Below are 72,089 nucleotides of genomic sequence, written 5' to 3'. Positions count from 1 at the left end.
ACTCCTAGAAACAGATAGTAGAATGGTGGTTACCAGGGGCTAGAGGGTAGAGAAAATGTTGGTGAAAGGGTAAATAAACTTCCAGTTATAAGATGAATAAGTTCTGGGGATCTAATGTAAAGCATTGGGATTATAGTTAACAATATGTGTTATAAACTTGAAAGTTAAGAGAGTACACCTTAAATTTTCTCTCCTCCAAGAAGTAATGGTAGTTATGTCACATAATGGAGGTGTTAGCTAATGCTATGGTGGTAATCATTTCAAAATATTTAAGTGTATCAAATCAACACGCTGAACATTTTAAGCTTATACAATGTAATATGTCAATTATATGTCAATAAAGCTGGAAAAAAATAAAATGATAAAGAAGTAAATAAACCATTTTCAAGTTTCAAGTTCACCTGCAATTTAGTTTTGTCTTTTAAGAGGCTAACAATCCTATCCCCTTTCAAAATTAATAACATTTCATTTTCAATATTTTAATCCATTTCATTTAAAGGAGTAACTAAAGGAAGAGCTACAAGTATATCCTCCCTCTGTTTCTACTATTACTTACAGTTTGTGTTTAAAGGCAAGCAATGTATCTTCAGACGAGGAAGTTGGGGACCAGATCTAGGTTTTGCTTAGAGAGATTTTAACCAGGCTTCACCTTCAGGATGTTTGAACACCTTGACACAGGGAAAACTGGCAGCATGGAGGTCCAATCACCATTGGTCCCACCACTGAGGCATGTGGTCACATTCTTAGTGATGCTGTAGCCTGTACGTTGCTACAGCTTTCTTATCCAAGAATTCATTTTCTGTTATCACTATATTAGAGCCCTGACCAAAGAGTTTACTTTTGATAGCATTCACCACACCTAGGTACAGAATCAGGGTCGGGTTTCTGTTCAAAGTGTAACACAGGGTAAATTCATTCACAACCATGGGAGGAAATGATGGAATGAGCACCCTTCCATGAAAATCAGGCCACAGTGAGAGGACAGAGTACTCTCTTGAACTCAAACTACCACATGATCTAGCAATATTACTTCTGGGTATTTATCCAAAGGAAACAAAACACTAACTCAAAAAGATATGTGCACTTTCAGGTTTATTTTAGTATTATTTAAAATAGCCAAGTTATGGAAACAACCTAAGTGTCCATTGGTGGATGAATAGAGAAAATGTGATACATACATGCTGGATATTATTAAGCCATAAAAATGGACATACTGTCATTTGTGGCAACATGGATGGACCTTGAGGCTATTATGCTAAGTGAAATAAAATGGAGAAATACAAACACTGTATCTCCCTTATATGTGGGATCTTAAAAAAACAAAAACCAACAAACTGAACTCACAGATACAGAGAACAAACTTGTGGTTGCCAGAGGTGGGGGGTTTGGGGTGGGCAAAATGGGTGAAGGTAAAAGTGGTCAAAAGGTACAAACTTCGAGTTATAAAATAAATAAGTCCTAGAATATAATGCACAGCATGGTGACTATAGTTAATAATATTGTACTGCATATTTGAAAGTTGCTAAGAGAGTATATCTTAAAAATTCTCAACATAAGAAACAAATTTATAATTGTGGGTAGTGATGGTTGTTAACTAGACTTCTTGTGGTGATTATTTCACCATATATACATATGGAATCATTATGTTGTACACCAGAAACTAATTTTATGTCAATTAGGTCTCAATTAAAACAACCAATCAAACAAATGAAAGGGCCTGTGTCCTTAGTATCAGGACAAATGGAAGTGGTGTTGGGCCATGCTTTCTATTGTATAGCCCTGAGCACAGAGATGAGCAGAGGTTCAAGCAGAGGGTGACAGCTTGCAGAAGAAGCGGTAGACAGAATTCTGGGGGTCTGTGTCTAGGACAATAAGGATCTACTTGTTCCTCCTCCATCAAATCTACTCTCTGAGCAGCAAGCAGAGTTATCTTCTCAAAAACTCTCACTTCCCCAGGCGCCTGGGTGGCTCAGTTGGTTGAGCGTCCAACTTCCGCTCAGGTCATGATCTCACGGTTCGTTGGTTCAAGCCCAGCGTCAGGCTCTGTGCTGACAGCCTGGAACCTGCTTTGGATTCTGTGTCTCCCTCTCTCTCTGTCCCTCCCCTGCTCATTCTCTGTCTCTCAAAAATAAATGTTAAAAAACTCTCACTGGCTTCACCCTGTATAGTATCTATCAGGGGTTAGCAAACTTTTCCTGTAAAGGAGGAAGTAGTGAATATTTTAGAGTTTGCCAATCATACGGTGTCAGTTGCAACTACTCAGCTCCACCATTGCAGCATGAAAGCAGTTACAGACAATACTCAATGGGCCATAGTTGTGTTCCAATAAAATTTTCTTTACAAAAACAGGTGGTGCGTCATAGTTTGCTCACTCTGGTATATAGAATAAGGAGAAAATTCTTGAATTTAGAATAAACGCTACTTTTGGTAAATCCCTCCTACCTATAGCTCTGGGTTCTCTGCTGCCATTCTTCTTCACTACACAGTCGGCCAGCTATCACCTTCAAGGTGATGTCACTGTTCTTTTTGGTTCCTTTATGTAACAGTTTTGTTTAGATATAACTCACGTACCACAAATTTGCCGATTTAAAATGTATAATTTAGTGGCTTTAGTGTCCACAGATTTGTGCCACCATCAATTTTAGAGCATTTTTATCACCCCAAAGAGATCTTGTACCATTTGGATACCACCTCCAGCCTAGGTAACCACTAATTTCCTTTATGTATCTGAAAATTTGCCTATTCAGGATATTTCATACAAATGGAATCATACACTATGTGGCCTTTAGTGGCTGACTTCTTTCATAATATTCTTAAACTTATAATTTCAATTTTGTGGTCTTTTCAAGGTTCAGCCATACTGTAAATAGCATTTCATTTTAGGTATACACCACATCTTCTTTATTCATTTATCAGTTGATGGACATTTATCAGTTGATGGACATTTTGACTCTTATAAATAATGCTCCTATGAACATTCATATGCAAGTTCTTATGTGAACAGATCTTTTTCATTTGTTTTGGATATATACCTAAATATATATGAGTAGGGAGGGGATAATACTAAACATTAAAATAAGGTAAGTATTTAAAAACAGTATAATATTAATTTTTAAAATTCATGTATTTCCTTAAGAGAATTCACCACTACAAGCTGAATGTACTTTCTGAATTGTTCATATAATCAAGGCAATGTTTCTTCTTTTAAAACATCAGAAAATGTACTAAGGCTTATAAATAGATGTAGCTGCCCTCAAGATTTCAGTATCAGTGGCTTTCATTAAATTAAAACTCACACAGTGCATAATTAAGGCATATCAAAAAACTAAATCTTTTACTCTAACGACAGGTTTCCATGCTTAATATTTAGTGGCTTATTTGACAAAATTAGGTCTTTTCAGGGAAAAAATATAAGCCACTGTAAAACATTTAGTTTGAAATGTATTTTAGTATCTTCTTAGAAATAAAAATTTATTGGTGCCCAGGTGCCCAGTGCCAAGTGTCTGACTTGATTTCAGTTCAGGTCATGATCTCATGTTTCATGTGATCCAGCCCCGAGTCGGCCTCTGTGCTGATACTGCAGAGCCTGCTTGGGATTCTCTCTATCCCTCTCTTTCTTCCCATCCCCAGATGACACTCTCCTCTCTCAAAATAAATAAACATTAAAAAAAAAGATTTTCTCCCTCTTCCTCTGCTCCTCCCCTGCACACATGCTTGCATGGGCATGTGTGTTCTTTTTCACTCTCTCTCTCTAAGGAATAAAAAGAAGAAAGAAAGAAGAAAGAAAGAAAGAAAGAAAGAAAGAAGAAAAGAAGAAGAAGAAGAAACAAAAGTTTATAGAGGAAAGGGGTCATCAAAAGGGAAAGACAAAACCCCTGTTCAGGGCTCTTATCTCCTCCTAGACATTAGCCTTTCTTCTATTCAATTCTGCATCCTCTCTCTTGCTGGACAAGAGAGAACTGCAGACTCAAAGTCTGTGATGTGTGTGTGTGTGTGTGTGTGTGTGTGTGTGTGTATTGAGGCAGAGGCCAACTTACTAGAGTTATTTTTTCACAAATAATAGCAACTGACCATGCTTAAGTTAGACACAAAAATATTTTATTTGAAAGATACAGGGTAGCCTACAAAACTGAAAGAAAAGAGGAAGAACCAGGGCAGTAAGTGAAGCAGCCCTAGGAATCTAGGAAGAGTACTCAAAGGGCAATATCTCTTCAAGGCACTTCTCTCAAGTTGAGTGAGCCCCAAATAAATTCAGTGTCTGCTCATAATTAAAATTCCAGGGCTAAGTATCTGACTGACCTAGTTTGGCTCATATTTTCACACTTTGGCCAGAAAAAGGTGGGGTTCCTTTATGGCTAATTCCATGAAATTGTATACATTTGGGGAGGAGAAGTTTGTCAAAGCAAAACTGAGATGGTAATAGTGGAAGGGGGAATTAGTGTTGAAAAGGTGAGAACAATGTATGTGTACAAGAAGAAATAAAATCAATACATAAACAGCAATAATGAAAGGGAAAATTCTATAAGTACCATAGAAGAGACATAAATAAAATACTCTGAAGAGTCTGCAGAAGGAAACTTACACACACACAGATACACATACACACAAATGGTGGTGGCCCATCATGAAAAATCTCACAAAGGAGATGACATGTAAGTTCCTCTTTCAAAGGAGAAGAAAAAGCCTTGTTATATAGATTAGAGTTAGTGGGGGCAGATAGGACTCAGACTGAGGAAACAGCCTCATTAAAGATGAGAATCTTGGGTGTGTGTGTGAGAACTGTCTGGGGAACAGAGACTAGTCCTGTTTGACTTTAACAGTGAGCAGCAATTTCCCAACATGTGCTTTGGGAACCCATGTTGACCCCTGAGACTCTTTCAGGGGATTTCAGGTCAAAAGTTTTCATAATAATAAACGATGTTTGCCTTTTACACACTCATTCTCTCAGGATTGTACAGTGGGGTTTTCCAGAGCTATATTATCTGTGACAATGCCATTGTTTTGATGACAGATGGGATGATGGAATTAATATGAATTATTCTTGTGTTTTAAAAATTTCTGTTTTAATTTGTAATATGGAAAATATTGCTATATATAAACCACATAAGTAAAATCTATTTGGTATTCTCAAAAAATTTTTAAGAGTGTGTAAGGATCCTGAGAACCACTGGTATAGACCAGATGGGTAGAGAAATGGAGATATACTATAGTGGCTTTTTTAGTTTCTCATGACAAAGAGTGTGTGATTAGTTTGACAGTCAGTGGATTACTGCTGAAGCAGTAGAATGACATACTCAGAGCTGCTTTTTAAGAACCGTATGAATTAGACTATAAAATGGGTTGAAGAAACAAGAGTAGAAGCTGGGAGCAAAATTACAAGGTTATTACTAGGCTGCTCTAGGAGCCTAGGCAAGGGGTATGTGTTACTGAAGCAGAAGGGAGAGTGGGAAAGAGAAGGTCAGCAGAAGTGGACATTACTGCACCCAGCATATGACTAACATGGGGATTACTAGAGAGTGAGATGTTAAGAATACATGACTTCAATGTTTAAACCTAGATGCTTATTATGATTAATTTTATGTGTCAACTTGACTGAACCATAAAGTGCTCAGATGTTCAGTCAAATATTATTTTCTGTGTTTTTGTGATGAGATTAACATTTAAGTTGGTAGACTGAGTACAGCGGATTGCCATCCACCATGTGAGTGGGCCTCATCCACTCAGTTGAAGGCCTGAATAGAACAAAAGACTGACTTCCCTTGATTAAGAAAGAATTCTCCTGCCTGAGGGGCTTGGAACTGAGACATTGGCTCTGCAAGTCTCCATAATTGTATGAGCCAATTCTTTAATACATATACTGGTTCTGTTTCTCTGGAGAATTCTAACAAGATTTTGGTACAAAGAGTGGTTCTGGAGGAATAGAATCTTAAGGATGAATTTTCCAAATTGGTTCTGGGAGTTCCTGGAATTGGTTCTCTAATCTGATAAGATTTAAAGACTTGTTTAAATGATACTATTTCCGGTAGTAAAAAGAACATTGATATCCTTTGGCGTGATTTAGCAGTAGAGATATGTGAAATATCACCATTGAATACTCCTAATCAAGCACTTGGGAGAAGTAAAGATCTGGGTTATCATGCATGTGATATGTTCAAACATTTGTCATTATAAACTAGTGAGTGTAATTAGATTGGCTGGTTGCTTGCAACATCGCTGGACACAGATATTGCTGGACAAAATGAGGAATGAAAATGACAAGCTCAGGAGCTTGAATTCCCTGCTAAAATGCCACATAAGTGATCTGAAAGCCTCTATGTCTTGCCTGAAAGAGATCCTCATCTCTTACATCTGCAGGGCTGAGATGTCAAAAACCAAACCCAGAAGCTATCCTGCAAGTGGCTGGATTACAATACAATGCAATTATTAGAACACAAATAGAATACCCAGCTCATTGGGTATCTACTGTTAAAGTGAGGTTATTGACTGGGAGGAGTGAGATACTGAAAGTTAGAATGGGTGTGTGTATAGAAACCATTGTGGAGCTGGGTATTCAGTGCCCCCTGAATTCAGTGCCAGTAGAATGGCCTCTCCACTTCCATTGGTGGGGATTGACCCTGCATTGCCTGAGGAGACTGTACTGGCTTCTCCTGAGACAACTGCCTTGTAAGAAACTGCTGATTCTTCTCAGGACCCACTCTAGCACCTTCTTTGATTCTAGACCAATACCTAGACTCAAGTCCCAGAAGATCCCTAAAGGTGAGGTACAGTGTGACTCATAAGAAGGTGCATTGCACTCCAAAGAACTACTTGAGTTTTTTAATTTATAAAACCAAATCCTGGGACTATGTGTAGGAATGTATATAAGGGTGAGGAGTAATGGTGGAAGGAATATAAAATTTAATTAAGCCAAATTCATGCATGAGGGCCCACTAAGCAGAGATTCTGCATTTACTGTTGCAACTCTGGGGGTTAGGGAGCATTGCACTGTGTGGGTGGTTGCCTGAAACATGGCCCAAGAGGTGGCCCACTTTGAGCCAATGAGAAATACTGTGCCTGAATTGGTTTAATGTAGAGGAAGACATTCAAAGGCTTAGGGAGACCAGAATATTAGAGTGGATTTGTCATTTAGGACCTATTCAGCCACACTGGGAGGGTCCAGAAGGCATCCTTTCCACCACGGCTGTGAGGAATAAATTTATGAGGGAAGCCTGGCATCCTTGTGGAGTTTGGTGACTGTAAGTCCCCACCTCACTGTGGGGCCTGCAGTCTGTGAACTGGGTAGCCTAATGCAAGGAGAGTAGTTAGATTCTGGGGTGGCAGGGCCAAGGGATGGCACTCAACCACCAGAGACAAAGTGGGTATGGTTGTTACCAATCCATCTATCACAGCCACTAATTCAGGAAACAAACAGGTGAGTCTTGGCATGCTGCCATGGCCAACTGCTTGAATCCCAATGGGGCTGGACAAATGGGAAGCATAGCACCTGACTGAGTTTGCCAACACTGTTGCTGAACAAACATGGATAAACTTGTAGCAAGAGAAGACAATAACTCAGAAAGCGAGGGTTTGGAAAAGAGGAAGGGAAAAATTTATTTCAAGTGCCAGCAGTTGAGGGAGGTGGCAGGCTCAAGCCTTAACAACTGACCTCTCCACCTGCAAGATGGGCATCTAGAGTTTTATAAGGAGAGGCTGGGGGTAGGGGATGGGTGTGTGCAAGAGGGTAGGCAGAGAGTACGTGGTCACCAGTGGGGGTCAGTGTGTGTTAAGCATGTGATCACGTGCCAGATGTGGTCTTCTAGGCATTCTGTTGCTGTCAGGGCTTTTCTGATCCAGTCATTGTAAAATATCCTTGTCACTGTCTCAAGAAAGTGAGATAAGGAATAAGCACAACGTGTTTCTGTTAGAGCCTTAGTTAAGCGGTATTGTCTATTTCTGGTTTTAACTGTTGGGGTCTATAGTTGAGCAAGAGGTCGCTGTAAAGGACAGCTGAGTCAAACCAGTGCTCAAGTACTCTGATGTGTACAGACCTATGGCATTGCCTCATTGATTGTGGTGTGATATAGGAAGCCTGCTAAATTCTTACTTGATCTGTATAAGCAGAAAAGTTCTAGGTCAAGTGAACAAAGTCTAACCTCACTCATCAAAACAGATCGTTAAGGCTCCTCACTCAATTCTGAGACAGGAGTCAGTTTACAGACCTAGAATCTCATAGGATGAAGGAAGGCCAGGTACCCTTGAGGAGAGACCCTGGTAAACTATCAAAAACATACTGTTAATCTTTCTCTCTCCATCCCCAAAGGAACCTACAGCTATTTACCAGGATAACTGTACACTTGGGAAAGGGAGATAATCAGACCTGTTAAGGACTACTGGACACTGGCTCCAGGAGACCCCAAATATCACCATGGTCCCTTAGTCAGAGTAGGGGCTTAGGTGATCAGTAGGTCAGGTGATCAATGGAGTTTTAGCTCAAGTCTGTCTTGTAGTGAGTCCAGTGGGTCCTCAAACCTATCCTGTGGTTATTTACCCAGTTCTGGAGTGCATAATAGAAATACACATATTCAGCAGCTGGCAGAATCCATCCTCATGGTTGTTCCTGACCTGTATAGTGAGGGCTATTGTGATGGGAAAGGCTGAGTGGAAGCCACTGGAACTGCCTTCACCCAGGAAAATAGTAAACCTAAAACAATACCACATTCCTGGAGACACTGTAGAGATTAATGTCACCATCAAGGACTGGAGGGATGCAGTCCCACTACATCCCCATTCAACTCTCCTATTTGGGTTGTGTTGAAGACAGATAGAGCTTGGAGAATGATGTGGATTATTGTAGGTTCAACCAGGTATTAACTCTAACTGCAGCCTCTGTACCAGATGTGGTCTCCTTGCTTGAGCAAATTAATGCATTGCTGGTACCTGGTATGCAGCTATTGACCATGCCAATGCTTTTTTCTCCATATCTGTTCATAGAGACCACCAGCACTTTTGCTTTCAGTGGGCAAGGCTGGCAATACACCTTCACTGTCCAACCTCTGGGGTACATCAGCTCTCCAGCTCTATGTCATAATTGATCACCTTTCTGTTCCACAAGATATCACGCTGATCAATTACATTGTTGATATTATGCTGATTGGAACTATTGAGCACTAGGCTTATTGGACACTAGACATATTGGCATGTCACAGTGTGTGACATAAATCCAACAAAAATTCAGTGGCCTCCTACCTCAGTGAAATTCCTAGGGGCCCAGTGGTGCAGGGCATGTTGAGAAACCATTCTAAGGTGAAGAATAAGTTGTTGCACCTAGCCCTTCCCACAACCAAAAGTCCCAGTGCCTAGGATGCCTCTTTGGATTTGTTGGCAGCATATTCCCCATTTGGGTGTGCTACTCCGACCCGTTTACTGAGCGACCCGACAAATATGCTAGTTTTGAGTGGGGGCCAGAACAAGAGAAGGCTCTGCAGCAGGTCCAGACTACTGTGCAAGGTGCTCTGCCACTTGGGCCATGTGACCCAGTAGATCCAACAGTGCTTGGAATGGCAGTGGCAGAGAAGGATGCTGTTCAGAGCATCTGATGGGCTCCTACAGGTGAAATACAGCCCTTAGGATTTTGGAGTAAAGCCTTGCCAAGCTCTTCAAATAACTACTCATCTTAAGAAACAACTCTTGGCCTATTACTGGGTCTTAGTAGAGACTGAACACTTAACCCTGAGCCGCCAAGTTGTCCTGTGGCCTGAGCTGCCCATCAGGAATTGGGTGTTACCTGACTCACCAAATTATAAAGCTGGGTATGCACAGCAGCACTCCATAATCAGATGGAGGTGGTATATACATGATCAGGCCCAAGCAGGCCCTTAGGCACAAGTAAGTTACATGAAGTGACACCAATACCCATGGTCTGGCTCCTGCTACATGGCCTTCTCTCTCCCAGCCTACACCTGTGGCCTCATAGGGAGTTTCTACGATCAGTCAACAGAGGAAGAGAAGACTCAGGCCTGCTTTATAGATGCTTCTGCAGGATATGCAGGGTCCACGTGAACATAGACAGTTGCATGCTATAGCCCCTTTATGGGGCATCTTTGAAGTATGACTTCAAGCAATGAACCTCATTGTTCACTTTGATGCAGAAATGACCAGATGTGTAATTATATACTGATTTGTAGGCTATGGCCAATGGTTTGGCTGATGGTCAAGGACTTGGAAGGAATATGTTGGAAAATTGGTGAGAAAGAAATTTGGGCATGGTATATGTGGGTAGGCCTTTCTCAGTGGGCAAATAATGTGAAGATATTTGTATCTTGTGAGAATGTTCAGTGACCTCAGTGATAATCAAGTGAGTAGGATGACTTGTTCTGTGGATGTCAGTCAGCCTCTCTCCCCAGCCACCCTTGTCATTGCCCAGTAGGTTTGTGAACAAAGTGGCCATGGTAGCAGGGTGGAGGTTATGTGTGGGATCACCAATATGGGCTTTCATTCCCCAAGTCTGGCTATGGCCACTGCTGAGTCTCTGCCAGCAGCAGAGACCAGCCCAGAGTCCTAGATCTGCACCATTCCCCAGGGTGATGAATCAGGTATAGGCATTAGGCCACTTCCACCATGAAAGGGGCAGCATTTTGTTCCCACTGGAACAGACACTCAGGATATTGTTGCAGGACAAAGGACCAGTTCTGAAATCAAGTTTGGCCTGCTTGCTGCTCCAAAGTCAATACTCAAGAGACAGGTGATGATGAGAAAGGAAAAGTTGCTTTATTCAGGAAGCTGGCAACCTGGGAAGATGGTGGACTCATGTCCCAAGACTGTCTTCCCTATCCAGAGGAACCAGTGGAAAAGAGAGAAAATGGGGGAGGGGGTTACATGCAGGAAAAACTGATGCTCAGGGGTTAATCATTTGTCCTTGCAAGGCCTCCAGAATCCTCCGTTCTGCCAGTAATCAAGGCTCTCAGGTGTCTCTCAGTAAAGGATGCCCCTGCAGCCAGCAAGCCATGTCCTGGCAAGGAAGTCCAGATTCCCACTGCCTGTACTAGGAATCAAGACAGCCAGGTTGTCTCTTACTGAGGATACCATGGTCAGTGGTGGCTGTTTTCGAGTGTGGTAAGGCCTTATCTTCCAGAAAGTCTAGTCCTTCCTTCCTCAAGGCCAGGGGTCTGCAGGCTCTGAAGGGAAGTAGGTTAATTCTGCTATAAACTATGGGGTTTAGGTCAGCAAGCAAAGAGTGCCTACTTTGAATCAAGTTAACATTTAAGACCTGTTGGAGTGCTGTTACAATACAATTTGCCTTCCTTGGATGCAATGCTTCTACCAAAACTATTATCCATGGTCTTACAGAATGCTTTATCCAGCACCAAGATATCGTAAACAGCCTTGTTTCTGATCAAGGAATCATTTCATGGTAAGTGAAGTGAGCCAAGGGGCTTGTGCTCACAGAATCAGTTCACTGGTCTTACCATTCCCACTGTCCTAAAACAGCTGGCTTGACAGAACTGTGGAATGTCCTTTTGAAGACTCAGTTACAGTGCAGGTGGGGTGGTAAGATATGTTAGGAGGCTCTATAGTCTCTGAATCAACATTCAATGTATGGTGTTGTTCCTCCCATAGCCAGGATTCATGAGTCCAGGAATGAGGGTGTGGAAATAGGAATAATGGCACCAATTGCTATCAACACCCAGAGACCCACCAGCAAAAGTTTTGCTTCCTGTTCCTGTAAGCTTCTGCTCTACTGATTTAGAGGCCTTAGTTCCAAAGGGCAGGAAGATTCCAGCAGGAGACTCATTGAACTGGAAATTAAGATTGCTCCTCATGCCTCTGAATCAACAGGTAAAGAAAGTAGTTGTTTGCTACCAAGGGGACTATACTCCACAATGGAGGTGAGGAAGAGTATGTCTGGAATACAGGAAATCCTGTAGGGCATCATTTAGTATTACCATGCCCTGTGATTAAGATCATTGAAAAACTACAACAACCCAATCCAGGCAGGATACTAATGGTCCAGATGCTTCAGGAATGAATATTTGGGTACCCCCACCAGGTAAAGAGCCACAACCTGCTGAGGTGCTTACTGAAGGCAAAGGGAATATGGAATAGAAGAAGCTAATTATGAATACCAGCTATGACCACATTACCAGTTACATTAATGAGAACAGTAACTACTATGAGAATTTCCTCCTTATTTTGTTATGAATACGTTTGTGTTTATGTACTGACTTTACATCATGTTATTTAAGTATTTACTTCATAACATCATAGTATTTAAGCTGTAGGATGTCAAGGAGAAAAATTCCCAAGAAAATAGTGCTCCTATAAATAGCAACTGGAAATCAGGAACAATTGTTTATGAGGGAGAGGGAACAGGGGAAGGGAAGGAGAATGAGTTAGGTTTTAAACATTTCTGAGACTGAAGTGCCACAGGTACTGTAGGTGGGAATATCTATGAGGCAGTTGAAAATATAACAATTGTGGGGAGGGTTTGAGACTGGATATTTCAATGTGCGAGTGAATCACACAGAAGCACCATTTGGAGTTTTTGAAGGGGGCAGAATATATTCAAATCTGAATTTCAAATTCATAGACGCTAGACTTAAAGGAAACTTAGATGATTCTCTTGTTTCCACCTCCAACCCAGAGGGAAGCATGTAGTCTTCAGTCTCTTTCTTACAATGAACCCCCAATCTCCTAATAAGAAATATATGTACTATGAAATGCCCTTGGATTAGTTGACAAAGGTGCAAGCATGCTTTCCTATTTGAGTGAGAAGATGAGTCAGGTTCCTGAGGAATGGAGGACTTCCACTTCTGTTGATGAACGACTTATATTTTTCACAACATTCCAGAAAGAAGCTGAACTCCAAGGTCTTTTATCACTCACCTTGACAGGCTTGCTGTATGAAGCTTTGTATGCAGATTGCTTTATGATTTCAAAGTATTTTTTTCAGCTTTAGATCTTTTATTTTTTTTAGATTTATTTATTTTTGAGAGAGAGTGCAAGCAGGGAAGGGGCAGAGAGAAGGGGACAGAAGGTCCTAAGTGGGCTCTGTGCTGACAGCAACAAGTCCGATGTGGGGCTCAAACTCATGAGCCATGAGATACCATGACCTGAGCTGAAGCTGGATGCTTAACCAACTGAGTCACCCAGGTGCCCCTAGATCTTCTTTGACGTAATACAATACCAGCTTGAATTCCTAAAGACTGTCTGAAAAGACAAATCTTTCATCTTGCTGGGGTTGATGTGCCAGGCAAACATTATTGTGCCAGGCATTAAGACATGTGCACAAAATCAAATGCACTTTAAAACAGCTTCAATTTTTTTTCTCTAGGTCTATCATCTATCTATGTATGTATCTTAATAAGAGATTTTGTTGTAAAATTCAATGTCAAGCTGGAAAGTATAAAAGTTTTCAAATTTTCAACTTTCTCTCAGAAATTAAGTATTTAATAAATATTTATATCCAGAAAATAAGGCAGTATTTTGTCCCTTTTAGTGAAGTGGTGCTCACCTGGTTAGGAATTTTGCCATCATCTGACTTCAAGGGTCCAGTATTTACCCCCAAATCCTTTCTGATGCTCACTTTCCCCACCCATCTTGTCCTCTTTCCCATCCCTTTCTCCTTCAGCTTTGTGTCTCAGTCCTGACACACGCTCAGGCCCTCTCCAGGCCATCTTCTCTGGCCACCTTGTCTCTCAGTCCCCCATTTCAGACTTAATTCTTGACTCTGCTCTCTTGATCACAGTAGGACTTGTGTGACAGGGGACATGCTCTCTGGCACCCCTGCTGGCTGGGACCTCCTACTTTCTGCTCCATGGGAGGGGATTAGGGTATGCACCTAAGGTTTCAGGTGGTTCCCACCTGAGTGGCTACACACCATGTGTCAGGGAACAGGGTGTGGTGGGATAAGAAGGGGGACTTGAGCTGGCAGGCCTATCCCACGTGCTCCCACACTGCCATTCCTCTCCCTTGCCAGTCCCCATCCTCACCCTGTGGTCTGACTACACAGGGCCTGGCCTCAGAATAAAGCATTCTAATTATGCAGAACTCATGGTTCTTGGTGACACTACCACAGCGGTGTGCTTTTCACATGGGACTCAGGGTTGGGTTCCTCTTTAAAAGCTCTGGAATGGGGCAGCACTACTGGTGCCCTGCCCAGATTCCCGTGGATTGGTACCCCCAGCCTCCATCTCATGCCCCAGGAATGTGCTTCCTTCTTACAGGCCCTGGCCTGCTTCATTCTGAGAAGGAAGTCTGCCCTTTGGCACTGAATGGCTTTGCCCAGAAGCTCTGACAGCACAGGAATATGGGAGCTGACATCCCCCTGGGGCAGCCACATGGAGGGACTGAGGGCAGGAAAGGAAAGCGCAGCTCCCTGCCCTGCCTGTAGGAAGGACTCTCCCAGGAATGAGGGACTCCCTAGAGAATGAGATTGAGGCTGGGACTGTGCAGAATCCCTCCCCTTCCTGTTTCCCATTCTCTGATTATTCTCTCATGGGAACACTTTTATTTTTTATTTTATTTTATTTTTATTTTTTCAATATATGAAATTTATTGTCAAATTGGTTTCCATACAACACCCAGTGCTCATCCCAAAAGGTGCCCTCCTCAATACCCATCACCCACCCTCCCCTCCCTCCCACCCCCCATCAATCCTCAGTTTGTTCTCAGTTTTTAAGAGTCTCTTATGCTTTGGCTCTCTCCCACTCTAACCTCTTTTTTTTTTTCCTTCCCCTCCTCCATGGGTTTCTGTTAAGTTTCTCAGGATCCACATAAGAGTGAAAACATATGGTATCTGTCTTTCTCTGTATGGCTTATTTCACTTAGCATCACACTCTCCAGTTCCATCCACGTTGCTACAAAGGGCCATATTTCGCTCTTTCTCATTGCCATGTAGTACTCCATTGTGTATATAAACCACTATTTCTTTATCCATTCATCAGTTGATGGACATTTAGGCTCTTTCCATAATTTGGCTATTGTTGAGAGTGCTGCTATAAACATTGGGGTACAAGTGCCCCTATGCATCAGTACTCCTGTATCCCTTGGGTAAATTCCTAGCAGTGCTATTGCTGGGTCATAGGGTAGGTCTATTTTTAATTTTCTGAGGAACCTCCACACTGCTTTCCAGAGTGACTGCACCAGTTTGCATTCCCACCAACAGTGCAAGAAGGTTCTCATGGGAACACTTTTAAAATAGGTTACTTGCAGAGGTGTCTGAGTGGCTCAGTAGGTTGAACGTCCGACTTCAGCTCAGGTCATGACTTCATGGCTCGTGAGTTCGAGCCCCTGCATTGGGCTCTGTGCTCACAGCTCAGAGTCTGGAGCCTGCTTTGGATTCTGTGCCTCCCTTTCTTTCTGCCCCTCCCCTACTCACACTGTGTCTCTCTCCCTCTCTTTCTTGAAAATAAATATACATTAAGAAACAATAAAATAAAATAAGTTACTTGGAATCTTCATTCCAAGGTCTGTTTCTGGAAACCAATCGCAAACAGGGGATGCCACGGGCTTCTGGAGAGCCCTGAGAACTCTCTGCCTTGGGGGCAACCTGTGGCCAATTGCAGCTTCCTGCTGCTTCTAGAAGCAGGGTAGTGACCTGCCATTCCACCAAATCCCATCTCCCTAGGACCTGAGGGGGCAGAGCTGGGACATGCTCTGTGCTAGTGTTCTGTGTTCAGAGCACATGGTGCTGGCAAGGATAGCTGAGCTTATATTTGGGGGTCACAGCCAACTCTGTAAAAAGAGCCTCATGTAGGAAGCTTGCCTGGCCTGCCTCTCTGCATACCCCGACAGTTCCCTACTCCACATTGCTGATCCTGGTGGTGGTCGGGGATGTTCTCCAGCTCCCGGGAACTCAGGGAGGCAGTCAGTGGTCTTCTGGTTAAGGCTATGATGGACTGTGGAATTTTAAGCATAGTGTGGACCAAGCCCTAGCCATTCAGTCCTGCTTTTCCTGCCAAACTTTGGACTTGAGCCTGACTCCACCAATGACTGCTCCTGGGAGACTGATTACCCACAGACCTTGGCAATACAGGGGTTCACCGGGGTGACCTAATACACAGAGAGATGTCCATTAGCCACTTGCAGCCCTTCCTGGTCCTCATCTTCTCCTGGCTGGGGACCTTGTTCCTACTACTGCATGATAGCCACACCCTGTACTTACTTTATAATCCCTGCTAGCCTGGTCCACACCCACCATGGGTCCTGGATATGCTCACCTGCTTGCTCCTAGAACCCAAAATATGTGTGCTGCTTCTCGGAGTTGCATCCAGATGAGGGTGGTGGGGCAGACCCCACCTTAGGAGCTGGGCATCTCTGCTGCCCTGGGCCCTGTCTGGGCCTACTTGGCTGGAAGTACTGCCCCCACAAGCCTCAGAAGGAGGCAGGCCTCTCCTAGGTACACATAATTTTGTTGCTGGAGGTGCCCGCACTGTTCTTTGGGAAACAGAGGGAGAAGCTCTGGCAAGATCTAGATTTCTGGGGCTTCAGTTTGATCCCATCCAGGACTTCTGCTCTTGCATTCCAAATATGGGATCTGAGTCTTCACAAATATGGACCTTCAGGATGCCTCTAGACTCATTCACACCAAAGTCCTGGCCCAGATAAAGCAGATCCAGGAACTCAGGTCTGAGACAGGATAGTAGATGATATTTCAGGCTTTAAGGATCCCTTCTTCTTTGTTTCTGGTGTTTTTGCAACAACCTTTTTAAAATAGAAAAATCCTCTTAGCTCCCATGCATACCAAATGAAATGAATTTGGCCCAGGAGCCATAGTTTTCCAGCCCTTGTGACCCCTAGACCAACAACAGAGTAGGGAGAGAGAAGGGCAGGGCAGTGATGATGAAGGAGGGTGGATAGTTTGCCACTGAAAAGTAAACTCAGAAGAAAGCTGGTCATCAGATTTCACTAGTATAAACTCTAATTTCTTCAAGCCAAAAAAAAAAAAAAAAAAAAAAAAAAAGAAAAGAAAGAAAAAGAGTGGATACCTAGAAAGATTTAAGAGTTTTTATTCCCATGCCTTGCCTTCCTTTCTCCATCATTTTTTAAAGTTTATTTATTTATTTTGAGAAAGGGAGAGAGAGAGTACAGAGGAAGGGCAGAGAGAGGGTGAGAGAAAGAATCCCAAGGGGGCTCCACACTGTCAGTGCAGGGCTTGAATGCATAAACCATGAGGTCCTGACCTGAGCTGGTATGAAGAGTCAGACACTTAACAGATTGAGCCACACAGGTACCCCTCTCCATCATTTGTTATTACCATTTCACATACTTGAATTCAGAATATTCCAGATTATGTGGACTAAGTTTGACGCAGATGGATGTTTTGAAGTTTCATTACCAGCAAACCCCACACAGGTTTATTATGAGTGAGATGGGTAAGGGACAGAAGACTGGTGGATGCAGGGTGGGGAAGGAGATCCTCTTCCCCAAGGGTAGGCAATGGGCTTGGGTATGTTAGGATGGGAAGCCCATAGAATACCAAAGAGCAAAAGAAGGGCCCAGGAGCCTGGGACAACAGATGGCTTGGAAGGACGGAGGGACCAAGAAGGCTACACTATTTTGGGAAAGGGGAGCTTCTGCTCAGGGCTACCTCACACTCACAGACTTTTCCATGACAAAGACACTCTGATCCCAGCGTTCTACTAGGGAAAAACTGCCTTTCTAACCATATTTCCACTAAGCCTTGGTTTTCTTTTTCTAAACATGCCAGTTAGGAAGGTTTTGGTATTTGTTAGATAATCAGAAAGGATCCCCGGAACCCCAGGTTGTGATGACAGTGTTCTGAGTGCCCAGATGAACTGAATTACAGCCTGGAGGAGGTACAGGCAATATGCTCCAGCTCCAGGAGTGTGCTAAAAAATGGGCCTGGCCGGGAGCAGGGGCATGAGTTCACTTAGCTCTGCTGGGTCCCACCTGTTGATTCTTAGTCCTCTCATCACCAGTGAAGTCTTTGGGCAGTGTGACCTGATTCCTCAACTTCTTATTCTGGTTTCAGGATTCCAAGCTCAGTTCCATTTCCCATTACTCTGTTTTTCTCTCCTTCTAATTGCATGGCTCCAAATCCCTTAACCATGAATATTTACAATATCATCTTACACGACCACAGTATATAGAGGAATGTGTGTATGTGTGTGTGTGTGTGTGTGTGTAAATATGTAATATGTGATTAGAAAGATATTATATTGCCCTGGATACGTGGATAGTCACTTTCTCCATCATCATGATTTTATAGAGCTGGGACTAAAGACTTAAAATTGAATGAAGCCTGGGACACCTGAGTGGCTCAGTCAGTTAAGGCTCAGACTCTTGATTTCAGATGTGATTCATGAGATAGAGCCCCGCTTTGGGCTCTGCTGACAGCATGGAGCCTGCTTCGGATTCTATCTCTCCCTCTCTCTCTGTCCTCCCTGCCCCCCTCTCAAAATAACTAACCAGGTAGCTAACTAACTAACTAAAATTGAATGAAGCCATTACTTCTTGTTAGTACTCCAAGTATTGTTTTAAAGCATATATCAGAACGTTGTGAGAGAGAAATCCATGAATACTCTGCAACCGAAACTGATGGAGAATACAAGAATGGAATTTATTTTTATAATAAAAGTAAAAAGAATCTTACAATTCATAAAAGAATAGCTGCACATTTTCCCAATTTGTGAACTCCAGATGCATTACAGATATTCCCTTTATTTGCCCAGGTCATACTGTGTACAGAAGGGGAGTTTTAGCAGTCTGCTGTCTATATTTTTAGATAGCTCTTAGAATGTGAGCTGGGAATGTGGTGTGGGTGTTCACTGATAAAAAATGTATTTACTATTCAATCATGCTGGTTCACTTCACCATGTATTTCCTCAGAGCAGCTTGGCACTGCACAAATACTGTACTGGATTATTTGCCATGTGGTTAATGATTTTCATGCTTAGAAAGTATGACGATGAAAGAATGCAAATGGGGCTTCTTTTGTTCCTGCACAGAGTTGATAGTATTCTGTATATTATGATTTAGTGGCATAGGAATGCAGTACTCCCACAAACTGTACCTTCCTGACATCCTTTTAAAATAATACATTGATAGACACACTACTTGTGTAAATGATGCTAGACACTTTCTTGAGACAGGTTTTAATGAAAAAAAGAGGCAGAACATAATTACATGTGTAGCTGAATAATTTATCAGTATTGACCATTTTGCTTAGAGCCTCTTTTTAAGAAGCATGAAAGATGATCCTTCTAGAGATGTGATACTCAAGATTTTCTTAAAGTGCATGTGGTGCTGGTATCTTATTTTCTTTGAGGGAGGGGGGCTAACTTGAAGATTTTTCCTCCATTTCTCTCTAAAAAGCCCATCTGAAATATATATTGTTTTCTGCCTGTCTGCCTTGTGTTGGTCTCAAAAGTGAACTGCATCTGTTTCTGTTTCTTGTGCTGCTTATCACCCATTCCTTTCTGGCCTTTCTTCATGTCCAGCTTGAGACCTCCTGAGTCAGGCACAGTTCACTGGCTTCCCTTCTTTTTACCTTCTGCACCTCATAACCTAATACTTCCAAGAGCTGGGCCATCCTCTGTGTCTCATTGTTGATGGTTAAGGATAAAACCTGGTTCCCTTTTCACATTCTCCATAGTGTTCACCTTCTCCTTCTCTGCTTCTCACTCACTTTATCTTATGTTGAAGTTCTACTCTTCTCTATTTCTCTCTTTTAATGAATTTTTCATCCAGGAAGCCAGGCTATTGTGAGATAGTGATTGGGTTATATCACGGGTTTGCAGATAAGCACACCATCATGTGGTGGGTGTCTATGTGAATGATCATGTAATTTAATTTTAAATTTCTACCCAAGATTTGGTTGCATTTGGATGAAGTATATCACAGTGGCATAGAATTTCTGAGAGTGTAGGAAAGCTCAGGATTAAAGTTTAAGTATTCTTGATTATGAGGCTCAAGTGTCTAAAATCTAGGAAGGAGGTCCTTGACTGATGGGCTCCCCTGTTGCCCTCAGATCTCTGTGCGGAAGGTCAGGGTGCTCCCTGCCATCTTCTTCTGGTAGTCCTTGTCAAATTCTTCATTCTGGGTCACAGTGAAATGGCTCTTCCAGTCCCCAGGCATCCCTGAAATGGAGCAAAGTCTCAGTGATTACCACACAAGAGTACAGGGTGGAGTGAGCACACACCCTTGGAACCAGGATAAGAGTGGGGAAAAAAAAGGAAGTTTGCCTCTGAAAAATTATGTAGTGTCACTGACAAGAATGTATAATGGGGCAAGAAACATTACTGGAAAATCTAAGCAGAGCATGGGGACCACAGAGTCCAATCTGGCATCTGAGAATATGAATCTTAACGTACCTTTCCTCATAAAAGGGGAGATAGAGTGGTCCAGGAAGCTGATAGGCAAAGTGGTGTAGTTGGCCATTGGGTTGTGCTTCATTACATCAAAGGAGGTGTGATAGATGATTTTATTCAGAATTTCCTCTGGTATTTCTTTCTCCAAGAACTTCAAAATCTTCTGAATTTCCCGCTTTGGGTCCTGTATGTAGAATAGTTATACAAAGCAAATAATTTGAGTTTTCCATTAAGGATGACATTCTGTGTGGACAAACAGTGTTTGGGGAGAAATGAGTTAAGGGATCAGTTCAAATATATTCAATAAACATCCCTCAAGTGACGACTATGTGCAATGGTGCTGCCAAGATACAAAAATGAGAGCTGTTCCTGCCCTCAGGAGGCTCATGCTGCAATAGGGAGATGAATGTAGACATAACTAACTGTAAGAACTGGCCCAGAAAACATGCTGTCCACACACACACACACACACACACAGAGAGAGAGAGAGAGAGAGAGAGAGAGATCCATGAGATTTGTTGAAAGCAGCAATTATGTTTCCTGGTAGAGATAAGGAAAAGTTGTATAAAGGAGAAAAAATGTTGCAGGTGAGTCATGGTATGACCAAATTTAGTATTTGAGCTATAAAAGATGACAAAAAGTCTGTGAATTTAATAGAAGGTCAGTAAAGGGATGAATACAAAGGAATCTCAAGTTGATACAGAAATGTGAGTTCTTGTGCACTGGTTCTTTGATCAAAGAGTTGCAGAAAAGGAGCTGTAGCTTTTGATTAGATTTCTCACCATTGGCACAAGAAGTAGTTTAATTCTAGGACACTAACCTTGGGGTCCTGAGAGTGATTTTGTCATGCCTCTCATACACAATGATTTGAAATGGAAAAATCCGTTCTCTGTCCCAATATGTGAGACCAATCCTGCCAATGATTAAACTTCAGTTTGTGATGTGGGTCTGGGGTGTGGAAGAGGGAGAAGGAAACTGTCCCTGCACGTTCACTGAACACAACTAGGCACTTTGCATATGTGATCTTATAAATCCTTATAATAATTTCATGAGATAAAAAATGAGATGATACCCACTTTGTAGGTGAAGACATGGTTCATGAGTGTCAGAATTAATTCAACTATAAAGACATGTGATATTTCCTGAGGAGGAAGGATCTTTCAGAAACTTTGAACTGAAGCAAAGAAAATTGAGAAGAGCAGAAAAGTAGTTAGAACTTTCAAGGGTAAAACTGAGTCAAGAAGAGTGTCATGGAGAGAAAGGACTTGCACTGAAGGCTCTCCTGTGGGCAAGCCCACAAACAGGACCACGACTGTGGTTTGCTGCCCTGGAGAATATGGTAGGCTGCACTGCCCCTCACCTCCTTCATGTCCTCATAGAAGATGTAGAGAATACGGTGCTGGTCTTTTGCATCCCACCATCCCTTCACATGGTCATACCAGGAGCCCCATAGCACTGGAGGGAACAAGAGAGAAGTGTGTGTGGGGGGCATCAATATCAACTTGAAACTTATACAATGAGCATGGATGTCTCAAATAAAAGGGAAAAAGGCAAAGAAGACAAAGACTCTGGACAGAATTCTTATTTTCAGAAGACAGTTTTTTTAATATTTAGGGAGATGATAAGAAGTATTCTGTATTCCTTGATTTTATATTTCTTCTCTGGAACTTAATAGCACATTAGATACTGTGTAGTTGCCAGGAGTCATAATCTTTCTTTCTTTTGCATCACTACATGATGCCTAGATTAGTGTTACACAATAAACATTGTATCCTAGTAGGCTGATTTTCATTCTGGAAAATCTATAATTACCAGATATTTGGGCACCTTTACTCTCTGTAATGGTGAATGAGAGGAAGAGAGGTGCACTGGGTGTCTTCTGTTGGCCCTGCCAAATCCACTCTGCACCCTCCTCCACCCTGTGAGGTTGACCTCTAGGGACTGCGTCGATGCCTCCTTTGTGCTCAGACTTCCACCTGGGCTTTGCCAGGAAAAGGTACTCAGAGGCTTTTGGGGGTAAAGGAGAGTAGGGAAGGTATGTTTATTTCCCTGATGCTCTTCCTGTTGGGTAACTGTTGTGGTCTGTTTCCCTTAATGAAGGCTTCAGCTCCTGTTAAGGGGCCCTGTCCTTTTTCCAGGGGGCAATGGCTCCCTGCTCGTACTCACCCAAGAACACTGTATTATCACCTGTTTGTTTCTTTAAACTCTGCCCGTAGCTTTCTAAATAGTCTCTTGTTTAAATTCTCCCCAAATGATCCAGTTTGAGTGTGCCATCACACCCTCCCATGACCTTGATGACTACAATCATTCACTGAAAACCCATCCTTTCTGAAGTCAGTAGTGAACAAGGAAACATGAATGAATAAGGACACATGCACCCACAATTTCCTTTCACTTACCTTTACCAGCTTTGAATGCCTCAACAAACTCCTCCCATGTACCAGGGTTAGGTAGTAGTGCAGCCATTCTTGAGTAATGGTAGTAGGACACCACAGTGTCTTTTGCATTTCTAGCCACATAGATAATCTGAAATCAGCCAGTAAGTGATTGAGACAGAGAGAAAACAAAACACAGAAATATTATTGCTCAATGCAGAGGACCTTAGTATTAGAAGAATCTTAGACTATCCCATTTGAGTATCTGAACGTGTGTGCCTTTTCTGTGATCGGGATGACCACATTTTCCGGTTTGTCCAGAGTTCCAACATATATCTGTGGTTTCAGATAATGATTAGGAGCATCCCTCCTTTTCTTAAAAGTACCCTGGTTTGCCCGATAAATACTATGGTCACCCTAACTATGATATTCCTGGAGGCTAAAGAGGCCCCTGTGTTTTTTTCCAGTGTGTAAGGTAGGTCCTCCTTGGCTTGCACTAAGTGAGGACTCTAGGTTATTTTATGGGGGGTAGCTAATGCAGTCAGCCATTTGGTCTCATCTGCACATGATGAACCGCAGCTTTGTAGATTAATGATATCACTCCTACTTTTCATTTGTGGTAACATTGCAGGACTTTTGACGGCAGTGCTAAGTCTCCCTTTGGAGCTGCTTGTGATGATTCTTTTCATTGGAAAAGCAGGGGTGTGGTCTGGCTGGGGAGATGTCACCTCTTTGCTTTGTGTCCTGTGGTTCCCTTTTTCCCACTCACTGTCCAGGCTCTAATGCCCACCTGTGCTGCTGTGTGCATTCTCAGCAGAGCTGGAGAGGAGGAGCCCATTAATGGTGTCACAAGCATTTTCCCATGTCTCACTTACTGAACAGAATTTCTGTGTCCAACACAACCATTCACCCAGTGGTATTTCTCTCTCAGCCAATCTCCCCAGGCTCTTGCTTTCCCAGCTGCCTTTCCCCCACTGCTGTCTTAGAGGAGCACAGACCCAACATGTTTCTCTGCCTCTTTTCCTACTGCTTGATTTTTCTCTGATATTTGTGAAAGCATGTAGGGAACCAAAAAGTGTGACACAGCTGCACCATCTTATAATGTAAATACATTTCTTAATGCTGGTGTTGGTTACTGCCTTTTTGTAAAATTGAGTAATTGTGAAGGGGCAGTCTGTGCTAGACGGGGAACATATCCAGTGTGCTTGTGGCAGGAGTCTGATGACTGGATATGACCTAATGTCCAGGACATTTTCTGAGAGCCTGCTGACTTATCTGTGTGAATCCCTCATGGCTGCTGTAACAAATGTACTGGCTTAAACAATAAGAGATTTATTCTCTTATGGTTCTAGAGGCTAGATTTCACTGGGCTCAGGTCAAGCTGTTGGCAGGGCTGGTCCCTTTGGTGGCAGTAAGGGAGAATCCCTTCACTTGCTGTTGCTAGCCCCCAAAGGCCACTTGCATTCCTTGGCTCTTGACCCAATCCCTGGCTTCACTTTTCACAGCTCCTACTTTTTACTTTGATCTTCTTGTCTCCCTCTTCTAAGAATCCTTTTGATGATATTTAGGGCCCACCTATTAATCTAGGATAATCTTCTCATCTCAAGATCCCCAACTTAATCAAATCTGCAAATCTCATTTTACCATATAAGGTAGCATTCACAGGTTCTGTTGATTAGGACATGGATATCTTTATGGGATGGCTATTTAGCTTACCACTGCATCATAAAATGAAAATCTTGGCCTAAACTCTCTAATGTCACTTCCTGCTCAAATAATCCACAATTCTAGACAGATAAAAGGAGGTGCCATCATTGAGATTTTTACATTTTTAGAAGGCTGATTTTTATAAAAAGAAGGTGCTAGTATGATGACTAACAAAATGCTATTATTTCTTCTCACATTGAATCTATAATACCATTTGGAAATAATATTGCTTGTTGAGCATCAAGAGTCACATGAGTTATCTACCTGTGGGAACAAAGCAGGAAGTTTTCACAAATCAAAATGACCTGGGTGTAATCTCAGAGAAGCAGGGAATGAATGGGATAGCATATTGGAATGTGGAATCTTATTCAATTGTATTGTACCTTGTTTGGAGATGGGAGATGGGCAAGATGAAGATCTGGTGACTCATGGAAGCCCAGAAAAAAAAAAAAAGAGTCAAAAGCAATCACTTGCCCTGTGTATCTGAGCACCACACATAGGGGAAATTGTCTTGACTAAATAGACTTGACCCTTATGGTTTTCTTGGTAAGGGTTCAGTCTGGGTTTCTAAAGTAGCTTGCCTGCAAGGAGAAGATGTTCTGGTATAGTTGATAAAAACATTTTGATTCTGCTGGATGGCTACACTTTTCACTGCAAATTGATAAGTCCGTATTTTGCTTATATTCCAGATTTCATTGACTTTAAGACTCACTGATGAAGCATATATCAAAAAGCAACACTAGCATTTTGCTTTACATTACACATTGATCCTGAATTTGGAAGGTCAAAATAAATGAAAATTTTTGAAAACGGAGGACATAGTGTTATAACAGTTCCTGGGAGCTTGCTCCACAAGATATTCTGTAAGGGTGGTCAATGTAGTATCATGGTCTTATCGTTGTTCATCTTTCTTTGTATTGCTCTACCTTTCCCTTCACAAGTTTTCCCTAAATAAATCACTTTTATACCTTGGCTTTTGCTTCTTAGATGATTCAAACTAAGATAAAAGCCTTCTTCAGGAAATATGTGCTTTGTTTCACAACTTGTTGTCTTTGGATGTGGGTTCACTGGCAGCTAATCAGAATGATTTTGTATGAAAACTTCCTAGTATATACCCAGAAATAATATTTTGAAAGAAAGTTGGATCCAGGATGGAGTATGTGGGAATGTAGAGGTAAGGACACCATCTGCTGTATACCTTCATTGGTTATTTATCTTTCAACATCTTTGATTTTTTCCACTTAGACAGAGATAGTGTTTGTCCATATGAACAAAATTTGGCTCGAAGAGTTGGATTTTCCTACCTTTGAATTTTCTTTCCAGAAGGAAGGTGGCAGCAACTGAACAGGAAGGTGAGTCTTCATAGTTCTAGGAGAAGGCATTTTTTCGGCCAGATCTAGACCTGGGAAAGAAGGCCACACCATTTGCTTGAACATTTTTCATCATCAGCCCCCTGAATTCAATATTATTGTTTGTTAAATATCTAGAATGAGATTTACCAAATAGTTGTCTTTGCCTAAAATTATGGTTTTACATGTCTAAATGCTTCCCTCCTGGTGACACCTCTACCATCCATTCAGGTAGAGGAAATCACTGATGAGATACCGGAAACCACCAAGGGAGGCAACATTACTCTTCTTATTTGATGGATTGGTTGTACTTGTGTGGGAAGATGAAGATGCTTTGGGAGGTCTGAGGATGGTGATAACTATGACCCCAACAAGCACTTGGATATTTTGTCCTTTGGGGTTTTCTATTACTGCAATGGAGAGTAGAATAAAGCAGATGGAGAAGAGCTGGTGTCCCTCTTGATGTAGGTGAATTACTGGCCAGCTCTACAACACAAGCAATTCCATTGATCTTTCTTCCAACCTTTACTTTCCAGGCCAAGAACTGCAACAGCCACTATCCAAACACCACACTGGTCTCTGTGCTAGGATGTATTTTCAGATGAAAAATTGAGCCTTACAGTAGTCAAGTAATTTCAGTAATTTCTCCAAGTTTGTAACTATGACAGCCAGGGCTGGAAATCAGTTAGGCTTTGGTGTGGAAAGCCAATGGAGTGGGGGGAGGTGGGGCTCAAGAGACTTCATGAAAAGCACCAGAAAGGCAAGGAACAATTAGATAAATCACAACCAAATCCTCCTTGGAAACAGAATGTCCAATCCTGAGTGTTAAAATACCAAATATAGGCTGGGGTTTGGCCAAACACAGTACCAGTCTCAGGGAGGGGGCTTGTCACTGAGGCAGAGAGGCAGCCTTGGTTGGAGAAGCACAGCTTCTAGTGGCGAATCAGAAGGAGGAGGCACCCCCTGGAGACCTGGCAGTGATGGGAAATAAGGAAGTAAGAGAAAGAAAAATAAAGATCCTGCAGAAATGAAAGAAACAGCATGCCAATTCTTCCTCCCCACCAACCACCAATGCTGTCCATGAACAAAACTGCACAGTAGAGGGCCGAATGGACAGAAGAGGGTGCTTTCAAACTAGAAATTATGACAATAAAATGAATACAAACATAAAAAAGCAGATCTCATGAATACAAAACTGCTATAAAAAACAGAAAAGGCAAACCGAAGCCTTTAACCTGATGAAAATTCTCTCCCCAAAACCAACTACAATCCTAAACAAAATTGTGATACAATACTCCAATCTTGATTAAATATCCAAAACAAACGTTTGGGAAAAGGAACAAACAACTCAGAAATATAAAAATTAGGAAATGAAATAGACAAAATTTATTTATAAAAATAAATAAAATAAAATATACAAAAAAAGAAAAAGGGATAAATGAGAAAAGATTTTATGGAACTGAGAAAAGAAAAAGCACAATAACATAAGAAGGGAAGATTAAATCATAAGGTTGACAATGAAGGATAGGTTTGAAAGGAAATTTAAAAAAGGATGTTGAAGAAAAGCAAGAAGGTAACCAAGAGATGGACAATGAGGTAAATAAACAAGTAAAAAGGGTCAGAGAGAAAGTGTCTGATCTGGAAGACAAGCCTGGCAGCTCTAACGTTGGTATAAACTGCAGTTCCTGAAAAGAAAATGAAAATGGTGGAATAGAACTAATATTTAAACTTATAATATGAACAAACTTTCTTGAAAAGAAGACTTGAATTTGTTGAGATTTTAGCTAAACTATTCCATAATATTGTCTCGTAATCCATTCTGGGTGGCCAAGCAGCCTACAGGGGCCTTGAGCATGCCAGTTCACGCCCCAGCTGCATAACAGTCGGCAGAGACTACCCAATGGCCCTGAGATCAACAGTGTCTGTTACCTCCCAAGGCCTTCCCTGGGAGCACCCCTTTAGATAAGACCCTTGTAGAGCCTACCAAAACCCTGATCCTTTTGGTTTGGATTGACTGTTCTGGACTTAGCCCAGAAGCCCCAAAGCTTTCCACTTATGGACCTTAATAAGGGCATGTGCCCCAGGTCCCATCTCTCTACCAGCATCCTGCCTTGACCCCTCATTTGGTCACTCAAGGCATGCCCTGTATTTCCTCCAGGACCAAGGAGTAGTGGACAGTGCTGTTTCAATTCCTTATGGTCTTTCCTTGAACTGAGGCTCACCAGACCACCAAATGTTAATTTAACAAAGTCACAATTAGGTTCACAAGTAGGATGGACTAAATCAGCTTGCTTTTGATAATAAGAAATGCATTTTAGTTTCAATGGCTTACTGACGGGCTTTATCATGTGCATAATTCCATGGGGGAGGAATCCACTGCCTACTGGAGTTTGGTTGCACTGCTTTGCCCTACTGCATACTGCCTTTTCAGAGAGCTGCCCCAAGTTTCCATCCCAAAAGTCCAAGTTACAAAAAAAGCAATGATAATTCTCCCAAACCTTGAGAGTATTGCTAATCAGAGCTGGTTTGAGGGGCCATGGATGTATTTCCCACTTATAAATGCCCAAGGTTACCCTCAGTGGCTGTTAGACTTTGAGCATGTTTCTCAGCTTGTAGTACAGACCCAGATGCTGACTGTTAGGGGCAACTGGCTAAGATTTTAGCAATATCCTGTTGCCCTTAGTTAACAGAAGGGAATATGTGAGTTGCACACCCGGCTCACATATAGGGCCACATAAATGTGCAGTGCCCCTAAGAGGAGAGGGACACTCCCTGTCTCTGATTGGCGGTGCTTATGGGATGTACTAGGACTCTAAGTTATAACTTGGATGATAGGGATGTCCTCACTGGGGAGGTAATGGCCCCTCAAAAAAGCAAGAGTGGCTGGGTCCCACGGTCCCTCTGTCACTGCATACCTTACTGCTGTGGCAGTTTGTCCCCTGACCCTATGAGGTATCAGGGGTCCCACTCCTGGTGTATAGGGGCACAAAATCTAATAGCCAAGTACAAATGACTTGAGCACCTGGTGCCTGCATCAACTAAAACTGTCTGAGGAAATTAGCAAGCTCTGTACTAAATGGAAAACACTCATAGAGGTGCTGTGGGCACTGCTCAGTGTTGTGGTGTACCAACAGACCAAGGGACTGGTTCTATACTCTAGGGACCTGGGGCCAGCCCTAATGATTCTGCCACTGCTGGTCTGATGGAGACTAACACTAAACCCAGTGAAGTCAATTGGGACAACCTGGAGAGGGAAGCAGCAGGTATTGGCCACTGGGGACGTCTACCACAGATTTTTCCAGTGAGGATTCAGAAAGTCAAATCAGTGGTGGGTAATAGAGAATTAGAAACTGAAATTTGAAGCTTTACACACCTCAAGATTAAAAATATCTGAAAGGACTGTAAAGCAGGAGGAAGGAAAAGGGGTTGACTGGCTGTTGAGAGTGTTTAATACTGACTCTGAGCTATTATTACTCAACTCACAGACATGAGTCAACTAGTCAGTATTTACAAGAAGCCCCAAATGGATAACTTTTTAAAAGTCCAAATTCTGGACAGACACAGATGACCCAACCTCCAACCCACAAGAGACTACCCCAGGACTAATTCAACCAGAATTAAAGCAAAAACTGCAGCCACAGATTGTCTCCATGTCCTAACTGGGATTTCTAATAACAAGGGAGAATCCAAACCCAAAGGCACAAGCCCCAAAGATATAGAGGGCAAATCCCACTCTCTGCTTACTTGGATTTTCAAGGTTTGTTGTGAAGTCTACCCTTTTATCATAGTTATTACTGCAAAGATTCAAAGCCAGTGGAAGATATTCAATGAGGCCCAACTCCTTTTCTGTATGATTGATATGGTCCTGTGGGTATATCACTCCTTTGAATATAGCAACCTATCCAGATGACCTGGATTTAATCTCCAATCTAAGGAAGTCCCAACTGATTATGAATCCAGAGAATTCTTCTTGCAGGGAGCCTCCACCAAATGACAGGACCAAACTTCATTTTAAGAGGACCTCCCATAATATTCTGGAGGCCATGCTGGGAATAGACTTGACAGTTCTTCCTTCATGAGGGAGACACTCTGCCAGCTGGGGGTCCAGATCTCATATCTGGACAGTTATGGTGCAAGCTCCTCTCAAAAACTCATGTTCGTTTTGAAAAAGATCCCAATCTCAATGGCCCAGATGACTTTAGGGGGTTTCAAAGCTCCCTCTGCCCCAAACAACATCACTGACCTGTGGGCCTGACAAACCCCCAGAGCATTACCCTAGAACTGAATGGTTCATGGAACTTGTCACCTCCTGGGGATAATTGCCTATTCATGACTCAGTAGTCCACAGGGACTAAGGCAGTAACCTGACATTCTTTTCTTTGTCAAACACCATAGCCCAAGTCATAGTAATCCCAGGTAATCCTTCTAAATTTCTCAAATAATCTCCTACAGCCTACAAATCAAAGCCAATAAAACCACAAAGGGAGTACAAGGAAAGCTGGCTATGGCTTTCCAAACCAGTTGCCAGTGGTGGTGGCCTCCCTGGCTCTCTTTTTCCCTATTATAGGTTTGCATGCACTTACTTCATGACATGCCTAGTAGAATAAATCCAAATTCCTGGAATTCTCATAAAAGGTGCCAGACAGTAACCTGCCCAATTGCCTCCTCCAGGAAAAAAACTAAATACACCACATTATTGACTGAGTATACAGGACCTAAGGTCTGTCATTAGAGATATACTTGAATTGGGGTCAGTAGGCCCCCCATCTCACACTTTAATAGCCCGGTCTGGTCAGTGTGAAAACTGGCTACCAGTTAATGGAGATTAACTATTGACTATTATTGGAGGGGGGGTGTCTGGGTGGCTCAATCAGTTAAGTGTCTGACTCTTCATTTCAGCTCATGTCATTATCTCATAGTTTGTAAGACTGAGCCCCACGTTGGGCTCTGTGCTGTGTGGAGCCCGCTTGGGAATCTCTTTCTCCCTCTATCTCTGTCCCCCCGACCCCCGTTCACCTCTCCCCTTCTCTCTCAAAATTAATAAACTTAAAAAAAAAGAAATACTTAAAAAAACACAATTGACTATCAAAACTTAAATGCACAGGTTTCTATCATTAAGTTTCCCATTCCCAGTATTATAGACATGGTAGATGACATCCAAAAAGCATGCGGTCCTTACTTTGATGTCCTAGATCTAGCCAACAGTGTTTCACTTGATCCTGATAATGGAAGACTCACAACTTCAATTTGCTTTCCGTTTCAAGGGCATTTTGAAAGTTTACTTGGGTGCCCATGGGTTATTTAAACATTTAAGCACCCTGCTTTTGCATATAACCAATGCAGACAAGATTTAAATTCACTCCAATTAACCCACTGTAGCCTTTGATATTATATAAGTGACATTCTCCCTTTGGAACCTTTTGAGGATGCCATCCAGGAGACTTACACTTAGTAATGTATTTATAGCAGAGAGGATGGGCCATTACCTTGCATAAGATCCAAGGACCAGCCACTTCTTTCAAGTTTCTAGACATAATGTGGCAGCTGAGGACTGTGAAGTTTCTCTCACTATAAAACACCAACTCCTTATAATTAAGCCTCCTGTTACATTATAGCAGGCAAAACACATATCAGGTGTCTTCACTTTTGGGGGGCAACACATTCTACATTTACCATTTTACTAAAACCTATTTGTGCTGTTAGATGCAATCCAGCTTCTTTCCATTTGGGAGAACCTCACCAAACTGTCTTGCATCTGGCCCAGCAAGCCATACAGCAGGTCCTGTCCTTAGTCTCTCTGGGCTCAGGCTTTTGAATTGAATAAGTGGAGATATTTGATTAGGCCTTGTGGAGTCTTGGGACTAAGCATGGCTTTATCTGACTGTCCATGGGACCTGGATCAAAGATCTGCCCCAGACAGCAGCTTAGCACATGCCACTTGAGCATGAAATTTTGGCAGTCCACTGGGCCCTTTTGGGAAAAAAGGCATTCATAGCCCACCCTGATTTGCAAAAAGTCCCCATCCTTCATTGGGTTAGCAATTCAACCCAGCAAAGGTTCAGCATGGTCCTGAGACCTCATTGTTAAAGTGAAAATGGTACCTTTAAAAAAGCTCAATCTGATGTCAAGGGCCTTTCCAGATTACAGGAGGGTGTGGCTCCTCAAAGCTCAGCCTCTTGCTTACTATTAATGAAGGCAACTGGTGGCACCCCCAATGTTGGCCCCTATAGCATTTTGAGAAGCTCCCTGGGACCAGTTGTCTGGCATGGAAAGGGAGTGAGTGTTCTTCACATACAGCAGTGTTGCCATCATACACAATGCTACCCACCAGCAGGCTGCAGTGGTCATCCCTAGTCAAGAAGGCCGCTCCTGGCTTGGCCCAGATGGCAGGGTTGGTGGCAGTGTGCTTGGTTCCACAACAGACCACAAAGTGAGACTCCCAAGGGCATATATTTTTACTGACTCATGAGCTCTTAGCCAGTGGGTTCTCAGTCTGGTCTGGATAATGGCAAAAGGATAATTCAATGTCTCTGGGTGTCTCCATTTGGAGAGGGACAGCCAATTCACTTCTGCCAATTATAGTCACTCATGTCTGCGTACAAATGCCAACAAACACCAGAAGCACATTCTAATAACATTGCAGACTCCTTGTTACAACATTCCAATAACATTCCAGACATAACCTCCATATAACTATTCCTCCAGAGATGCCATGCCCACCAGAAGAGCAGACCCCTATTTCAGGCCACAGGGGAGCAACAACACTCACTGATTGGGGAAACAGGCGTGGAATCCTTTTCACCCTTGCTCTATCCAAACTGGTGGTAGATAATTGATTGCTTCCTTGTCCCCAAACAAAACTCTGGAAGATTATCAGGTCAGTGTGACAACTTGTGATGGCAAATTTGTTGTATCAGGCTGCTGCCCTCTGCTGGAGCTAGTGGGTATGTAAACACCATCATCAATACCTTCTCAGGATGCCTACAGGCTGTTCTCTCCAGAAACACTGCTTCCTATTGCTCAATATCCTCCTTAACCAGATATGTGCTTGTCCCCTTAAACCCACCAGACATTACAGATTCAGATCAAGATAGCCTTCCACCTCCCAAGCAGTTCAATAATGGGCTCTGGAACATGGAATCTTGTGGAATTTCTGCCTAGCTCACTGGCCCCAAGCAGGTGGACGTATGGAGAAGAACAATGGCCTTCAGAGACATGCTTCTCAAATTTTAAACAGAAGGGAGGCCCCAAGTGGACAGAAATTTTCCTCGTGGCTCTAATACTGCTTGATTCCTGGCTCTCTTCCTACCCCCATACCAAATACATCTTCTCCAAAAACCCCCTTCTGGTACTGACAGGGAACCCTGACTCCTCTGACATCAAGGAGGATGTCATTCACTTCTGTTCACTGGATGAATGCTTCCCTCACCATTGTGATCTTTCCATTGCCTCACTGTCTTCCATATGCTGGCAACCTCATCAGGGGTGGATTGTACAATATGACCCTCTTCTAATAGAGAGCTCAATGGAACAAACCCTACCAAATTGCTTAGAGATCATGATTATCCCAATTTCTTTGGCATGGATGATGGTCCAGTATTAGCCACAAAGGTAAGGACACTGGCCTTGCTCAATATTCTGGTTTTAAGGCAGGTTAATTAAAGCAAATTCATAGAAAGTTTTGTGGGAGATTGAAATTATGGCTTCAGGGTCAACTAGTGGGATTGTGGATCTCAGAGAGAAGAAAAAGGTATTCTGCCCAGTGGATGCCAGTCACATTAAGAAATGAAGCCCCAAAAGAACCATAGAATCCAATGGTGGCTCTCAGTGGATGCAGGCCAGGTCTCTACCCCACCTTAAATGAAGAGGTAAATGACCTCTTGCTCCTAAGCAAACATGCTCCTCCTTTTGTTGCTATCCAGATTGCTTTCCCTGAAGGACACCCCACAAGCTAGTCAAATGCAAATGCTCTCTTTTACTGTGGCTACCTTGGATAATAGGGTTGTTGGTATATCCCTCCAGCCTAACTCTATCTCAGGAGATGAGCTGGAACAAAATTAGCCAGGTATACAACTGTACTGAACGATGGCTGAGCACCAAGTGTTGCAGGCTCTATGTAGCAGGGGTCAATTCAGCAGGCACAAATTCTGACCCAGAGTTCATCTCTTCTACATTAAATGGTGCCAATGGAAGTGATGCTTAAAAGAGTCATTCCATCCTTACACCATGCCTCAAATTATATTTACCCCAGGCCAAATAGCCCTACTGTCATAACCAAATCAGACCCATCTTGGCTGGCAGGTTTGTGCTCTAACCACCCTATCATAGTTTTCATGGGGTTATCTCTGGATTGTACATCTGCCATCCACAAAATATCCCTACTGTGAGCCTATCAATGTATCCAGAATCTATATGCATTATGGATGTGGTCCCCATAAAGTTCAGTCATGGATATTGCCTGCTCCTTTGCGAAGTGCACCCTAATGATCTAATGGATCCCAATGAGGTCTGCCCATCTAGTAGTAGAGTCCACACTTGTAGTCCCACCCTGAGACAGGCCTCTAGGACATGTATTTGGTATTTAACACCAGCAGCCACTTCTACCCTTCTTGGATCTTTACCTGGGAAACCACCCTCTCCTGGCCTCACCATCCCCAAGCACAGCAATGCCTCAGATGACACTGCCCCAGCCCAAGAGCTCTTGCTGCCATTAGAGTTGTGACTGCCTTACAGACAGCAATGCCACAACCCAAGGGAAAGATGAGAGACAATGTACTTCAACCTTACTTGACCTTGGGATTCCCACCTTGAGATCACCTCTGCCCCAGGAAGGAAATGACTGTGGTAACTGTCAGCACAGAGGCCTCCATTTGTAAAAATGCCTCCACTTGATGGAACCTGAAGACCTCATAGATTCTACTTTTCTGAAAGAGCTATCTGCTTCTCTGGAGAAACTTTCCTCCATCAAAACAATTGCAAAACCTCTGTTGACTGCCTGGTGGTGGTAGACATCATTTTACCTTTGTGGCAAGCCAAACAATGTATTCTTAACCACGCTAGCCAAAATATAACACTTCTTTGCAAAACTTTCTTAACCATGCATATCATAAAAAGTTGATTATTATTGATCAACTCTGAAACATACCAAACTAAAATTATTATATTTTAAGATAAAAAAAAATTCTTACTCCAGGTAAAAGATGAAATGGTTCATAAAGTCAAGAGAATTAAACTGGCATCAGACTTATCAAAAACAGCATACAAAGCAAGTAAACAGTAGAACATTTTCATGAAACTTAAGGAAAGAAAGTGTGAATGAAAGATATATCCAGGCAAGCTGTGCTTCAAGTATCAACACTATAGAAAACAGTTTAAAACATTCAAGAACACACACAGAATACAATATATATGCATTTTCCTGAACAATTCACTAGGGTAAGTTTGATTTAACCAAAAGGAAAACATTAGTACAAGGAGTGATAGTGAGAATTTCACATTATTTAATACTATAACTAAAACTTAAAAGGGATAAAGGGATAGGTGGAAGAACAATATGTAAACCTTATAGGCTGTAATAAAGTTGAAAGAATGCAACTTAAAATTTAGAGTAGGATTACTGGTGGTTGTATAAGTAACAGGGGGAATAAAAAATTCCTTTGAAACTGGCAGATCAGGTAGTAAAAGCTTAAGTAAGAAAAAAGAGGATTAAGTACTTATAAAAGGTGATAATAATACATAAGCAACCAATTGCTAGAAAAAACTTAAGAATTTCCTAAAGAAAAAAAAATGAAAAACTCCCACACAAAGCCATCCAAATTGGTAAGGAAGAAGTAAACCTTTAACTATTTGCAGCTGACATGATACTATATATAAAAAACCCCTAAAAACTCCACCAAGAAACTATTAGAACTGATAAATAAATTCATCAGAGTCACAGGATACAAAATTAATGTACAGAAATCTATTGCATTTGTATACAATAATAACTAAGCACCAGAAAGAGGAATTGAGAAAGTGACCCCATTTATAATTGCGTCAAAAATAATAATATACCTAGGAATACAGTTATCCAAGGAAGTGAAAGATCTGTACTCTGAAAACTATAAAACATTGATGACATAAGTTGAAGATGACACACAAAAAATGGAAAGACATTACATGCTCATGGATTGGAAGAACAAATATTGTTAAAATGTTCATACTACCCAAAGTAATCTACACATTTAATGCAATCCCTATCAAAATACCAACAGCACTTATTCTCAACAAATAATCCTAAAATTTGTATAAAACCACAAAAGACCCCAAATAGAACAATCTTGAAGAAGAAAAACAAAGCTGGAGGTATCACAATTCTGGACTTCAAGTTATACTACAAAGTTGTAGCAATCAAAACACTATGGTACTGACACAAACATAGACACATAGGGCGATAGACCAGGATAGAAAGCCCAGAAACAAACCCAAAATTATGTGATCAGTTAATCTTCAACAAGCAGGAAAGAATATCCAATGGGAAAAAGACTCATTCTTCAACAAGTAGTGTTGGGAAATTTGGACAGCTACATGCAGAAGAATGAAGCTGGATCACTTTCTTACACCATACACAAATATCACTTCACACTGGATGAAAAAGGCACCTGGGTGACTCAGTCAGTTGAGCATTTGATTTCAGCTTAGTTTATGATCTTGCAGTTTGTGAGTTTGAGCTCCACATCAGGCTCGCTGCTGTCAGCTCCTTCAGATCCTCTGTCCTCCTCTCTCTCTGTTCCTCCCCTGTTTGTGTTCTCTTTCTCAAAAATAAATAAAACTTAAAAAATGGGTGAAAGACCTAAATGTGAGACCTGAAACCATAAACATCCTAGAAGAGAGAACAGGCAGTAATTTCTCTGACATTGGCCATAGCAACATTTTTCTAGACATTACTCGTGAAACAAAGGAAATAAAAGCAAAAATAAACTATTGGAACCACATCAAAATAAAAATCTTCTGCTCAGAAAAGGAAACAATTAGCAAAACTAAAAAGACACCTTACTTAATGGGAGAAGATATTTGCAAATTATATATCTGATAAAGGGTTAGTATCTAAAATATATAAAGAACATATATAATTCAATGCCACAAAAACCAAGGGCACTTGCCACTAAAGTGGGCAGTTTTGCCACTAAAGTGGGCAGAAGACATGAATAGACATTTCTCCAGGAAGACTTACAGATGGCCAACAGACACATGAAAAGATGTTCAACATCACTCATCATCAGGGAAATGCAAATCAAAACTACAATAATGGGTGCCTGAGCGGCTCAGTCGATTGAGTGTTGGACTTTGGCTCAGGTCATGATCTTGCAGTTCATGGGCTTGAAACCTTCATAGCTCAGAGCCTGGAGCCTGCTTTGTATTCTGTGTCTCCCAATCTCTCTCTGCCCCCTTTTCATGCTCTCCCTGTCTCTTTCTCTCTCTCTCTCAAAAATAAACTTAAAAAATATATGTATATATTAAAAAAAATATGAGATATCACCTCACACCTGTCAGAATAGCTAAAATCAAAAACACAAGAAATAACAAGTGTTGGTGAGGATGTGGAGAAAAAGGAACCCTTTTGCACTGTTGGTGGGAATACAAACTGGTACAATCACTGTGGAAAACACCATAGAGCTTCCTCAAAAAATTAAAAACAGAACTACTCTACAATATAGTAATCACAGTACTGGGCATTTACTCAAAGAATATAAAAACATTAATTCGAAAGGATATATTGACCCCTATATTTATTACATCATTATTTACAATAGCCAAAATATGGAAGAAGCCAAGTGTCCATCAATAGATGAATGGATAAAGAAGATGCAGTATTACTGAGCCATAGAAAATAATGAACTCTTGCCATTTGCAATGAGGTAATGACATGGATGGAGCTAGAGTGTATTATGCTAAGTGAAATAAGTCAGTCAGAGAAAGACAAATACCATATAATTTCACTCATATGTGGAATTTAGGAAACAAAACAGATGAACAGAAGAAAAATTAAAAAAAAAAAAGAGAGAGACAAATCAAGAAAAGACTCTTAACTATGGAGAACAAGCGGATGGTTACCAGAGGGGAACTAGATGAGGAGATGGGTCAAATAGGTGAAAGAGATTATAAATACACTTATTGTGATGAGCACAGAGTAACATATAGGATTGTTGAATCACTGTATTGTATACCTGAACTAATATAGCACTGTATGTTTACTATAATTGGAATTAAAATAAAAAACTTAAAAAAATAAAAACTCCCACACATTTTTTTAAAAAAAAGAAAAACAAAAAGGATATAACAAATAGGGAAAGAAACTAAATATTTCTTATTGCACATGACAATATTGTCACTAGCTAGACACCAAGACCTGATCTTACCCACCTGCTTGTAACCACCACCATTTGTCTCACATTTTCCGTCAAGCTCTTCTTTTCAGCTTATCTCTTAACTCGGGCAAAAGACCCAATGGTCGTGGCATCCTGTGATGGAAACCAAAACTATCCCTCAAGCAATAACGACTGCCCTGATGATGAGCTCCAACTGGCCCAGACCACCCAGACCAGTTTGAGCTCAACATTCAACTCACATCTGTGCAGATGGACCATGGAGTGACCTGTGGAGTGACCAACAGTTACCTTTACTTCATTATAATATTAAAATCTCCACCCAAGGAGGAGCACAGGCCTCATTAACATAACATGCAATGTATGTATAGGCATGTTTCCTTAAGGCGCATGCATGACGTTATGCCTCCCCCTTAACATACATGACAAAACTCCCCTTTCTGAATATTTATCCTAACCCTAAATAAAATGAACCCATTTACCCTTGTTGTGAGAGTCATGGCTTTGGAAATTATTCCCCATGATCTCCTTATTTGCTGCAAATAAAGTTTCCTTTGTGTGACAGCTCTACCTGGTGTAGTTTTTATCTGTGAGTCACTAAGGAGTAAACTCATGTTAGTTTGACATATGACATATGATATATGACATAATTGTGAACAAACATATCAGTCATATCAATAAATGTGAGTGGGATTAAATCATCTATTATAAATAGATGATTCAAGGGGTGCTTGGCTGGCTCAGTTGAAACAGCACATGACTCTTGATCTTGGGGTTGTGAGTTTGAGCCCCATGTTGGATATAGAGATTACTTAAGTGAATAAAAATAGGTTCAAATTGGCTCATAAGAGAAAACCCAATCATATGCAGCATAGAAGACACACCTAAAACACAAGAAAGAGTAAAAATAAAAGGGTAGATAGATATACAAAATGCAAATGGAAACTACAAAAAAGCAAGGATTATGATATTATCAGATAAAGTAGTATTCAACCCCAAAAGCATTATATAAGAGAAGAAAGGAACTCTAGAGGTGCCTGGGTGGCTTGGTCAGTTAAGGGTCTGACTCTTAATTTTGGCTTAGGTCATGATCTCATGGTTCATGGGATTGAGCCCTGCATCAAGCTCTGTGTTAACAGTGCAGAGCCTCCTTGGGATTCTCTCTGTCCCTCTCTCTCTGCCCTTCCTTGTGCATGTACTTGTGTGTGCTCTCTCTCTGTCTCAGCATAAATAAATAAACTTAAAAAAAAAAGAACTTTATAATGCTAAAGTCTCCATTATAATAATACAATAGAAAAATCATGAATATTTATGTACCAAATAACAGAATAACCACTTATATAAAACAGAAACCACAGTAGATGTAAGGAAAAATAGAAATACACTAATAATAGGATGTTTAATTCTTAGTACATGACAAGTCAAGTGGACAAAAAGAAAAAGCATATATAAGATTTAAGCAACATACAGAATATATTAGATCTGGATAATAGAGAATGTATTTTCTCAAGTGCACACAGAATATTCATAAAAATTGATAATATAGTACAAATGAATAATTTTCAAAAAGGTGGAATACTACAAACAACACTCTTTGATCACAAGTGCAATAAAACTAGTAATTAAATACAAAGCACCCCCCCCCCAAAAAAAAACACCCTTCCATCTGGAAATTAAAAACATCTACTAAATGTCTCTGGTGTAAAATTACAGGAATTCTGACAAATGTGGTAAAATGAAATGTAAAGAAAACACTACATATCAAAACCAAATATATTTAAAATAGCAATCGAGAAAAATGTATAGTCATAAACAGAGAATGGCTGAAAATGAATGGATTAAATCCCCAGCTCAAAGAACACTGACAAAATTCAACAGTGATTTATGATTAAAGACTCTGAGAAAATAAAGAATTGAAGGGAGCTTCTTTGCCCCGATAAAGAATATCTACAAAAAAGCTTTAGCTAGCATCATACTTGATGGTAAGACCTGGATGCTTTTCCCTTAAGATCAGGAAGAAGACAAGGATGTTTGTTTTCATGATTTCTGTTTGACATTGCACTGGAGGCTCCAGGGAATGCAGTAAAGCAAGGACAAGAAAATAACAGATATCCAGACTGGAAAGGAAGAAGAAAAATATTCACTATTCACAGAACACGTGATGGTTCATGTAGAAAACCCAATAGAATATACAAAAAAGTTACTAGAGTCAATAAGCTAGGATGCAGGATACAAGGTCCAATACAAATAGCAATTATATTTCAGTATACCAGCAACAAATAAAGATTAAAATAGAAAAATGCCATTTATAATAGCATTAAATAAACATTTTTAGGGTTAAATTTGATTGAAGATGTGCCAGACCTAAGTGATAGAAGGTACCAGACACCAGCAAGGGAAATTAAACAAAGCCTAAATAATTGAGATGAACCACATTCCCAGATCAGAAATCCTGATTTTGTTATGGTAATACTTCTTCCCAAACAGATCAATAGATTCAATGCAATCCCAACCAAATATTGGAATATATTTTTTTCCTAGAAACTAACAGCCTGATTCTAGAATTTACAAAGATCCTAAAATAGCTAAAGCAACTTTGAAAAAGAAGAAATCTGAATTTATAATACCTAATTTCAAAGCTTATAAAGCTACAGCAAGCAGAAGGTGTAGTGTTGGCATAGAGATAGACACAAAATGGAGAGGAACAGAATAGAAAATCTAGAATATACCTATACATATATGGTTAGTTGATTTTGGAAAAGAGGCCAAGGTTATTCAATGGGAAAAAAAGATATATTTTTTTTCAACTAATGGTGCTAGAATAGTTGACCCAATCAATAATGGGTTTTCAATAGGTATTATTTTAAAAATAAAAAAATAACTTGGGCTTGAGAGTTAATAATTTGCTCAATGTCACCCAGATAAACATTTGAAGCTGGATTATTTGATTCCAAAGTCTATGGCTTTTCATCATTGGGTTGTCATCTATTACAAAAGCTAGTATTTGCCACTATTTACTTTATAAAAACATGTCCTTTATTCTTAACTGATTTCAAGCTCTTCAAGGGTGCTGTCTGTGACTGTGTGCTGTTTCCTTTTTTTTTTTTTTAATTTTTAAGTTTAATTTTGTGGTTTTTTTTTTTCAAACTTTTACTTACATTCTAGTTAGTTAACATATAGAGTAATAATGGTTTCGGGAGTGGAATTTAGTGATTTATCACTTACATATAACACCCAGTCCTCAACACAGCAAGTGCCCTCTTTAATATCCATCACCCATTTAGCCAATCTCCCACCCACCTCACCTCCATCAACCCTCAGTTTGTGCTCTATGGTTGAGTCTCATGTGGTTTGTTTCCCTTTCTTTTTTTCCCTTCCCCTATGTTCATCTGTTTTGTTTCTTAAATCCTACATTTGATATCTGTGTATGTGTGCTGTTTCTTAGTATCTTTGGTGTGAAGTGTAATTGTTTGTTAATGATAATGATGCTATATATATAATTTTGTTGGATTCTGTGGTTGACTGGTTATAGATGAAATATATTTGATGATAATCCTCTATGCCAAAGGAGCACAATCACAGAGGAATATGGTTCTTAATCACTGGATGCTAGGAGTCCTCACCCTGCCTTCTCTGTGTTATACATTAATGATCACTCTCGAATTCCCAATCACCAGTAGGAAGTAAGCTGTCTGATGTTACCCAATTGCATATTTTATTTTATTTTATTTTATTTTATTTTATTTTATTTTATTTTTAGATTTTCTGTTAACAAAATTTCTTTTTTTTAAATTTCTTTTTAAAAATTTACATACAAGTTAGTTAGCATATAGTGCATCAATGATCTCAGGAGTAGATTCTTTAATGCCCTTTACCCATTTAGCCCAATCCCCCTCCCATCTGGTAACCCTCTGTTTGTTCTCCACATTTAAGAGTCTCTTATGTTTTGTCCCCCTCCCTGTTTTTATATTATTTTTGCTTCCCTTCCCTTATGTTTATCTGTTTTGTATCTTAAAGTCCTCACATTAGTGAAGTCATATGATCTTTATCTTTCTCTGACTGACTAATTTTGCTTAGCATTATACCCTCTAGTTCCATCCATTTAGTTGCAAATGGATTTCATTCTTTTTGAATCTTATGGGAGTCCTCTGTGCTTCCTGGATTTTGATGTCTGTGTCTTTCCCGGGTTAGGAAAGTTTTTCTTTTTTTTTGAAAAGTTTTTTTTGCTATGATTTGCTCACATAACCCTTATACCCCTTTTTCTGTCTCTTCATCTTCTGGGACTATGATTCTGATGTTTTTCCTTGTTAATGAGTCACTGATTTCTCTAATTCTTAAATCGTGACCTTTTGCCTTAGTCTCCCTCTTTTTTTCTGCTTCATTATTCTCCATGTTTGTCCTCTATATCACTGATTCACTGTTCTGCCTTACCCATTCTTGCCACCGTGGCATCCATTTGACATTGCAGCTCAGTTATGGCATTTTATTTCATCTTGACTAGCTTTTACTTCTTTTATCTCCACAGAAAGGGATTCTAATCTATTTTTGACCCCAGCTAGTATTCTTATTATCATGATTCTAAATTCTGGTTCAGACATCTTGCTTGTATCTGTGTTGATTAAGTTCCTGGCTGTCATTTCTTCCTGCTCTTTCTTTTGGGGTGAATTCCCTCATTTCATCGTTTTGAAGGAAGAAAAGGAATTAATAAGGTAAAAATTTTTTTAGTTAAAAAAATTAAAAACAACACACACACACACACACACACACACACACACACACACACAAATCAAATAAATGATGTTAGGCCCTAGGTGTGTTTTGGTCTGGTTTTTGAAAGAAGCTTGATAGATTAGAGAAAAGAGAGGGGGAAAAAAAAAGAAAAACATTTGAAAATTTGAAAAAATGAGTAGAATGAAATAAAATGAAATGATGGAATAGAATTTGAAAAATTTTACAAAAAGATAAAAATATATAGTAGAAAAAAGTTAAAGAAAAATATTTTTAATAAAAATGGAAAATAAAAATAATTTTTTTCTCTTTCTGTTTACAAGAAAAAGAAAAGAAAGGAAAAAGGAAAAAAAAAGAAAATTGAATAGATGGACCAGTGAACGACTGAAATACGACTGAAATTACATCATTTTCTCCTAGATGTCAAACTATGAAGCACTTTATAGTCCGTAAACTAAGCAGGCAGAGAGAGATGTGTTCCTGAAGAGCAAGATTGGCCCAATTGGGCTAGGCTTAGTGTAGTGGCTCCATTCTCCAGTAGGTGGTGCTGCTTAGCTTACTGGGGTGGATTGTTGTGGCACTTGTAGATGTGTACACGCATGCACAGGAGGGGTGAAAATGATGCCACCCAGTTACCTAGTCTCTAGTATCAGTACTCTGTTCTCCCCAATCAGCAATTGTGCACCCATCCTTTGTCTCTGGCTTCCATCTACTGCCTGCTTTTACACTGTCTGTGACCATGCCATCAGGTTGCCATGTGGCACCTCTCTCCTGAGTTCTATCTCAGATGTGGCTGTGTTTCCTGACGCCTCGCTTCTGAGGGACTGCAGCTTTGACCCTCTGGAGGAGGGTCTCACCAAGCAATGGCCGGGTGCTGGCTGCACCCAGGAACGAGGGACCGAGCTGCTGCAATGGCAGCTTTGTGGGACCGAGCTGCTGCCAGTGCCCAGAGACTGGGGCTGGGTGTCAGCCTTCCCCAGAAAAAGTTCACATGATCATGTAGCAGCAGCATTTCAGGGATTATGGAAAGTCACAACACACATCTGGCACCAGGCTTCACCCTTAATGACCTTGTTCCAGCAGCAGCAAATGTGGTTGTTCTCTAGGGTCTGCTGGGACCAGGTGGCCACACAGCCTCTACCAAATGATTTCCAGCAGGGGAACCACTTTTCCTCATGTGGCCTGAGGATCCCCAGACCTCACTCTGCTCCTGGGAATTTGCCCTTCCCACCAAAGCACTGCCAGGTATTGAGCTGCAGAGTTTCAGACCCTTCACTCCCCCTGTTTATAGAGTCTCAATGGAATTTAAACCCTCTCCTTTCTCCTTTCTCCCTTTTTAGTTCAGTTTCTGCAGCTGTTTCCACTTTTCCACTTTCTCTCCAGATGCTTGGGGGGTTGCCTTTCCTGTACTCTCCCCCCATTTCTGTCCTCTCTCCTCAAGCAAAAGCAGCTCCCTGCTCTCCATGGCTTCTCTCTCCCCAGTTCACCTCTCCACACCATATACCTGCTGAGTTCTCTGGTGCAGGTTGTGCAGATTGTTGTGTTAATTCTCAAATAAGTTTTCTAGGTGTTCAGGATGGTTTAGTGTTGATCTGGCTGTATTTCATGGACATGAGGTGCAAAATAAAACTTCCATGCTGTTCTGCCATCTTGGCTCCTCCCCAATCATATATTTTAGAAGAAGAATTTAAGAGTATTATTTCCCAGTTGAAGTGAGTACTTTGATCGTAACGTTTTCCCCAGTAACCTTGAAATATTTTCCAGAAGGTTGATTGTAGAAATAATTCTATTCTCAGATGCAAACTCACCTAACACAGTAGTCATGGGTCTTAGCTACAACATCATAGGCCTTATTTGGGCACTTACCTGAGTTGAAGGGTGGGGGTAGAGTCCACTCAATGAAAGGATGCCGGTCAAAGGTGTTAGCCCGTTGGCACTTCTGCACATCTCCGTCATTTTGGATCATGTCCACAATCTCCTGTGTCCAGGTGGTGCCTAGAGGCAATACTGATTGTCAATTCCATCCACTCACTGCACAGTTCAATTCATTTCCTTGATTATTTATGTATTCAGTAAAATTTACATTTGCTGAGTGTTAAACAGAATCAGCTTACTTACCTTATTCTCTTTAATTCCCAGTGCCTTGCATAGGGCTTTGCAACTGGTAAATGTAGTCTGAGTGAATGAATACTGAATCAAGTGAATGTAGGGACATACAGAGATGAATTAGCCACCCTCCCTGTCCTATGACATTTACAATCTTTTTGGAGGAGATAAGATAGGACAGTGACTGATTTTTGCCTAGATTATATCCATTCTTCCTTTCTTTCTCAAGTTAATAGATCCTTAATTTTTAGCTGGGCATATAGCTACTTGCCTCAAAGGTAATATTTTTCTTTCATGATGTGGCCATGTCATTTTGGGAAGTTGTCTTTAAAGGGAAGGGACATGAACTTACTCCTCCCTTCCTACCTTCTTGCTGCTTTTTGGAATGTGCATGTGATAGCTAGAGCTCCAGGAGTCAGATTGGACAATAAAACCAAAAGCTACACCTGGAGATGGTGCAGCAGAAAGTTAGAAAAAGCCCAGGTCTTTGATGATCAAGGCAGCCACCATTTCATAACTGACTACTAATTCTCCAGACTGCTTTTTCTTTTGTGTTATTTTGGGTTTTTGACACTTCTGGCCAAATTGAATCCAAACAGACACAGAAGAGGAATGGACATAGACATATAGATAGGCAAAGAGGTAGACTGTGCTCATTGTCCATCAGATACCCATTTTCCTCTTTACATCAGAAGTATTTGTGTCTTTCTGGCTTTTAGCAAAACCTGCTCCTTACTGATACATATGACATATACACAGATAACTAGAAGATGAACAGTATATAGTAAGAGCCAGAAAGGATGTGCAAAGGGCTAGAGGACTGGTCTACAGAGGAGGAGATCCAACTTGCTGTGGAAGAGGTCAGTAAGGCTCAGCTGAGATGGCTTTGGAGTGTAGAGTCAAGCAGGACAGAATGTGCATTCACATTAAGAAGCCAGGGCATCCCAGGCAGGGAGCCTCAGGAGCAGGATAAAGAGTCACATTTCCTCACTGGGAAGTAAAAGCAGGCTCACAGTGGGTAGGAGGTGGTAGGGAAGGTGAGAGAATAAGGCTGGAGACTTGGGGACTGTCTTATGAGGGGCTTTGGGACTGACTGCATAATTTCAAAGGTGAGCTGAAAAACATTTCTGCTCTGAGGTGCAATGCAAATTCAAATTCAGTTCTGGGCAGGAGAAATGTCCTGTGCAAATCAGACAGAGAAGGAGATTCTTGAAACAACTGAACCCTGATGACAGGAAGACCCTTCTCTAGTTTAAGTAATGCTGAATCATGAGAACAGAGTGAGGTTAAGGAGGGAATTCCCAGCCAGAGAGGACAGGAACAGTCTAATGAAGGTTTGAAGAACTGTAGTGACCAGACTATTTTCTGAGTTCTTTCTGGTTATGAATACCTAGAGTCCCTCTTGGTGAGTCAAATGGTCACTGGGACTTTCCCAAACTGGCTACATCTTCAACTTCCATGCCTCACTCAGTCACTTGACATAAGCACAGGTAATGCAGGGGGATCATCAATCATTCCTGGAGCTTCCCCAGTTAGGATTCTCCCAACCCTGTACAAGCCTGGGAACCCTTGCCTTTTCAGACTTTCACTTTTGTCAAACCTCCTCTTCATTTTATGAGGTCCTGGTAAGTATCATCTCCCCTCCTCCGGATTCTTTCCACTGTGCTTGGGGTTTGGACCCAGTACTATCAGAACATTTCATATTGGGGTGAAAGCCCTCATTTCCACATCAGTGTCCCCCACTAAGAGATGTTTTTTATGGGCAAGGGGTGCTGTCACTCCAGGACTTCCTCGTGGATGGGAACCAGGAGTGGCTGGGTTGGCAAGATGACTGTGATAACTTCTGCGCAATTTCTCAGACTCTGCTTTTAAATAATTCATTCAGTCCTTTGAAGATTTGGGATTCTGACAATCTCTTTCTCCATCAGAGACCTAAGAAAACAGGAGAACCTTGGATCCTAGGGGATTGGAGCCCAGAAACAAGTCTGGGGCCAGGCCTGGAGAAAATCTGCATTTTTTAAAATCAGGAGGCCCCTGCTCCTCTATAGCTGGCCTCCCCACTTCCAGTTTCGGAAACCTACCTGCCTTGGCATAGGATGCAATGAGGAGATCATCAGGTCTTGCTTGGAAATTCCAGATGTTGTCCCAATTTTCACTCATCATCTTGGTCACAAGGATTCCATTCACTTCCTTGGTTTCTGGTTGTATGTATTTTCCCACCAGCTGAAGATCTTTCATTTCCTCCAGGGACATCTTTCTACATAGACTTATGAGACAGATGCATAAAAGAAAAGTGTGCTTGTGTCAGCTTAGAACAGTCATTCCTGTCAAGAAAATATTCTCTGAGAAAGTTAGGAGAAGGGCACTTGGGTGCCTCAGTCAGTTAAGGGTCTGACTTTGGCTCAGTTCATAACCTCTCGGTCTGTGAGTTTGAGCCCCCATCGGGCTCTGTGCTGACAGCTCAGAGCCTGGAGCCTGCTTCAGATTCTGTGTCTCCCTCTCTCTCTGCCCCTACCCACTTGTACTCTCTCTCTCTCTATCTCAAAAGTAAAATAAACATAAAAAAAAAAGAAAGAAAGAAAGGAGAGACATGGTGGGCATTCATTACCATGCTTAATGTTAACTTAAGTAAGAGAAGTCATGGTGGAGCCAGAAAGCATTTTCAATAGCTTTGTTTTAGAGCATCAGGATGGTGAAGACAGGAACATATTTCAGAGGAAAGCACACTGGGAAATCAGCTAGATTGCATGGGTTTCAAGGAGCTCATCAGAGATGGCTTGTCTGAGGCCTGAGTGACAAGAGGGGACCAGGGCAGAAGGCCACTGGGTTCACAGGCCCTTGTCAAGTTTGAGCAACAAGAGAGGGCAAGAACAGAATCAGCACTTGGGCTAATTGGGTCGGTGAAATCACGTATGACCTAGACAGCTCTAGATCTGACCAGAGTCATAGAGTGGGTGGGGCAGAAAGGGATCTCAGTGTGTCAGGTCTGCATTACACGAAAGTCTCCCTGCGGGTCTACAGCTCCAGGTATCACACCCTGCCCCAAATCTCTGGCTGAAGAGCAACATTTGCCAGCTGAGAAGGTAACCTCAGTTTGCTTGGGGGAGTAACCCCCACTGGCTTGGGATGCCACAGCTGTTCCCTTTGCAGATAACTTATTTCAGTTTCTTGAAATCCTACATCTATTATAGAAATGTAGCACACTAAATCAAACCACAGCATTACTAGTTTTAAGTTTAAGAATAATCTTGGCACACTTAGTAAGTACTTATTATGTAGAAGAAACTTTGACATACTGGAATATCCAACAGATAAGCCTTGCAATTAGAAGTTAAAATGTTATTGGGGTGCCTGGGTGGCTCAGTCGGTTAAGTGTCCAGCTTCGGCTCGGGTCATGATCTCACAGTTTGTGAGTTCGAGCCCCGTGTTGGGCTCTGTGCTGACAGCTCAGAGCCTTGAGCCTGCTTTGGATTCTGTGTCTTCCTGTCTCTCTGCTTGCACTCTTTCTCTCTCTCTCTCACAAATAAATAAAATGTTAAAAAAATTTAAAAAAGAAGTTAATATGTTATTATTTTAATGTTTAGACTTGGGATTTTAGGCTGAAAGTTTAGGCAATTTTACTTTGTTTATGAGAAATGTTTAAGAGAATTTAAGAGTCAATTCAAAGCTTAATTTTGCTAGATTTGTGAGATTTAATGAAGTAATTAGGATTTCTTCCTATTTTGTTATTGTCAGACAACCAAAGAACTTAAAAAGAATAAATGTAATTTAAAATATTTAGTGGAATCTTATTAACTAGGTTGAAGAAGCCTTTGTAAGTGGAAAACATTTACACATATGCCCTTGATATTCTGTGATCTACTGTTTTAATCTTAATTCTCAGTTTTGCTTTCTCATCTGTAGCATGAGGGGATCAGGCTATAACTCCAAGTTGCCTCTGACTTAACTCCATATCTAATTTAACATTTTCTTTAGCTGAAAGTCAGATAAAATCATGACCACTCCATTCACAAGGAGGTTTTTGCTTCCTGAGATCTCTTCCCTTAATCCTAAAATTTAAAGTGATCAAGCAGAATATGCAATTGCGCTCTTGACAGAGCTTGACTGTGGCATTTCCCTTCACCTGTCTTCCACCTTGGGGGTCTTCATGCAGGCATGGCACACCACATCCAGGTCTGTCATTCCAACTGGTCTGTCCCTCCTCCATCTCTCTCCTAGCTATTTTCAGGCAGCAATAGATGCTTCTGGATCACTTGGGATGCCTCTGTGACTGCAGGGGAGGCTTGGGAGCTTGTGGTTCTCCAGCAGATGGGCTCTGGGTCTTGTTCTTCCATTTGGATGGGGCAGGTTTGCATTTACCTATCTTCTATTTTGGGTTTCCAGATACATTTTGTTTTGAAGAAAGGGCTCTGGGATGCCTAGAACAAGTGTGACAACCACCTTTTTAGGACACTGCTCTCCACTTCTAAAGCAGCAATTACAGTACTTTTCCAGGAATTAATGTCCCTAAAGTCAGAGGAGATGAATATTGGGGGTGGAGCAGAAGAGACAGGTGGAAGTGTACCCTAAAGCATACTGAAGCAAATGAAACAATTTTGGAGAACTTTCTTTTCTCTTAATGATTAAATGAGTTGCAGTGGAATATTGTTCAGAACTAAAAAGATGTGAGCTATTAAGCCATGAAAAGACATGGCAGAAACTTAAGTGCATACTACTAAGTGAAAGAAGTCAATCTGAAAAGACTTTATTACTGTATGATTACAACCACCTGCCATTCTGGAAAAGGTAAAACCATGGAGACAGCAAAAAGATCAGTGGTTGCCAGGGGTTGGGGGGAGGGAGGGAAGAATAAGTGCAGCAGAGACTGTCTTTAGATACTCTGTATAATACTATAATGATGGACACATGTCATTATACATTTGTCCAAACCCATAGATCAGATGGCACCAAGAGAGAAACCTAATGTAAACTATGAATTTGGGATGATTATGATGTACTGATGCAGGTTCATCAATAGTAACAAATGTGACACTCTGGTGGAGGATTTTTCAAAAAAATTTTTTAGTGTTATTCATGAGTGGTGTTTTAAAAAATTCAATTTCTGGTATATAGAAATACAATTGATTTTTGTGTATTGATCTGTATTCTGCAATCCTGCTAAATTCACTTAATTAGTTCTACAAGGTTACTTATTGGTTCCTTCAGAAAAACAATATTACTTCCTTTCTTCCCATTGCCTTATTGCATTAGCTATGACTTCCAGTAAAATGTTGAACAGAAGTGGTTAAAAACAAACTTCCTGGTCTTGTTCCCAATTTTGGGAGTAAAGCATTCCATCTTTCATCTTCAAGTATGACATTAGCTATAGGTTTTCTGTAATGCCCTTTATTAGTAAAATGAAGTTCCCTTCTATTACTAGTTTGATGAGAGTTTTAGCATAAATGGATATAGAATTTTGTCAAATTATTATTCTGCATTTACTGAGACCATTACACAAATTTTTCTTTTTAAGTCTATAAAAATTGTGAACTACATTGTTTGATTTTCAAATGTTAAACCAACTTTGCATCCTTGGGATAAACCCTACTTGGTCATGACATATTACCATTTTTGTCAATTGTTGGGTTGGATTTGGTAGAATTTTTGAATCCATGTTTGCAAGGAATATTGGTGTGTAGACTGTAGTTGTTATTCTTTAATTGAAATGTCTTCATCTGGTTTTGGTGTTAGGTTAATGCTTGCCTTTGACTATTTATGCCTTTAAATTGTGTGTTTAGATCATTTTCATTTGCTGTGATTATTGATATGGTTGAGTTTAAATATACCACTTTTCTATGTGTTTTCTATTTGTCTCATCTGTTCTTTGCTGTTTTTCTTGTCTTACCCTCTTTTGGATTAATTAGAATATTTTTTATAATTTTATTTTATCTTCTTTATCTGCTTATTAGTGATATATAGTTGTTTTTGTTTTTAAATGATTGCTCTGGAGTTCACAGTATACATGTTTTAATTCATCACATTCTACCCTATGTAACATTATACTAACTCATATATAGTATAAAGATGGTAATAGCACATACTTCCTTTTGTTTCCACTCAACCTTTGTGCTTGGTTGCCATTCATATTTACCTCCACGTACATTATAGACTCTACAATACCTTGTTGTTATCTTTTGCTTTCAACAGACATCTTTATTTTAAATATTTTTTAAATTATGAGAAATGCCTTTTATATTTACCCACATATTTACCATTTCTAGTGCTCCTCATTCTTTGTATAGACCTACATTTCTGACCGGTTATCGTTTACCAGAAGAACTTCCTTTTCTGTTTCTCCATTTCTTCGACTGGTCTGCTGGTAATTCTCTCAGCTTTTCTATGTCAACAAGTGTTTTTATTTTGACTTCATTTTTGGAAGCTTTTTGCTGGGTCTGGAATTGTAGGTGCATGTTTTTGTCTTTCAGTACTTTCAGGATGTTTTCCATGTACTCTGGCTCATCTCTGTTTCTCTGTACTGCATCTTGTTTCTTGGATGGCTCTTAATATGTTCTTTTTGTTTCTGGCCCTCAACAATTTCATTTTATTGTGCATTCATGTGTTTTATCTCATGTTTCTTTTGCTTGAGATTTATTTGGGCTTCTTGGATCTGTGAGTTTATACTTTTCATCCAATTATGAAAATTTTGGTCATTACTTCAAGTTTATTCCATTCCTCATCTTTCTCCTCCCATTTTGAGACTCACACTACACATTTGTTAGACTGCACAATGTCCCACAGTTTTTTAATTTTTATTTTTAAATGTTTATTTATTTTTGAAGGAGAGACAGAGTGTGAGTGGGGGAAGGGCAGAGAGGTAGGGAGACACAGAATCTGAAAAAGGCTCCTGATGCAGGGCTTGAACTCATGAGCTGTGAGATCATGACCTGAGCCGAAGTCATATGCTTAACCGACTGAGCCACTCAGGCACCCCCACAATGTCCCATAGTTTAATGATACTTCATTCTATTTTTCCCCTAATCTTCTGTGTTTCATTCTGAATAATTTCTATTTTGTTACACCTCCAAGTTTACTAATCTTTTCTTTAGCACTGTCCAGTCTGTTGCTTATCCTGTTCATAGTGTTGTCCATATTTGATGTTGTTTCTTTTTTTCATCTCTGAAAGTTTAATTGGGTCTTCTATATATCTTACATATCTCTGCCACCATGATCACACTTTCCTCTACCTTTTTGAAGATATGGAGTATTTTTAAAATAGCTGTTTTATTTTATTTCTTTTTGGGGGGAGGATATTTTTTAAAAATTTATTTTATGTAACCAAAACAGTTCATTCATTTCTCATAACACTTTCTCCTCACCTCTCCTCACCTCTGACAACCACCAATCTGTTTTCTGTACCTATGAGCTTACTTTAAAAAATACATGTATATTTTTTTCTGGATTTCACATAGAAGAGAGATCATACAGTATTTGTCTTTCTCTGTCAGATTTATTTCAGTTAGAATAATGCCTTTGAGGTCCATCCATATGGTTGCAAATGGCAATATTTCATTTTTTTAAGTAATCTCTACACCCAATGTGGGGCTTGAACTCCTAACCTCGTGATCAAGAGTCACATGCTCTACCAACTGAGCCAGACAGGTGCCCCTTATTCTTTTTTTGTTTATGTTTTGTTTTTAATGTTTATTATTTTTGACACAGAGGGAAAGAGAGAGACAACACATATGTGTGGGCACATGTGTGTGAGAGGGGGAGGGGCAGAGAGGGGGGACATAGGATCTGAAGCAGGCTCCACACTGACAGCAGTGAGCCCGATGTGGGACTCGAACTCATGAACCATTAGATCTTGACCTGAGCCAACGTCAGACGTTAAACCTACTGAGCTGCCCAGGCACCCCCCCCTTTTTTTAATGGCTGAATAATATTCCATTGTATATGTACACCACAAATCCCTTGTCAATTTATTCATTGAGGAACACTTAAGTTGTTTCCATATCTTGGCTATTGTAAATAATGCTGCAGTGAACATGGGGGTGCATGTATTTTTTTTTTAATTAGTGTTTTCATGTTCTTCATTAAATACACAAAAGTAGAATTGTTGGATCATATAGTAGATGGATTTTTAATATTGTGAGAAATTTCCATACTGTTTTCATAATGGCTGCACCAATTTACCTTCCCATCAACAGTGCACAATCCTCACCATCACTTGCCATTTGGTGTCATTAAACAGGTGAGCCTCCTTCACTTTAAGTCTGGGAGTGGTCAGCTGCCTCTGTGTTGAGCCCTGGGGTGGGGGAGTCTGAGCACATGAGCCCCTTAAGAGCTGTTTCTCAGTTTGCTATATATAGTCTTATGGGTCTTGGGACATGAGCTTCCTTGGTTTTCAAAGTTAGATGTTTTAGAGACCCATTTCTCAGGTGTATGCCTTAAAAGTTGGGGTGCTCGATGTGGGCTCTTCAGGGAGAAACTGTGGGGTTTGATTTTCCTCCCAGCTGTGAGTTGCAGCACCAAAGGTAGGATTTTTGGTGAGATTTTGTCCCAGTCTCTCTACCTACTTCAGTGTGGTCTTCCCATTTGCCCAATCCATAGCTGTTGCTCAGTCAGCCTTTAGGTTTTTGATTCAGGAAATTGTTCCATATGTGGCTATAGACTTAATGAGTTTGTGAGAGGAGGTTGAGTTCAGGATCTTCCTACATCGTAATCTTGAACTGGAATTCAGTCTTTGGTGGGAAATATCCATGATGGGGAAGCTAGGAATACATTGAGAGGGGATATACGAAGAATCTCTATACCATCCTCTCGATTTTTCTGTGAACCTAAAATCACTTTAGAAAATAAATTCTTATAAAAAATTAAAATGAGTTTTCCATTCTTCCTTGTGATATATCTATTAATGTTTCATATAACAATATTTTGTCTCCACCCGGAATGTTCAAGTAAACTTGATGCTTCAGAGATATGTAGTCTGTTTCATGCACACCCAGAGCCACTACACATATTTTCTTTAGCATTTGTAGATTCGTAGATGCTATTTAAAAACAAAATTAACAGGTTACCAGTCTGGCAGGATGGCTTTAATAGGGCCATGGAGACATAGTCATAACTTTAAGAAGTGACTCTAATGGTAGAAAATCCTGACAGGCCAGTGAAGCCAACTTTGGCAGGTGTTGCCCACCATACCTGTTGGTGCTACCTCTTCTTCCTAAATGGGATGTATGTTTTGCCTGTGTTCTTTTAGAAATTGTTCTAGGTTTGGGTAGAAGTATGAGATATTTAAAAAATGGCATTTTTTCCAAATGTAGAGAAATATGATTCTACCAGTGATTCCAAAGACAGCTTCAAGGAAGAGAGAATCTGGTCCCTGATGGAAATCCCTTTTCATCTACTATCATCTTCCTCTCCACCATGCCTGTGCTGTACCCATACTGGACTTATTTCCATTTTCTGAACCAGTCACAGTTAAGATTACTACCATTTCAGCACATACAAATGACCATACCAGAGGCTGTACTTAACCACAAGGTGGATGCCTCTCCCCTAATACAGGTCACCAACCATTTGGGGCTTTCAACTTTTGACTCTACCAACAACTCTACAGGCTCCACTTTCCATCATAAAACCAAAGCTCCCACCCCCACGCCCCCGTCATTCTCTAGGTCTCAGCTCCACCATTTTGGCCTTTCTTAGTTACCTCTCCCTCACTACTTACTCTTCCCGTGTCTCTTCAGGTCGCGGGGGAGCTGCTGCCACACTGGTCTGGACCCACTGTAGGGCAGTTGACAGCCCTTGCAAAATGCATTGTTCTGAATTGCAAACTATACTCTCAAGCCAAACACTGGACATTTTCAGGTCATGCTTCAGTTCAGGGAGGGGACTGCCTTTTCAGCCACTGGCAGTTTGATTTCATAGGACCACTTCCTCTGTTAGTGGGCACTACCCACTTCACTATTACCTGTGTGGATACTTTTACCAGCCTACTGCTGGCTACACCCACAAGGAACATTTTCATAGAGCAGATAATATTTCTTTTCTAAGTATGTCCTGCCCCCATTCAGCCCTCTTGATACCACTGACTCAGTTCAAGGATCTCATTTTACTGCCCTGGGCCCTCCTGCAGGACATCCAATGGAAATTTCACATCCCATACCACCACAGTCCTCTGGCATTATTGAATGTCACAGTGGTCTTTTAAAGTCTTTGCTCCTTAAGTGACAGGGCAACACACAGACTCCTAAATGAACTTCGTTGCTGCAGGGACACTTTAAACTCTTGGCCATATGGCCACCACTCTCCTCACACCAATGGGCTTGTCTGGCCCTGCTAACTGATTCTTATCACACGAATCTAATGCCTTCACCTTATGGGAGATATTATTTACATGTTTTCTGACATTTTTGAGTCCCCTTCCCGATTTCAAATGTCAACCATCTTGCTTTCCAATATTCACCGGTGACCCAATGGGGGACAGGTGGTTAGTGATGATCCCCTGGTTGTAGGTAGTCCTGGCCCATTAGAAAAACAAAGACCCCCTCTACTGCTGCTGGGCCACACTTACCCACTTGATATGCAAATTCCAGCTGAAATTCCGAAGTTTAGTGGCTTCAGTGGATAGCTCATTTTTCCTAACCACACCTCCCCACAAGAAGTGAGACCCTAAAAGCCGATAAGGAGCTCAGGATGCCTGACACCAGAAATGTTAGATGATGGTGTGTTGTGACAGTCACAACACTTTGTCCTATCCCACTTTGGAGGAGGTTACCAGCAAGCAGCTGACCCACAATGGTCCCATAGTAAATCACTATGAGGAGCAGTCAGTGCACAGGCATGAAATTATAGCATACAGATGTTTGCTGCTGCTGGTCTTACTCTGTGCCTCGTGTGCCATGCCATCTGGGTCATGGGGCTTCGCCTGGATCCCAGAGAGGCAACACTAGAGAGTTGCTGAAACTGCCTGGCCACTCGCCTGCAATTGTACCCAGAGTCAGGGGAAGGCTAGTGTTGGAAGTCAGTTCTGGAGGGGCTACACCTGAAAGGATGCCACATGTGGATACTAGCCGGCAATTCAAGCCCTCTCTCTTAAATGGGACCAATGGCACAAATGCTTAAAGGCCACCAGCCCTGCCCAAATGATCACCAGCATCCTCACCTCTGGGAACAGGCCATTACACTGCCCTAATTTCAACGCTAATTGGCTGATAGGTGTATGCAGTTCACACCAATCTCTGGCAAGACAAGGCCAAACATCAAACTGCCAAGCGCATATCACTAAATTTTCTTAAAACCATGGCTATACGTGTGCCTCCAGCTGTTCTGTTCAATGATGGAGACTCATGCCTTGGAGGAGAGCACCACCCAATCATTTGTGAGGTGCATCTCTGAGGACCCCCAAAATTTATTGAGAATTTGCGATAAATTCTCCTGGCAGGGCAAGCAAACTTTAATCAGGGCGTTTTAAATCCATGAGACCCTGTTAGACCTCTTGGCCCCTCAGTCCCCCTCCTAAGTGGCTCCCTGGGAGAGCCACTCTACTATAGCATGGCTCCCTTTGACTGTGGCTATGCTGGAGATGGCAATGCCCATGTCCACAATGGCATGAAATCTGAGACATGACCATACCAACAGTATGGGACTTGAGGATTCTGGACATGATAGAACCCTAGCCCATGACACCCCAGGACACAACCTCATCCTGAATGCTATCTCTGTGACCTTCTCCTGTAGCAGAGATGACATCCAGGAACACATGGCAGTTGATGATGGTGAATACTCCTCGGGACTTGGTTGTGAACTGAACAGAATTTATTTATCAGAATCCCCTGCTGTTGATCCCCATTTGACATAATTAGCTATGTTTATCCCAGGCCCCCTTGCTTGCTACTTGACTGTGAGGCAGGCTGCTCTCTGCTGTGCCTTTAAGCTTTGGGAAGCCAAGGTATGTGTCCAGTGTTACCACTTTGTGGGGCCCTTTTAACACATCACTCAATTGCTTGCTGTCATCACACCTGTTAGCTTGGTCCATATCATGCATCCTACTAGGAGTTAGTGATTTTAATTTCTGTTGACAGGACCCTTCCCTGGCTGGAGGTGCACCTGGCATAGCACTCCCCACTTCAAGAGCAAAGCCGCAGGGTCACCTTCCCACACCACCCTTCTCCATAGTCACTGCTCAGGGCTCCATAATCTCCCTGTTAAGCCCTCTAATAGTCTTGTTTGTTAGTGCATTTCTTAGTGATTTCTTAATACAGATGGTTTTAGATAACCATGTGGCTTTAGATTACTTATTGGCCCAGCAAGGAGGTGTATGTCCTATAAAGGCCACCCCCTGATGCATATGTATTAATAATTCTGGACAAGTTCAGACAGCCCAACAGGTACAACTATCTTATCCAAGGGCTTTGATTTATTTTCTTGGCTGGACTGCAACAAATGAGGGGAAAGATTTGACAGGATTTCGAACTGTTGTTCATTGAATTATATTGTTGTTTGGCATTTATGCTTTGCTCATATGTTTCATGTGCTGGGTGACCAATCCATGTCAGCAGCTTTCATTATCTCTGCTGTCTGGACAGTGCCCATGAGTTTCCCTAAAGACTAAAGTCTAGGCATTGAGGGGTCACTTGTGATGTGAAAACAGCTATTTTGAGTTGCAGCCCAGGGATTTCACAGTATGACAACTTGCTCACACCCAGGGTCTGAAATTCATTTTAGGATGCCCACCATAAGTTCCTGCTTGACTTTTACCAGGGCACCTTCTAAAATAACCACTTAGGGTTAGGCCGGCAAAAAGTCAGTGACGACCATCCTGATCACCTTGTAAGAGATGCTTGCTACCCCGCTCTTGATCTCCTGCTTGCTGGTGACCTAGGACTGAAGACAGCCCTTCCCTGGGCTCATTGCATCACCTCCCTTCTGGGATGTCTAAATAATAAATCTTGTGGCTGTACTTCGTTTATGTGGGTATACTAAAATTGCATCTTCAATCAAAATGACTCCAGGGTTTTCATGGCCCCAGACTGGGAGGTCAGATGTTGAGAGAGCTACCTGTTGCCCCTGAGCTCGTGCCTCTTCATTCAGCAGGTCAGTCCTGCATATTCATACTTCAGCACATTTGCTCTGGCTTCTCAGCACAATTTATGGTCAGGAACACTTGATATGTGGAACTTCTTTAGTTCTATTTTGAAGGTAGGATCCTCCAGACAACATTTTTGTTTGCTCTGCTGGGCTCTGTGACTGCTTTTAAAGCATTTCAGCTGGTCTTCTTTGTGGATGAATACAGCTAATAAATGTAAAAGGAACGGTAGATATAAAAACAGCACCAGTGGATGCTAACCACCATTAGATACAGTGTTGAGAGAAATAGGATATTCACACAAAGTATCCACTCACAGCAGATTATAGAGGGGAAAATGTACTTTCTAATGAAGAGATGGGGGGGCGATGACCTCCACCAAGTGTAAATTAGCATTCCTGATAGCAGAATGACCTGGATTGTGTGCCAGCTGCGATGCAGCCAGATATCAGAGGCATCACCTGGGGCATTTTCTAGTGACAATGTCTAACCTGAATTTCATCATCAAGAACTAATTGGATGCAACCAGAATGTGGACTGTTCTGTGAAATAACTGGCTTGAATTTTTCAAAAGAATCAATATCAGGGAAATAGACAACAAAAGAGAACAAAGTGGTTTGGGCCAGGGGTACTGATCCAGATTTATAAGAGACAAAAGAGACATAACAAAAGGCAACGCAAGGATGTTTACTGAGTTCTTAACAGAAAAAAAAAGCAGCTTTACAGGACATTATTGGGCAAGTTGGGGAAGTCTGAACATAGATTGCCTGCCTAGTGGTGTTCTAATAAGAGAAGAGAATGTCCTTACTTTTAGGAAATATCAACTGCAGTATGTAGGAGGTGAAGTGTCACAGTGACCTCAATTTACATTCTGATGTTCCTTTAAAATATTATACATTTATTTGTAAATAGAGGGAAAGGGTGGGGAATAGGTGCAGCAAAATCTTATTCCTTGTTGAATCTAGGAGAATGTTTATAGGTGTTCTTCACACTATTTAAACAAAAATTCATGTAGGGGCACCTGGGTTGTTCAGTTGGTTGAGCATCCGACCCTTGATTTTGGCTCAGGTTGTGATCTCAAGGCTGGTGGGTTCCAGCCTCGCATGGGTTCCAGTACCACATCAAATACAAGATATATTTGAAAAAATATTTTGTCTAGTTTTTTAAAAGGACATTCTATAACTATCGGCTTGTTCAGGGTATTTGCTTCTCTAAACATACAATTCTGTCTCTGGCTATGCCTAATATAAACTTTAAAATATTGATGGCTTCATAGTCATATTACCTAAAGTTCTAAGAAGTCTTCATATGCTGTTTGCCCTTTCTGCTGGTTCTTTATAAATGAGGTTTTAATTTTGGAGTTGTGAGTTTGTTTTCTGTGGGGACACATGTCAGAGTCCTATGTGGTCTGGTTGCGGGCTTGTCTGTCCGAGGTTTGGATGTGCCCCTGTGAGGTGGACCAGAGCTATTTCTAATTTGTGACTTATTTTTATGTTAATTTATTGTTTTGGGGTTGCTGGGCCCAGTGGGTTGTAGAATTTGATCTGTAGCACAGACTCAAGCTTACAAATCTTTAGGGGACACTTTTTTCCATCCATAACCCACGAAAACATAGTCAAGCTTCCTCACTGTCTCCTGGTACAGAGAGACAAGTTTTCTTCAGAACACTTTTTTTTCAGAATATTTTAAAGAATCCAAGTTCACGACAGGTCTGTTTATCTTCAGTTCCCTCAGGTCCCCGCTTCTGACCTTCACAGGTGAGGAGGTGGGCATTTTCCCCACCACACCCAGCAGTGGTCGGTGCCCTGCTACACCAAGCCTTTTTTCCCCTGGGTACCTTTAAATGTCCTTTTTTCTTCCTCCATGCTCAGCTTCACATTTAGGTGGATGGGGAAGCAAGATACATCCCTGGCCCAAAAGTATGCTTGTTGTATGTAATAGAATTTCTTTGCATTGTCAGGATTTTCAAGCAATTTTGTTTGTTTTGTTATTGGAACCAGTTCATTAATCTATTATTTTTGGCTTAAGTGAAGAAACTATTATTCTGTACACCAGCAGAAAGGACTCCCCTGGGTTTTAAACTTTTAAAACTTCTTACATTGATTGAAAAATTAAATAACATTTATTTAAAAACCAAATTCTTTCTTAAAAGATCATCTAAACATAATAAGTTTGGTGAAAACAATTTCCATGACACAGGAAAATAGTGGTGCCCTGGAAATCTATAAACAAAGTAGTTTCAGCTTCTTGATCTCAGGAACCACATTCCATTTATCTCAGGGCCTCCACAGTGCTGGTCTGATAACTGGCACAGAGTGGGATCCTGATTTTTGTTATTGTCATTAACTGACTTTAAATGTGCTTATCTACCCATCAAATAGGAAGACACATCTTTTTCTTCCTGAATCACAGCTTGCCTTCTGTGCGACCTTAACCCCAACAGCATATCGTCATTGCTACTACTTACAGACAAAGCCCCAGCCTGTGTATTTCGTTGTGGGAAAATGGAATTGGCATGTGGTCAGCTCTCCTGTGCACTGTGAAGGTGGGAGTCTCCTCCTGATTTCAAGCCCTCTGGGTCCAACCTCAATCACAGCTAAGCCAGTGGAGGCATGCATGAGATAGGACTTGCCCCGGACACTAGCCCATGAGTGCCCCCCTGCAGGCCCCTAGTTCCAGTCCCCTGTCTTGGTGGAATGTGAATGTGTCCCTTTGGGCCAGGGATGTATCTTGCTTCCCCATCCACCTATTTACTGCATTCTGACAGAACTTTGTTGGGCTCCAAGGCAAGGTGAAGGGCCTAGGAGCCCACACTGCCCTGTAGAGCAGCTTTCAGGAGGTTACTGGGGGTAGTAGTTAACACTACTAGTGCCCACCTGAGGGGAGAACTTCAGCTCTGGAATGTCACAGAATTGACCTGATGCAGTTCACTCACTTGATCATGCTGGCCACACAGGGACTGTCTCCACCACCCAAGTTCTGGCATCTAGGGAAGGGGTGGGGGTTTCAGTAACGGGAGTTACTCGGGAAGGGGTGGGGGTTTCAGAGAACCTCTGAGCCTCACTTATGCAAGATGTGGGTTATGCAAGATGCCCTGCACTACCTCAGGCTCCTGTTTCTCCTGTGGCTTTGGAATGTCACAACTCAATGTCACAGCTCCCTGGCCTGAGGCTCCAGAGAGCCTGCACATTGTCCTTCCACTCCCAGAACTAAATGTCTATGGTTGCCTAGCCTGAACCTTTTCTGAAGATAGTAAGTTAGGAGGAGAGAATTCTTTCTGTAGCCACAGAAAGGCAAAGAAGGCCTATGGTCATCCCTGTAGGCTGCTTGCCTGCGCTCCTGAATCTGCTGCCACTGTGCCCTTCAACTTTTTCAGAACAACGTCCATTGAACAGGCAGGGAATTCTGGCTCAGTCATGACACCCTTGGCAGAGAACCTGAGACCTAAGTGTCTTGGTTCGTCTGAACCCTGTTTTAGGATGGTCTCCGTTATTTGACAGACACAGATTGGGAGCCTTACTCTGTGGAGGTAGACCACCAGTATCTCCCACCTGCAGGGAGGGGAAAGACCTGGCAATAGTGTGCTCAGAGAGAATTTAAGTTAATTTTGAGGAAAGAGTTATACTTTTAATCCAGTAAGGCCACCACAGGACCAATGGACAGAGGCCTTGGGAAATTTGGGACTAGGGGCAGAAAAGTATCTTTTTTCTCCTTCAGATCTTTGAAAAACAGATTTCTCCTTTATGAGCTGTAGAAAGTAATCGGCTTTCATTCCATCTTCCTGACCTTGCTTTATATTCTCCTTGAAGGAAACTAATCTGGTGATTCCATATAAGGACTTTTGGGTAATACTCACAAGATTCCAGGCAAGTGGTTTTATGAGACCTTGATCGTTGCTTTCTATTTGTTGACACTCGATGACTCTGCTTATTTTAGGCTTTTCTTGCAGGATTCTTTGTGATTATGAAGCCTCAGATGTGTGCCACAAACAAGGACAGGATGTACACTGATCCTGTCCCTCGGTTCCCTTGATATAGGACCCGCTAAGGTAAGTCGAGCATCAGCCTACATCTAAGTGCTTAACAATGGAAAGAGGAGGTGAAAGAAGTAGCCAATGAAAGCCCTGGTCATTATCTCCAGCAGATCTCACTGACAACACAGACAGACCTTTGGTTCCAAACTGTTTGCTATATGGCTGTCTATTTTCTGGCACTGGTAAACTATTTTGGAATTACAAATTTGGAATTACAAGGAAGAGTAATTCTATGGCATGTGCAGCATCACTTTCCCTGTATATCTGTAGTGTGTGCTAATAATTGATCAGGAAACTCTTTCCAATGAACCGAAATGTGTTCTCAGAATCCTTCTTAACATTTTTCAAAGAGTTCCAATTGATAATAGTTGGCTAAAAGATGAAACCTTTTGCCATTCCTGGTTTATGATGTTCATAATGCTCTGATAGAATATAAGTCAAAGGTTAAAAATGCAATGGATCTTTAAAATTTGTTTAGGATTCCATTTATTGGTAATTGCAAAGTAAACATTTTTTGTTTTGTTTTGTTTGTTTAATTGAACTACCTGGGTGCCTTACACAATTCTATTATCATAAAATGTCCTTACACATGGTTATCTTGCACATTTTCAAAATCTGTTTGTTTTAATTTATTTCACAAAGTGATAGCTACATTTGCTTATGAGTTTATGCTACTCACAGTTTAGTATATGTGCTGCCGAAGCGAGCACTGCTACTCACAGTTTAAACTGCATTTTTTCTTTCTCTGATATTTTCAAGGCTTACATGTTAATATTTGCCCTCTTATGGAAATTGCCATGCAAGGAAACCATGGGCCCCCAAATGAATTAAGTCAAACAATAAGCAGCTAACACTTATTAAAGGCTCAAATATATTGGGCTCAATTTCTAAGTGCTTTACTTGTGTTACTATAATTTTAAAGTTCTTACCATAACCATGCCAGAGAGATAGTATCATTTTTTTCCTATATTACAGATAAGGAATTTTGGGGAATCAAATAGCTATGTCCTGGGTTAGGAAACCGTAGGGAACACATTGCAAAGCAGAACACTGCTTTCTGGCCTTGCTGAAAACAGCAGACCATGCTTTCCTTACCTAGTTAATGTATATCCAAGGGGCTCTCACCTCACTTTTCTATATGTGTTGGAATGTCACTTAGATCATGATGGATTTCTGTCTTTATTGTTTTCTATCAATGTCCCCTACCAACTACCTACATTACAAAATTGGGTAATTCCCCCTTGCAAAGCTTTTCCAGTGTTTTCCATGGGTTGAAATGGCAGTTTCTTCTTGGCCTTCTCAGCAAGGCCTCTCTCGAGGAGGAATATGGAAGCTTGTCTTCAGTCTCCAAGGACTCTCCCTTGGGATGCCTTTTTAACCCACTGGAAACAATTCAGACTGAAAAATTTGGGAAGGAAATGATCTCCTGTAACACTACATGACCTTATTAAACAGGGCAAATGGACAGAGGTACCCTAGGTCTAGGCCTTCATGGCTCTAAATCAGGACCTGGACCCATGGGCCTCTTGCAGAGTGTGTTTGGTTAGGAACAAGGCCAGTAAACTCCCTCCTGATATATTGGATAATAATTATCTAAATATGCCACCTCCTAATAGAACCCAGTTGCTGGAGGAAACACAGGCCATCCATAATGAAGGGGATGCTGACTTTCTCCTACTGTTTTTAATAAAGGTGAGGGCCTGTCCCTCATTCATTTCCCAGGTTAATGGCTATGATAATTGGAGCCAACTGTGGTTAGTCTACCTCAGGATGGCAACTTTAAAGAATATTCCCAAGCAGCTGCTGAAACTCCCTTTGTTTCAGGAAATTCCCTGTCTTCTCTAGCCTGACATGCACTGCCTAATTCCACTAGTTGGTGGAAAACAAACAAAACAAAAACCTGGTGCCTGCTCCTCTGTCTGAGCTTACAAGGTTTAGAACCAGGAGTCCTCTTTCTCTGCCTTCTATTAGCACCTCACATCTTCTGCCTTCCCCTCCCCTTCCTCCTGTTTCTGTACCACCTGGGGTGCTCCCTGCATATTGGCTCCTCAGTGCCTCAGGCACCATATGTTCCTCCTCCTATCCTCAATGTCATGAAGCAAAGAGCACCCCCTTGGACCACCTACTTCAGATTCCCCCACTGGTGTCCCAGGTAAAAACTTACAATGGGAACAACAAATTATCTTTTAATGTGTTATTTTATTTTTGAGAGAAAGAGACAGAGTGTGAGTGGGGGAAGAGCAAAGAGAGAGAGGCACATAATCTGAAGCAGGCTTCAGGCTCTGAGCTGTCAGCACATAGCCCAACACAGGGCTCAAACTTGGGACTGATGAGATCATGACCTAGGCTGAAGTCAGATGCTTAACCAACTGAGCCACCCAGGTGCCCCTAACAAATTAACTTTTTAGTGGATACAGAATGTATTGGATGTTTAAGCTAATCTAAGTTTGTTGGTTTGATACAGACCTGTTTATCAGCATTAAATAAAAAACTTTTTATTCTATCTTGGTTTGCTAAAGGCCAAATAATCTCATGTTAACTCTGTTGTAATTTGTTAGCAAAAGGATGACTTAGAATAATAGTTAATTCTGTCTCAAATTTTTCATGGGTAATTGAGATAGCTTTCAAAGTCTTTGGTAACCTGAAACTTTAAAGTTTTATTTGCACCATAAATGGGATTGAATTCTTTGGATATCTAATAAGATAAAAAGCTAAGGCACTGATTAGTAGATGTAGGTTTGTGCTTATTGCAGAACAACCAAGTCTATTTGGGTCTGGTAAACATGCTTCATGCTTTTTTAAGATTTTACTATGGAAAACCTTCTTTGTGCTTACTTGATAAATTTACCATGTAAAAACTGTTGTAACGGTTCTCAATTGGTTACTAAGTTTTCATTGGAGGCTAAGGTTTCTAAGAGTTAAAATTCTGCTAAGTGTACTTAAGACTGATGGAAATAAGGAAAGCAACTCTGTATGTAGGAAAGTAGGAGGTATGTAAGAAAGATATAAGGAATGAAATACATTTTTTACTAAAGGTAAAAGAATGTAATTTTGTCCTAAATGAGACTGGTTGTTTGGAGAGAAATGACATGGGGCAAAATCTGAATGCAAGGAAAGTTATAGAAGGTTCATGAAAGGAAATCTTTGAAAATAAATTTTATGTGTGGTCAGGATGGACCAAGGTTGGAATGAATGAATTTTAAAAGTACACTGGTATAATATTGGAATTCTGCTTTCCCCTCTATTCAAATTACAAAGTTTTCTTGGACTGTGATCTGCTCTTAATAAGAAAATGTAAACAAGGTGTTTTCTTTTTTCCTTTTTTTTGTCTGCCAGGAAAACCAAAGCTTATGTTTTGTGTTTTTCAGGTCTTTGATGACTTATTTAAAACTTCTCAGTGTTGAAGGAGCTAAATTTTGCTAACAACTAAATGACCTTACTGGACAAGCTATTATAGAATGTACACATGCCAGTTTAAAAGAAATGCTTCATAAACAAAAAAGGGGAAACCCACATAATTCCTCCCCTTGGAATTCACTACGTAAAGCCTTATACACTCTAATTTTTTAGAATTGTGTTTTCCAAGGACTCACAGCTGCCAAACAGCATTTTAGACCATCTCCTGGCTCGACTCCATGAACCAAGGTTTTACTCAAAGACATACAAGGCAATAATTCTTGGAAAGAACCTTATGAACTGATAACACAGGGAAGGCAATATGCACATGTTCTTCTCCCATCAGGACCACACAGGGTGCCTGCCCATCTGATTATAACCATATCATGAGTTGGAAGGATCAGCCCTTCACCTCTCTTTCTCCAAAGGCTAATTTATCCTTACAAGGACAATAGAGGAGACCATGCCTTCGAACGACCAAGGCAAATGATGTCACCCGGGGACAACTTAAGAAGCTTGATCAAAATGCCACTGAAGTCATGCACCATGTTGGAGCACCACCAACCCCAGAAAACAGGTTTTTAGCATATTTAGCTGTGGTTTCTCAAAACTTGGCTAAGGTAATGTTTTTCTTAATGTTTCTCTTTATCCAGACATCTATTGCTTTTTCATCATTTCATTGGGCTAATATCATAGACCCCCCCCCCTTTCTTTAAGTTGGTTACATTACTGGTTAGTTGTGGCTCTGCATCCCACCACTAACCATTAATGATTCTTTTTGGACAGGAGACATCTGGCTTCCACCAAAAGGCCCTCTCCAAAATGGAGAGATTGCTTAAAGCTGAATACTTCTGTTCCTTTTGTGTCACCTTTCCCTCCTATTTGTGTAACCACTATGAACACTTCTGAATGTTTAAAAATCACAGCACAGATATATCTTCACTACATGCCTAAACAAAAACTATAAAACAAATTTGACATTCATTTCAGTAGCTTCTTTTGCTACATACACCTCCACCAATGATTCTTATCCACCTGCCCACCCCCCATTGATCATTGCCAGATAAACAAGATATGGTCCCCTAGTAGTTCTTCAGTTATCTGGCAGCCCCTGCCAGACCTCCCTTGCCAATAAAAAGGAATTTTTTCAAAATCTTACTCTCATTAACTGGGGTCCCAAAGGACACTTAACCTCAGCAGGCAAACCTATTAGGTTTTCAGAACCTAGCAAATCTTCCATCCTTTGGACTGATGGCAGACTTTAAGGCCAATATTAAGAATTGAAAACAAAGTTTCACATAGCCCAATGCATAAGACAACTTATGGTGTATTAGCCTCCCCCCCCCCCGCTTTTTTAATACAATCTCTCCCATAGGCATTATGCTAATAATAACAGTACCTATTATATGAATTTTACACAGAATGTCTCAGACAGTGTCATGATCTGTATATCTCATCCCTATGTTTTCATAATTTCCACTAAGCTTGTTAATATAACATTTGCCAACCCATATTATGTTTTTGAAATACCTCCTCTGGCTTGGTACACAGCCTGTATCAGCCATTATAATACCAAACTTCCTGTCTCACATATGTGTATCTTAATAAGACATCCTCAAATTTGGCTGCCAGTAAATTTAACAAGGCCCCAGGAAGTTTCCAATGGCTTCACTGAATTAGCCCAAGCCATTTCTAAGTGGAGACCTAAAAGATTTGTTGGATGGCTCATTGCCTTATCTCATTGGTTGTCATCTTAGCCACAGCCTCTGTTGCAGTGGTCTCCCTGACAGTCTATCCATACTGCTAAAGTAGTCAATCACTAATGACTAATATCACCAAAGCAATGATTACTCAAACACAGATTGATAACAGTATCATGCAGAAACTGCAAGCTGCAAGAACAGCACTCGAGGGGATGGGGGACCACCAACAGACACTTGTTGATCAAAATATACAATGTGACCAGCAACACGACAAAATTTGTGTCACTTCCTTATAATATAATACGTCTTATACTCCTGGGATTTAGTAAAAAAAAACACCTACAAGGATCTTTTTCCACCAATTTACAGTCTGAGATGAATGCTCTGTCTTCCCAGCTGCACCAACAACTATTAGATATTCAACAGAAAGCACAGATACAAGTTGAACAGGAGTTATCTGAAAATGTGGAATGGTTGAATCCAACCAACTGGTTCCATGGCCTCAATTTATGTATTTGGATTTTTGGAGCTCTCTGCTTGTTAATCTTTTCTAAAATTTCTCATAGCCCTTTGAATGATCTACACTGTAGTGGCCTCCTTAAGATGTCATCAACAACAACTTATTGCCCTCCTCAGCTCCCATGAACAAGAATATTCTTCAACCAAAAAAGGGGGATATGTGGGAAATCAAAGAGCTATGTCCTGGGTTAGGAGATTATAGGGAACACATTGCAAAGCAGAACACTGCTTTCTGGCCTTGCTGAAAACAGTGGCCATGCTTCACTTCTCTAGTTAATGTATATTGAGGATTTAGGTCCTGCCTATGCTCATAAATTCCTTAGACCATGTTATCACATGGAATATTTTATCTTGTTTTAACTTTTTTTCTGCACGTTTTCAATATGTTCTTATTTGCACATAGACCACTGACTTATTGTTTCCCTAAATGTATGCTTAATGAATATGGGAGCTTGAGAGAAGCTTGGGGAAACTTCCCTTAGCCTCCCTCTCACCTCTCTTGTCTTGAATGGAGTCTTGAGTAATCCTTTCTGCCATCCTCAGCTTTGCTGGTCAAAGACAAAAGCTGAACCCACAAGGAATCTAAGTCCTAGACAGCTTAAATAACCTCCCAAAGTCACATTGTTGGTCAGGGATTTCCTGTCAGCCAAGGTTGGAAGCCTCTTAACCACAAAACCGTTCTTTCCACAGAGGAAAGAGAGGTTGCAGCTCTAAAGGAGATTAGTGTAGTTCAGTGCCAGAATACTCACTTTGAATAGACAGAAACAGATATATTAGATCTATTGGATTCCCCATACTTTTGTTTTTATTTTTATTTTTATTTTGAGGGAGAGAGAGAGAGAAAAAGAGAGAGAGAGAGAGAGAGAGAATGTGCACATGCACACACCTGCACACGAGTGAGCAAGCAAGTGGGGGTGGGGCAGAAGGAGAGGGAAAGAGAATCTCAAGCAGGCTCCACACCCAGCTCAGAGCCCAACTTGGGGCTTGATCTCATGACCCTATGATCATTACTGAGCCAAAATTAAGAGTCAAATGCTTAACCGAATGATGCACCCAGGCAACCCCAATTCTCCACATTTTGAAAGAATGACTTTAGATTATGAAATTAGAGTAGTAAACATAACTTTTTTTTAATGTTTATTTTTGAGAGAGAGAGTGTGAGTAGGGGAGGGGCAGAGAGAGAGGGGGGTACTATGGAGTTTTTTGTCTGAACTCTATAGGTAGATAGATGATCTTTATTTGTCCATGCATGCATCCATCCATCATCCAGCAGATAGTTACGGAGCACCTTCTGTGTGCCAGGCACTTCCTGAGTGTTGATGTGGTGGGATGAAGCTTCTCATCTGGTGCAGGGAGACACATAATAGCAACATGATGAATAAAATTGTAGCAGGTGGTATGCTATGAAGAAATAAGGAGAGTTAGTGATGGAAAGCAAAGAGGTCATGGCCAAGAAGCCAAGAGTTATAACAGATGCTCTCTGAGTTTGAATTCAGGCCTGAAGGGGTCAAGTCAGTGAAAAACCTTGACAGGGGAATGCCAGACAGACAGAACTGTGGGTTCTAAGACTCAGGGCTTTATCTGCCCTTGGAGCCAATAGAAGGCCTGAGCCTCCAAGTGTGTTGACCAGGAGCAAGATCAGAAAGGTAGGTGGGATCAGCTTAAGAAGGCTTTGAGACCTAAAGTGAGTATGGGTTTTATTCTAAATTAAGATGGCCTTTTGAAGGGCTTGACTCCTCTGCTTAAAATCAGGGCTCTGATTTACACCAGACAGGCTTTGATTTACCCTGGCTGCTGTTGGAAAATAGTTGGTAGGGGACAGGCACGCCAACAGCAAGAGCATCTCAGAAACTGTTCTGCAGTCAAATAGTTACTTACTGGAATTTGTTCAGCCTTGGAGTAATGCTACAAAGGCATTAGTTTTATAGACTTGTTCTAGAGTCCAAGGTTCAACAATGTACTCTGGCTAATGCTGTTACAGACCTGTGTTGTCCATGGGGGAGTGAACCAGTCACAGATCCCAGCTGCCTTACCTGTTGGCCCCTTTTCAGTGGATACACCTGTTGGGAGTATTGACTTACCATTTGGATACCTGCAGGGATCATTTCTTTCTCTCCACAATAGAATTATTTTCAAGGAAAGCCAGACTCACTACTCGGTTACACGTGCGGGACTTCACACGATTTCATCATTGGTGAAAATAAACTCAATTGTGTGCGACCACAAAAGGATTAAAAAATTGTTTACCTGATCATGAAGAAGTAGAGGGCATGTGGAAGTGAGCCTGTGAACAGATACACAGGCTATAGGGAGTGGGCTGCAGGGGCTGCCTGCTGACTTTATTTTTCCTTAGTGGTAAAGAGGAAAAACATAGTTGAGTAAAACTCATCGCTCAGAAAGGGAGAGGACTATAATTTTAGTAAGTTTGTATTTGAAAACAAAACAAAACAAACCAAAAAACTTTCTAGAGGAGAAAAGTAAACTTTTCTGAGAGATGGAGTTGCATTCCCAGGAAACTTGTTACCCCAACTTGGATTTCCTAAATAGATTCTTCTGTAATTACTGAACTTCTGAGATCAGGGCTATGTCCCATCTGCACTTCCCCAGTACCTATTATTTGTTCTAGTTTGGAGAGGAGGTTATAGGACAGTGTATAAGAGAGGGAGTTAGCAGAGGTGGATCCTAGAAGTGTTCTAAAGGAAACTTGGGATTTTAGAAAAGGTTCATTTCCCTTCAAGGGGGGACTCATGATTGCCAAGTTCAGAGGCTGGGTTGGGCAAAAGCACCTGAAGATGGCTCCAGAGTTGAACTGGAACCAAAATGGCCTTGGCTGGCTAGACACTCATAGTCGCAACATGGAGACATTTCCCAGGAATGCTATAGTTAGGACTCTCTCCTAACCAGGCAGGCAAATGAGCTCAATGTCTCTCCTGGGTGGCTTAGAAGTGCCTGGCCTTCAGCTCTTGGTGTGCACATCTGAGAACCAGTCAGCTCAAAAGAGAGTATAGAAATAAATTCAGACACATTTGTTAAAGGTGAAGAGAAAACAATGCTTCTATTGCAATCTTTAGCAAGATACTGTTGCATCTGTCCGGACCACCCCCAACTTGGTTTCTGGCCAGGATCTTGTTATGGGTTGAATTGTGCCCCCCTAAATTCACATGTTGAAGTCCTAACTTTCAGTACTTCAGAATGTGACTGTATTTGGAAATGGGGCCTTTAGTTAAAATGAAGTCATTAGGGTAGACTCTACTCCAATCTGACTTGTGTCCTTAAAGAAGAGGAGATTAGGGTGGAGGCACACACAGAGGAAAAACCATGTGAGGACACAGCAAGATGGAGGCCATCTGCAAGCCAAGGAGAGAGGCCTCAGGAGAAACCAAACCTGGTGACAACTTGATCTTGAATTTCTAAGCTCTAGAACTGTGGGGCAATAAATTTCTGTTGTTTGAGTCACTCAGTCTATGGTATTTTGTATGCCAGCCCTAGAAAGCTATAGACATTCTTTAAGACCCAGCTGAAGCTTCCCTTTCTTTGGTAGTCTTCCTTGACCTGTGTTTGCTGATTTAGTCTGTTTTGTGGCTCTCTCCTCAGGTGACTGTGTAATTTATCACCTAATGGAGTGAAAGGAGCTACTTTTAGCAACTCTCACAGGACAAGTAGATTTAAACTTGTTATTTACTGGGCAAATGGAAGATATGGGGTCATCTCTCCCTCCTCCATGCCCCCATGACACTTTGTGATTTCATCTATGAAGCATGCTGTCAGTAAGTCTCCTAATGAACATCTATCTCTCCCTCACCAATAGGACGATAAGCTCCTCAAGAGCTGGATTGTGACTTGCTGACTCTGTGTCAGTCACTGGAACAGTGGCTGGCACATTGGTAAATTTGTTAACATTAATTGAAAATTGAAAGCAAGAAAAAAATGGGCATTCACTTTTGAATGTTCCCTCTCTGTAAAGAGAGATTTCCTACCATTCTTACTTTTGGTTTTTTAATATTTATTTTTGGGAGAGTGCAAGCAGGGGGGAAGGGCAGAGAATGGGGACAGAGGATCTGAAGCAGGCTCTGCACTGACAGGCTGACAGCAGTGAGTCAGATGTGGGGATCAAACTCACGAATTGTGAGATCATGACCTGAGCCTAAGTGGGACACTGGACCCACTGAGCCACCCAGGTGTCCTACTTCTTTTCTAATTTCATACTCTAATAAACTTTTCCCTGCAGTTCAAAAAGAAAAAAAAAAAAAAGGAAGAAAAAATTTAAAAGCACAAAGGCAATATAGGATGGAAAGTAGCCTTTCTCCCTTCTGTTTCTACTCTCAGCTCTTTTCTCAGAAGGTAAACAATTGTCAATGGTTTCTAGTGCATCTGTCCATTAAAAAGTTATGCATGTATGTCTGTAAGTCTGTCTACATCTATCTCTCTAT

The 72,089-nt window shown here is 41.2% G+C and overlaps 1 protein-coding gene across 2 annotated transcripts; it reads right to left on the bottom strand.

Annotated features, from left to right (window-relative positions):
• Positions 1-18,535: 18,535 nt before the first annotated feature.
• LOC121016478 (sulfotransferase 1C1-like) lies at positions 18,536-62,077 on the bottom strand. 2 transcript variants are annotated; one of them, XM_040454144.1, is made up of 8 exons: positions 61,865-62,077; positions 47,021-47,205; positions 44,700-44,828; positions 25,696-25,793; positions 22,709-22,835; positions 21,670-21,764; positions 20,313-20,493; positions 19,966-20,078 (listed from the first exon to the last, which is right to left on the bottom strand). In XM_040454144.1, exons 2-8 carry the CDS (start codon positions 47,190-47,192, stop codon positions 19,966-19,968), a joined length of 915 nt encoding a protein of 304 aa, XP_040310078.1. In that variant the 5' UTR covers positions 47,193-47,205; positions 61,865-62,077. The 2 variants fall into 2 exon arrangements, with proteins under 2 accessions (XP_040310079.1, XP_040310078.1); XM_040454145.1 differs by lacking the exon at positions 61,865-62,077 and having other exon boundaries at positions 18,536-20,078; positions 47,021-47,192.
• Between the last annotated feature and the right edge of the window lie 10,012 nt (positions 62,078-72,089).

The sequence above is a fragment of the Herpailurus yagouaroundi genome, unplaced genomic scaffold (assembly GCF_014898765.1).
Source record: "Herpailurus yagouaroundi ecotype Mexico unplaced genomic scaffold, PumYag 210, whole genome shotgun sequence".
Classification (NCBI taxonomy): Eukaryota; Metazoa; Chordata; class Mammalia; order Carnivora; family Felidae; genus Herpailurus; species Herpailurus yagouaroundi.
This window is presented reverse-complemented; position numbering and strand designations above follow the sequence as displayed.

Bases quoted from the DNA above. Each gene is read 5' to 3' on its own strand.
- LOC121016478 (XM_040454144.1), bottom strand. From the start codon at position 47,192: ATGTCCCTGGAGGAAATGAAAGATCTTCAGCTGGTGGGAAAATACATA. The intron at 44,829-47,020 runs GTAGGTTTCCGA...TATTGCCTCTAG, and splicing joins TGCATCCTATGCCAAGGCAG to GCACCACCTGGACACAGGAG. The intron at 21,765-22,708 runs GTAAGTGAAAGG...TGTTCCCTCCAG, and splicing joins GGCATTCAAAGCTGGTAAAG to TGCTATGGGGCTCCTGGTAT.